The 71,666-nt window shown below is 41.4% G+C and overlaps 2 protein-coding genes across 5 annotated transcripts in view; both read left to right on the plus strand.

Moving 5' to 3' along the window:
- Window positions 1–1,223: 1,223 nt before the first annotated feature.
- On the plus strand, window positions 1,224–33,150 carry LOC131576329 (sodium channel protein type 5 subunit alpha-like). The gene is made up of 27 exons (XM_058832915.1): window positions 1,224–1,478; window positions 2,460–2,578; window positions 4,644–4,745; window positions 6,306–6,434; window positions 7,208–7,299; window positions 8,025–8,228; window positions 10,877–10,934; window positions 11,606–11,747; window positions 12,210–12,407; window positions 13,462–13,644; window positions 14,174–14,569; window positions 15,312–15,441; window positions 17,244–17,482; window positions 17,820–18,020; window positions 18,768–19,121; window positions 20,829–21,266; window positions 22,153–22,299; window positions 23,409–23,529; window positions 24,600–24,754; window positions 25,394–25,567; window positions 25,778–25,885; window positions 27,287–27,565; window positions 28,165–28,218; window positions 29,089–29,230; window positions 29,762–29,862; window positions 30,279–30,549; window positions 31,952–33,150. Exons 1-27 carry the CDS (start codon window positions 1,224–1,226, stop codon window positions 33,148–33,150), a joined length of 5,991 nt encoding a protein of 1,996 aa, XP_058688898.1.
- Window positions 33,151–50,696: 17,546 nt separating this feature from the next.
- LOC131575634 (sodium channel protein type 5 subunit alpha-like) overlaps window positions 50,697–71,666 on the plus strand; it is a 210,234-nt gene continuing 189,264 nt past the window's right edge. For 3 of the 4 annotated variants that reach the window (XM_058831335.1, XM_058831337.1, XM_058831338.1), the window contains exon 1: window positions 50,697–50,924. The gene's annotated coding sequence lies outside the window, so the exon portion shown is untranslated. The other variant, XM_058831336.1, reaches the window with a different exon arrangement.

Below are 71,666 nucleotides of genomic sequence, written 5' to 3' on the forward strand. Positions count from 1 at the left end.
GGAGAAATGAAAAGGCATTGCGTGGCTGGGGAAGATACAGGCAGTCAGCACACACAGAAAAAATTGTTTACAAAGTAAAACAAAGCTGCTTGGTTCAGGCTGTGTTTTCCTGGGGTGTTCCATGTAGCGTCTGGAAAGGAAAGGTGGAAGAACAGATGTTCAGGCAGGAGGATTTAAATGTCAAGATTAAGCTCTCATTGCTGTTTTGGAGTCAAATTTGAAGCATACTTGATGGGGTGATGGCAGCTTCTAAATGAAAAAACTGAAAGAAACCTGATTGTATCTCTAAAGTGATCTTCTCCTGTGCCTGCTCAGCACTGACCCACCCCAGGGAGAGCCCTCAGCCAGGTGGGATCATTGCACAGTGTGCATTGCACGGCTGCACTGGTTCAGGAGATCCCTGACCCTTTACTGAATTAACAGCATCTTCCCAGAGGTCATAATCAAAGAAAATATTTCAGAGAAATCTCCTTGCAGAGCCAGCACTCAGGTTGTGTTTAGTGGATGGCTTCTATCCAAAACCTGGCCAGATTTCTTAATCAAAAAGGCAAAGTGGGTTTTTTTCTAGTCTATTCTCTCATTTTTGTTCTGAGAGGAATGCATAAAAGATAAACCTTATCAGATCAAGCATTTCTGTGCTCCATGTCAGTCAGTACTGACTCTGTGGGTGACAAATTAAATCCTCCTGGATGCTGCTCATTCCTGTGCTGGCTCCACCAGGATGGACTTTCCATCTGAGTATCCCCATCTTCATTGGTAAATTCAATACCTGATCCTCCTGTTGCTGACAGCTTCCACACATTTGATGGTGCAGTTTGATGGATTTTACTGTCCCATTTCCAAATATTTGGCTCAACCAGAAGAGTAGGGCTTTTTTTCTGAGCAGCTCAAGAGCATTTAGGATAATGTTTATCTTAAGTGAGGTGCTCCAAATACACTCTTAAGTTTATAGAGGTTTGCTCACATCCTATCTGCACATATAATTAGAAAAAATACTGAGAAGACTCAATGAAAAGGGTATTTATCATATATATCATATTATATTTTCTTCTTTTTTTTCTTCTTTGTAGAAGCTGATGGTTTAGAAAGTTGATGTTGTTAGCCATGCATGGGCAAGTAGTTGTTTCATTTCCATAACTTCCCTGTTTTGGAGTTACTTGACTTCCTTTCTACCTGTTTCTGTTGTTTGGACAGAATTAGTGACAGGAAGAGAAGGATGAAAAATGGCTGAATTCTTGCTACCTGGTACCAACAACTTCCGTAGGTTCACTCAGGAATCCTTGGCAGCCATCAAAAAGAGAATTGCTGCCAAAAAGATTTGTCGAAGAAATGCTACAGAGCAGAAACCTAAGGAGAAATCACGTCCTCAGCTTGACCTAAAAGCTTTCCAGAAGTTGCCAGCCCTCTATGGAAATCCTCCTCCAGAGCTCATTGGGGAACCACTGGAGGATCTTGACCCATACTACAAAGATCATAAGGTTAGACCCAACCAAGATACTTGGATCTTATTTTTAATTAATTTAATTTAATTTATTGTATCACCAAAAGTTTCCATGGGCAATCTATCAAAGAGTTTTGCTTACATCTCTTTATAAAACTCTTGTCCCTTTCTAGGTTAAACAGCTGAATGATGCACTGTAATATTTTTTGAAAAAAGCTTAACTTTCATTTTTAAGAATGAAATAATATGAAATCAAATAGCATTTGAATCAGAATAGAAGAAGAAAAAATAAACTGGATAAAGGAAGAAAAATGAGGGGGTTGAGAGAAATTATAATAATTGGAAGTTATAGTAATTTTGTACATTTTGTACATAATTTTGTATATTTTCATAAATTCCATAGTTTTGAACAATGTGTTTCACTCCATCTCAATGCTTTTTTTCCACTTACACACAAAATAAATGATACCTAAAATAAAAATTATTTTAAAACAATGCTGATGAATCCTTACAACCCCCTGACTCCATATTCCAGTTGTGACATATTGAAGAATATGATTTTCAATAACAAACAGAGAAATGAAAGCAAATCTATTGGGAAATATGCTTTTCACTTGAGAGGAGGTTAAACACTGAACTAATCCCTACAGTCCAAGAGCTAGAGGATCACTGTCAAAAAGTGCAAATAATGAGAAGGCTGCAGTTCTTCCTTGCACCTCTTGTATATCTTGACTCAGTGAGGGGCTCATTCTATTTTAAGAGAATGATCAAAATCAAGATTAGATCTGTGCACAGCTCCTTACAAATCACAAGGCTGAAAAAAGAAGTTTGTGCTAAGGAATATTTTGCAGCCTGACAGTTAAAGTTTCTGATGGATAACAAATTTATACAGCCTTTCCAGTAAAGCAGGCTAAAGTGAAATTCTAGCTCTTGCTCATGACTGACACGACAGGATATAGCACAAAAATATGCTCTGTGCTCACTTCCTGACAAATTCTTGTTTATTTATTTTTAAAAGGTTTTCATAGTGCTAAACAAGCAGAAAACAATCTACAGATTTACTGCTACACGTGCCCTGTGGATCTTCAGTCCCTTCCATCCAATACGAAGAAGAGCAATTAAAATTTTAGTGCATTCATATCCTTTTATCAGCTTTATTCACTCTTCTTGATTATAAACCCCTGAAAAATCCTGAATTTTGTATTTTAGAGCATTGAGTTAATCTGGTCTTTTCCTCACTACAGATTCTAGTTGTGAATTGCCTTAGATATTATTAGTGTTTTGGTGTTTTTGTGATATTTAGAAATAAATTTTGTGACTATTTGGCTTATTTAGCCCGATTTTATACAGATTTTTTGTTTTGAGCTCTGATATTGATTTCCTCATGCGCCATAAACAAGTATCTCATTCTGAAGCCTCTCCCAGGGAGAAGACTGATAAGTTCTCCATCCTCTTTTTCATCTTCTGCTTACCCAAATGTGGGAATTAAATTCAACTCACATGCCAAATCTAATCAACCATTGGCCAGTTTTGAGAGAAAAGGCTGAGATAGGCAAGCACACACAGGAAAACACATAGAAAAAACCCATGCAAACAGTTTCTTTGGGAAATAAGATTCAAAAAGTGTACATGTTGTATAGGAAATTAAATATTTCCAGAAATGTGGTTGCAGGGAATGCCTTGGGAATATAAAGGTAATATCCCACCTCATATATCAAATTTAGGGGCTGGGAATCACAAGTGTATTGCTCCAGTTTGGCACTGGAGAAGGACACCTGAGCTTGGGGAATCAGACCCAGAGTGGAGTCTGTGATGTCCCTGTGTGGATTTCAGATTTCCAGCCATCTGCTGGCCCTGTGGTGTGAGGTAACTTCAGTGACTCGAGGTTGTCATCACAGCAGTGTGCAGACATCCCTGGAATGATGCCTCTCATCTGGGGCTTTCTTTGGGCAGAAGTTGGCTGACATTGGCATGTCCACGTGAGTTGCCCAGCTCCTTCAACAGCTGGACCAGGCCTAGAGTTAAAGCCAGGAATGATATTTTTTGTGGGGATGGAGAGGATGGACAGTGGCAAAGATAGATGTCTTCCCATACTCTTCTACCCTATGGATTACCCACGTGTGGTACAGCAAGGTATGAGATCCAGCTCCAGAATCATGTGCTTGAGCTTGGGTGTTAAAGTATGAGGTAGCTGCCCAAGCTCCTGTTCTCTGGGCCAGCAGAGAAACTTTTTCCAACACCTGGAAAACCCCTGGGGCTGGCTAAACGTGGGCATCACATTATAAAAACCCCATTAGAGAGCATCCAAAGCAGGGCTATGAGGATGGTGGGTGGTCTGGAGGGGAAGCCAGATGAGGAGCAGCTGAGGGCACCTGGTGTGTTCAGCCTGGAGGAGACAGGGGAGACTCATTGTGGTCTCCATCTTCCTTGTGAGGGGCAGTGGAGGGGCAGCCCTGATCTCTTTGCTGTAGTGACCAGTGACAGGACTTAAGAAAACATCTGGAACCAAGCCAGGGGAGGTTTAGGTTGGATATCAGGAAAAGGTTCTTCACCCAGGGGTGGTTGGGCACTGAACAGACTCCCACTGAACAGACTCCCACTGAACAGACTCACACTGAACAGACTCACAGCACCAGCCTGACAGAGTCCAAGAAGCACTGAAACAACGCTCTCAAGCACAAGGTGTGACTCTTGGGGTGTCCTGAAAAGGGCCAGGAGATGGCCTGGATGATCCTGATGGGTCCCTTCAAACTCAGCATATCCTATGGTTCTATGAGCTAGAGTTGTTTGAGACCGCTGCAATCACCCTGTCAGATTTCGTGCTGTCCTTTGGAAGAGAAGAGCTTTGCCAGGTCAGAGGCAGGTTTGGGCTCCACCTGTGTGATCTGAGCAAGTGTTTAACTTGTATGCCTTAAAATGAAACTGCAATTGCATCCTTCCATGCAATCCTAGAGTGGTTGAGGGTCCTTTTTCCAGACTGGAAAGGCTTAGAGAAGCAGATCTGTAATCAATACAGAAGTCCATGAATAACAGCAGTAGTGTGTTGTCATCTAACATGGCTCAAAAATCAGTAAATACCTGTGCATCCTCTTCTTACATGTGCTTGAAACAAAAAGCCAGAAAATATGCCAGTGACTGATGCAATATTCAGTTACATTTCTGAATCCATGTTGTATTCTTTGCCTTCACTCCCATGACTTACATTGTTCACCTGGTTTATCATGTGCACCATTATAACTAATTGTGTATTCATGGCTCTGTCTGAGTCATCTAAGTCTTCATCTTCATGGAACACATATGTTGAGTAAGTATCTGTGGGTATGTATATTTTTTATTTATGTAGCTTTATTGAGTTATTGAGACTTGACACTTTCACTTGAGATAGTTTTTGGGAGATTTAAAAGGAAAGTTGCCTGTCTTAAGGGAGTTTTTAAATTTAGTTTTTATTTGAGGCAATAGTTTTGTCTTGAAACACAATATATACAATAATTTTGGTGTTATAGGAGTGAGTAAGATTAAATTCCACTGTTGAACTGGCTTCATGTCTGTTCTGTTGCTCCAGTTTTCCAACTTTCTGAAGTTACTCAATTATTTGCTCTGTATCAGGATGCATTTCCTGTTGTTACTGATGCTGGTTGAGCACATGGGAGTTAATTGCTGCCTTTCAAAATTCTGGCTAATTATATTGAAATGATGAGTTTTGCTCTAATAAAATGTTCTGTCAGAAACACTTGGCCTACAGAGTGCTGTTAGAATGTAAAGCTTTTATCCTCGGTGCTGCAATGTTAAATCACAATAAATCCATATTTTGTAGTCATTCTTGAAATGTATAATGCCATGGGTTGTTGGTTTTTTTTTTTTTTAGAGACTATTTCAGCTGGCACTTTTTCACTTTGGCAAAAATACTAGAATATGAATATTGATAATTCTGACACCTAACACAAAGGAGAAGATTCCCAAATATTAGTATTAAAAACAGTTCTAATTTTTTTTATTATTATTATATCATGTTAAATGACACTGAAACAACTTGGAATGGCAAACTCTCTCAAAAAAAGCAGGAACAAGGCTCTGCATGGTATTAAAATACACATCTCCAGAAGATGCTGCAGTTCTTCTCCACCTATGAGAGAGTTAAAGGCTGTAACAGAGTTGTATCTGCTGTTGGCATCAACTACCACTCAAATGCATTTCAAGAATAATTTCAGAATACTTCTTTCCAAATAAAAAGGGAAGCACTACATCCATATAATTTCTTAGTGCATTTGCTGACTACCAAATGAAAGCCTTTTGAATTCTGTAGGGATGTTGCTGCCTTCTTGAAATTATAAGTGCACTCAGTTAAGTCCAGAAGAGCTTTTACTGATAATTTTCCATTAATAAGAATAATTGCCATCTTAAATTGAAAACCCTCCACTCTTGTATTCCTCTAAGTGTTTTAAATATTCTGCACAGAAATGGTTGCTGTGTGCCCAAAGGAAATAACAGAGAACATCACACATTCACTTGGCTGTTTGAAACTGGAGGAAGATACAAATTTGGACCTTTATTTTAGCTAGTAACTGGGAATTTGGTGTTTCTGGAATTATGGGCACTCACATGAAAGAATTTGGAAAAAAATTCAAAATGTCAAACGCCAAAAAGTGTCTCATGGGTTGCACATTAATAGCCACATCCAGATTGCAGTCAGCTACTGTCTCCAGCTCTGTGTGAACCAGATACTGTTGGAATGCACAGAAATCCAGCACAAATCTGTTCTCTCCAGCATTGTCTCAGCTTTCTGCCCAGACATTAAATAGTCTGAGCCTCTTGAGTTGGGTGCTAACACCGTTCCTTCCCTTTGGCTCTTTTCTCCCCTCCTTAGATTTACTTTCACTGGCATTTACACTTTTGAATCATTGATAAAGATATTGGCGACAGGATTCTGTCTAAATGAATTCACTTTCCTTCGGGATCCCTGGAACTGGTTGGATTTCACCGTTATCGTCATGGCGTAAGTGGGAACAAATGAAATATGGATTATCTGCCTCGACTCTGTGCTGGAACTTCTCATTGCTGTGGTGCAAAAGACTGTCTGTGGTTTAAAAACCAACCCATGGCTCCTAATTGCACCTGAAACTGTCTAGAACATTGACTTTTCCCCTTGTTTAGCACTCACTGTTTTACAATGATGTTTTAGTCTTTCAAGAAAGAAATAGAGCTGTGCAGGACAAGATATTCCCAGTGGTGGATATATGTGAATGGATGGGTTTATACTGGTGAAATGTAAAAGTTGGGCATAAAAACAGACTTTGTGACCCCATGAATGAAAGTATTAATTTGCAGTTAGAGTGATGGGTATAGACACCAGGATAGCAGACTAAATTACAGATCTATCTCTAAAAATCATAGTTAAAGTCTAATTTTCTGGTAATTAGCAAGCTTCTATGTACTGGTTAAATGCAGCTACAGAAAGGAGATCAAACCAGCTCAGCCAGCATTTGTAAATTCATAATTTTGAGTGGTACCTTTGTATTTTAAATGAATTATGTTTAAAGATGCTCGCACAAAAGCAGCTGTACACAAGCCAGGAGCCACCTCAGAGAGAAACTCTAATAATGTAGAAGTTAATTTTTATTTTATGAGCTTTCAGAAAAAAGCTTTGATATGTAGTTTTTTAATATTTAAAATACACTTGGAAAGATTGATACCCAAGAATGACCACTGTAAAAAACTGCCCTGTTAACTCTGCTCAACCACTTGGTATTTCACATCTGGTCTTTACAGGTATGTGGGGGCATTTAGTGACCTGGGGAGTGTGTCAGTCCTCCGGACTTTCAGGGTTCTCAGAGCTTTAAAAACCATTTCAGTAGTCCCAGGTAAGAAATCTTATGTGCTGAGTATGTTCTCCTACTTATAACTCATTCTTTTCTTCATTCAAAATGTTTCCTTTTGCCTTTTTTTTTTCCCCTGTATCTTTCACAAGTTGCAGATACATTTGAATTTGTGCACACAAAAAGTGTCTCAATTTATCTGTCCCAGACAGAATGAATCAAGTGTTAGAAAGAATATTGAATATTGTTTATTTTCATTATGCTTTTAAAGACACTGTTCAGAGTTTATATTGTCAGCTTTACAGAATGTTCTTTTGCATGATGTGAGTGTTATGGTTCCACAGAAATAATTCTGGGTATTGAAGGAACTTTACCCCTAATGATCTTATATCATCAATCCATGCCAGGATAGGTTCAGACTAGATATTATCTTCACAAATTACCAGTGTTGGAAGTATCATTTGAATTATGGCTATTAACTTAACGGATAAAGAAAACTAGACTATCTCTGGTTCATCATTTTTGAGTGAATATTTTTCAGGGTATAAAGGAACACCTAAAAACTGTAGGGTCAATGAAAGTGGGAAAAAAATCTTTATCTCACATTAGTCACTCTCACCCTAAATATACTTGAATTGCAAATATATTTACCACATATTATCCTGTAATTCGTATACTTCGGCTTTTATATATTGCTTTAACTCTAATCAAGTATGGCATTTGAATCTCAGTTTTTCAACCCATTTTTCCTTTTTACATTGTCTTTTTAGGGCTCAAGATCATTGTAGGGGCACTTATCCAGTCTGTGAAGAAACTTGCTGATGTGATGATCCTGACCGTTTTCTGCCTGAGTGTTTTTGCCCTCATAGGCCTCCAGATTTTTAAGGGCAATCTCAGGCAAAAGTGCATCAGGAACACTACAGAGTTTTGTAATAAAACATGGGAAAGTTATGAAAAGTTTGTTAATGATTCAGGTAACTTTTTCTCCTTCACTCTTCTTTAGATGGTGCTACAGACACCTATGCACGCATGTATAACCACTGCTGTGAATTATGTTGGTGTTTTGATTGATATTTTGATGAGTAACTACCTGATAATGGCCTTCTGATTGCCAGAGCAGCTCACAGACATCCAGGAATGCACTCCTTCCCTTCATTATAAGAAAAAGCACTCCCGAATTTTCCAGTAACATCCAGATCTGTTTCCCTGAATGACATGACAATAACTGAAACACGCATTAGCTCGTTCTCTGTTGTAATTCCCCAAAGTTCACCTTTTACTACAGGCTGAAGAGCCCATGCATCTTCATTTTCCTGCTCAGTGAAAACTTAAAACGGAAGAATTTGTTGAAAAATCAAATTACTTACTTTCTGGCATCAAATGTGTCTTATTTTATGTCTTATATAAGATATGTAGAATACATATGTTTCATGTTTACACCTTGGCTGAGACTGGTGATGGAACCATGGAGCAGAGATCTGAAAACGCATCAAAACATTCTCAAACAAACAACTATAACATGCAATTCAGAATAGCAAAGCAAAGCCTTGTGTTAAAAGAGAAGCCTCAATATACGTGAAAAAAAACCAAAAAACCAGAACTGGAAAAACAAAACAATCAGTATCTGTGCCAGGAATATGAAGAAAGCTTCATCACTGAAGAAAATCTCTCCCAGTGAGTTCAGACACAGCAACAGTTGCACAGGATAAGAAGAATTTTCCCAGAAGAACTCTCAAAATACATAAAAAGTCACCCAGAATTGCTGTTTGCCCAAACTCTGTGTGGGAGATTTGTTCAGACAGGATTTCTTCAATAACTTCAAAATCCAGGGGAAAAAAGGGTAGAAAAAATTTTTGAGGAAAACCTTTTTTTTTTTTCTTGTTCCTACCAAGAGACCACACAAAAGAAACAAGAAATTTACATGCACAGAATGCTGTAAAAATCATAATTGAAAGAAAACCTGAAAAGGAAACAATCAATTACTAGAACACTGTAGCAGAGACCATGGATATGACAAAGTTGGGTTAAAAATTCTGATTTTCTGTGCTGAAGAACAAGAAGTAAAAGGATCTATATTTTAGTGTATGCAGAACACTGAAGCTGTATAAAGGAAATGGTGTGGAGAAAACAGAACTCAAGAAATACAAAATCTGTGTTGCTTCACAACCTTTGTGTTGTTCAAATTCTATGCCAAAAGGAATAGGAGAGCCCAGAGAGGTTTAATGCATGGTAGATGACTTTCTTACAGGATTGAGGATGTACAGCCTTATAAACCAAATTTCCTCTAAAGCTAGTTTTATATATATTTATTAATATTTATTTACTTTAGATATTTATATTCATATTTATATTTATTCTATATTGAATTTATTTGTATTTATAGACATATATTTATATATATAGACTGCTTTCCTCCTAATTTTGTGGGAAGTTCCCATCTCCCACACATATTATTATGATTCTCTGAAATTCAGTCACTGAAGCCTCTTAAAAAACCATTTTTCTGCAGTTTGCTGGAGTGGAGCTGAGCAAAATTTCAGTGGAAAGTAGCCCAGATAGGGATTAATTCCTTTATGGAGCATTTCCAGGGTATGGCAGAGCTGATATCAAAGGTTTCTGGTGGCTCTGAGTCGTGCTGACTTATCTGATGAGCACAGGAGAGGTTTGAGAAGCACCAGGGGGACATGAGACCTCCCTTACATCTGGGATAATAAATCCACATCTTAATGGAGATAATTAGCTATTAGCTAAAGCTTTTACTTTGATTCTGCTGATAACAGAGTAACTAATGCTAAGAGAAATAGGGGAAGAGTTCAAAAAGGGCACAGCTCCAGCATCTTAATGGATAATTCTGCATTTCTCAGCTGAGCAGGGTTAGGAGCTGATGTTTGGCTCTGCAGTGGTGGATATTCACACAATCAAATATTCTTTCTTCCCTCTCAGAACTGGACTTTGTCTTTTGTTGTTCACTGGAAACAGAACTGGTCTGTTCTACTCCTGGAATGTTTGCACACGTTCTTGGAGAGGGGCAATTGCTACGGGACAGATCTTTGCCAGTTTGTGCCAACACTTACCAAATATTGCATTGGTTTAACATTTAGATTAGATGTTAGGGAGAAATTTTTTATTCAGAGAGTGGTGAGGCCCTAGCACAGGGTGCTCAGAGAAGCTGTGGCTGCTCCTGGATCCCTGGAAGTGCCCCAGGCCAGGCTGGACAGGGCTTGGAGCAACTGGGATAGCGGGAGGTGTCCCTGCCCATGGCAGGGGTGGGATGAGATGGGTTTTACAGTCCCTTCCAACCCAAACCACTCTGGGATTCTGTGACTGTGTTTGAGTCTATGTCTTCCAATTCTTCATTTCCTTTATGCAGACATAGCCAAATTGATAATATCTTTAAAAATTCTGAATTGATGGACTGCCTTCAGTGTGAAATTTGTGCACACACATATGCATGTTTGTAAGTGAGGCCAGGGCATCCTGCAATCTGCTGCAGTTAATGTGAGCATAGGAAACCTGTGCTCTTACAGGTCACTGGTTACTCATCACTACTCATATTAAATGATAGAGGATTCAGGCAAGAAAGTGCTCTGTGTTTAATTTTTCTTTCCTGTTTTTTTAATAGATGACTTTGCTTTAAAAAATGGTACTGTGGATATTTTGCTCTGTGGTCCTGGTGCTGGGTGAGTGCACTTAAGATTGTATCTTCCTTGGAAGTTTTCTCTGCCTCAGTGCTCCTTAATTTGTTCAGTCGTGTGAGACAAAAGCAGAAATTCCAAGCTTCCCTTGAATGCAGAAAAAGGAACACAGAAAAAAAGTAGAGCAAACAGTCAGATAATTTAAGTCTTGTAGGGAATGAAATATGAACTTGCAGTTGGGTTATTCAGATTTAATTAGTCTTTTAGACTTTCTTGAAGTATTGTCTTCCTCTTTCCCATGGATGTATGAGAGAACTGAAAATGTGAAATATCTGAGATATAACACAGGACAGACATTCCTCTCTGTGAAGGCTCATGAGCATTAAAGTGAAAAAACAAAACATGAATTTTGGAGGGCAGGTTTGGGGAAGGAGGGAGATGTGGATGCTTTTCAGTGAGGGGAAGGGGATGAGGATTGGTAATGATGGGACTGTCCTGGGATGGTGGTCTGCTCCAGCCTGTCTTCTTCCTTTGTTTCTGGAATGTGGGTGCTGCTCTTTCCATCCCTTCTTCCAGCCAATTTTACCTGGAGTAGAAAATTGTTTTGCAATCTAATGAACTGCAGAGCTGAAAGTTAATCAGAACTCTTACATAAAGCTGAAATTTTCCTTGAAATCTGCACATTTATCTGCTCCACTTTTTGTTATTAATTCTAGGGTCTGTCCTCCTGGATATAAATGCTGTAAAATTGGGCCAAACCCCGATTATGGTTTCACCAGTTTTGATACATTTGGCTGGGCTTTTCTTTCCTTATTCCGCCTGATGACCCAGGACTACTGGGAGCGTCTGTACCAACAGGTACCAGCTTTGTGCATGGTTCAGAACTGATCTCCATCAGATGAAGCAGAAAATGTGTAGAGAGGACAAGAAACCTCAAATAAAAGCAATAGCTGCAAGGCTTTTCACCCACGTCTTCCCTCCTGCCTGTGACTCCTAGGAAAGGGATGCTGAAGTGCTTCCCAGCCCTTTCACCCTGCTCCTGGAAAAAAATCCTAAAAGGGTTCTGTACTGTCCTTCAAAAATGTAGAAGTGCCTCCTTGATTGTCTTCATGGGATGTACAATCAATGATTCACATGTGAGGGTATAGGAGGAAGGAGGAGGACAGGGAAGAATAACAAAGAAATTTCTAATTCCATTTAAGCTTCCCGAAGCACCGTGTCTAGGAAGCTCAGTGCTTTTAAAGAATTTCAGAGACACATTGAAAGCCTACTTGGTATTTTTTGTGGTAATGTTTTATCTCTGGGGTGTGTTGCTTGCAGACCCTCAGAGCTTCTGGGAAGGTGTATGTAGTCTTCTTCATGATGGTCATCTTTCTGGGCTCATTTTATCTAGTCAACTTGATTCTGGCTGTAGTAACAATGGCATACGAGGACCAGAACAAGGCCACCATTGCTGAAACTGAGGCAAAGGAAAGGAAATTTCGGGAAGCTATGGAATTACTGCAGAAGGAGCAAGAGGTAGGTAAATTATTCTCTTGCAAAGTGTTTGTCTCGTTCTATTTCTGGTCATGTAGCCTGGTTTAGGTTGGAAGGGACCTTAAAGATCATCTCATTCCAAGCCCCTGCCGTGGCCAGAGACACCTTCCACTAGACCAGGTTCCTCAGAGCCCCATCCAGACTTAAGAAAAAGCATCACCCCCTGTGTACCCCTGTATATAAAAACCACCCATGGAAACAGGAGCAAGTGATGACTTACTGAAATTAGTGATTCCTGGAGCTACACAACAACTCCTTGTTCAGCTGTGTACGTTTCCTGTGAAACAATGACTTTTATTCTGGATAAAAAACATTAAAGATCAATGTTACTGAAAGAAAAACAGTATTTTTAAATCTGGAAAACATAAAATTTCATCAACCAGCAGCTTCCAAAAGAAAATGTAGTTGGTTTTTAGTTCTTTTTTTATTCTATTTTGTCATTTGGGCTGCTGAGAAAAGAAACATACAGTAATTCTGCTGCATCAACAACTGAGCCAAAACCTATTGTAGTTGAATGAAAAATCTCTTGGTAACTTAAATAGCACAGAAGCTTCTGGAACAGAATACTCCTGTATTTTTAAAATATCACCCTGAATTCAACATGGGAAGGAAAATCATCCACACTGTGAATATAGTCCCAAGGATCCCCAATGAAAAGAAATAATTTTATTATGGTTTGAAGATTTATTTTGGGGAAATGATATATTCTGCTGCATTATTTTCAAACTGAGCATTTTTATTGTAAGCAAATTTGCCATATGGAGGAGTGGGAGCTATAATGTGATTATTTTGCCTCTGGCAGGCCCAGTACATGTGATCATAGAACACACTGCAAATAGAAAATTGTTCAGTGCTCCATATGTGGAGGAATCTCCTCTTTCTTTCAGCATTATCATATATTTGAAGATTTTTAATGAGTTTTGTGAAACACAAATCGTTAACAGGAAATTATAATATAGAGCACAGAAGTGCTTTCTTTCTGCTTTTATTCAAAGCACCCAGAAAAATATCACCCATGTTTTTCTTTGAATTTCAGTCGCTGGGTATTAAAGGGATTGATATCCTATCACTTAGCTCCTTTGAAGCCTCTTCTCTGTCATCCAAAGAAATCAAAGAAAGGAGCAATAGGAAAAAGAGAAATAAATCATTGGGGAGAGAAGATAATGAAGAAGAAGAAGAACTCCCCAAGTCACAGCTCCCAGACAGTCAACGAAAGTTGGTAATCTATTATTTGAATCTGAGATCCTTACAGCTTTTCTAATTTTATTTTAAAATTAATGTCTTGAAAGCATAAACAAAATCCCATTACAAACACGGATCACTCTTAAGTCTTTAAAATAAACAAAATGTGGGATAAAAAAGAATTAGATGTAAAAATTAATATGAAAAAGAAGTATTATAAATGGAGAATGAAAGCAAGGTTAAAATAGTTAAATTTTCTATAACAATGAGAAATAAAAATAAGCGAATGACTATCAGAACTTAACTTTTATACCAGCATTCTCTGCAAAAAATTTAATTCTTAAAATATAAGTATAAAGCTTATCTCAAAAATAGCTGGTATAGCTCATAAAGTTTTATTATCTGCTGTTGCAAATCTAAACATAATCCTTGCTGAAAAATCTAAATCAAATAAGAGTTTTAGACTTGTAGTGGTAGATAACAAATGTTAATAATTTACAGCTTCCCCAGATGTATTCTATGATATTATGCTGTTCTTCTCTGTTTTGCTTTTCTTGGGCTTCCAGTCTCTCCTGGGCCTGGTGTACGGCCCCAGCGAGGCCAAGCGCCGGCTGAGCCACGGGAGCGTCTTCAACTTCCAACTCCCCGCCGTGGAGGTGGATCCCAGAGCGGATTTGGGTGACGAGGACCCCCGCGGTGCCAGGGGACACAAACCCCGCTGCCAGTCGCTGTCGGGGGCGCAGATGGGAAGACGCCCCAGCCTGCAAAGCCAACGGGGCCACAGCTCCCACCCCGCCACCCCGAACTGTGCGCGCAGCAGCAAGGGGGGCAACGTGGATGATCTCCTTGGGGTGGGGATGGGCACGGGAGGAGGGAGCAGCAGGGTGCACAGCCAAGATCCGGTGTCCTCTGATGGAGCCATGCTTCCACCAGTCATGGAAGACTTGGGAAAAGGGGGTCTGGTAAGGAAAAATAGAATATTTTAAGTATTTGCTTTTTAATGTGGTTTATCAATCAGGGCAAGGTTGGGGTTTTTCTGTTGTTTTAAGAGTTACACCTTAATGGCCCACAGTGATGCCAACTCAAGCATACTGATATGGCAGTTTTTCAGCTGTCTGTAGAAACTGGTTTTTAACAGTCTGACACTTCCTGAAAATTAGATTTTAGCCTTCCTGTTGTAAACCTTGCATTTCTGCTATTCATTAATTGTACTAACATAGATTGAAATGTTCCTAGTGCTGGAATTACAAGTCACCCAAAAGTCTCTTCATTGTAATACTACCCAGGGCTGTAGTTTTGAATACCTGTGAATTTTTTTTCCTTTTCTTTTTTTTTTTCTGTTGTTGCTGTACCTACCCGTTCAGCATCATGCAGCAGCTTTGCCTGTAAGTTCCCCAATTTCCCCTATTTATCCTTCACTCCTCTCCTATTCCATTATTCTCTTGAATAATTCCTAGACCTATTTCCCCTCATACACTCATTTCCAAGGCTGTGCTTGTCCCATGTTATGCACTTGCAGGATCCATTCACTGCAGCCCCAGAACAGAGTAGGACCTTTAATCTCACCATCAATTACACCTTGTAAAAACGTACATTTATTTGGCTGCATGTCATTGCTCCTATTAACTCTCACAGTTACCCATCATCACATCCTGGCTCATTTCACTCCCGTGGTATCTCCCTAATCGTGTTTACTTCTCTGAGCAGCCAGCTGTGCATGATGAGAGCAGCATGATGCATTTACCTCCTCATCTGTCAGTGGAGCACTTTAATGAAGCTCTTCAGAGACAAAGGGCAGCAAGTGTAGTCAGCATAATTACCAGTGTCTTGGAGGGTAAGTGGCTCCTTATTAAGTTTATTTCAACCCTAAAGTAATGCTACCATGAAATAAGAAAAAATTTCTTAAAGATTAGCAGAGATTTGTAGGCGTGTAGTTAGGAATTTCATTGTTAGTTTGGTCTTCCTTTTGAAAAAAGAAATGTTACACAGTCTCTATGTAGTGGAACACACCCTTTGCCTATTGAAAAAGCTGGTTTTGAAGGATAGGGAGTGAAGGGGGTTGGAGTGAGGGTGGGTGGAAGATATTTCTGATCATCTGACCTGCAGCTCTGGGACACTTTTTTCATCGCGATCCTCTGATTTCTGTTGTGTCTGTGGTAGAATTCAGAGTATTCACAGGCATGCAGAATCCAACAATTAACAAGATTATGCAAGTGAAATTAGTTGTGCCAATTCTTGGATATTGAATACTTAACTTCACCATTTTATTACTTTAATTTACCTTCCCATGTGAATTTTTGGTGGGAGTTAGTCAGCGACAGTGATTTTGATAACTGATAGTTTAGTTACAGATCTTGCTGTAAAATTTCAGTCCAAGTAATTCAGGATGATGAACTTTTGTTTTCTTTTGGCCCTTTTGGGGAGCTCTACCACCAGTTCTTAGACTACTAGTACAGGATTGAACAGGGCGGTACCTGTGTTAGGAAGGTCCCTTTTCTTAAATTTTTAAAAGATTTTTTCCTGTGAGAATCATGGTTGAAAAACATCCATTTGAGCTTTGCCTTGAAGTGTAATCCATCAAAGATGTGGGTTTTGTTGTACAGTTTCAGCTGTGAACTGGGGTGGAACAGGACTTGTGGCTCTAGTGGAAGACAAGAGGTAGACCTGGAGTGAGGACTGAGTCAAAGTGACCACTCTGGAATAAGTGGTGTAGGTACAGGTGTAGGTGTTGAGCTTGGGGGAGAAGAAATGAAAATTAAACAGAGAGGAAAAAACAAGGACAGGTCCAATTAAGAAAAGGATATGAGTCACATCCAGCTCATCTATTTCTGAAAAGCTTCCAGGTCCCTGAAAACCAGATGAGTAATTCCTACTGTGCTTGCATTTAAAGCTGGTTTCTGTTGGTCAATGAATTTGCACAAGGCTTAAGCTGGGTCTAAAGTATTTTGAGGGGCTCATTAATATTAATAATAAAGAAAGAAAAGCTATGATATTTAGATTTGATTAAAAGGATGAAAATTACTAAGAAAAAGAGCTTCTGTCCCAAGTTCTACTTGTGGAAAATAGAGATGAGTTGAACTTGCATCAGCTGGGAAATGGTGGGTGTGACCTTTCACATAGAAAAGGCCAAGGGCCAAATTTCAGGCAATTTGGATTTGCCAGAGTCAGAATTCCTGTCTCCCATTGAATCTTTAAACTGCCTTGAGAGTCAGAGGAGACAAAAAGTTGTTGTGTGTGACACACCCGTTGTCCCAGACACCGTGAGGACGCGGTGGGAAGCGCTGTAGCTGCTCTTTGGTCCTGCAAGAGCAGGAGGAGCTGTGGTGAGGCCTCTGCATCACAAATATCTGCATTGTCAGATGATTGTAGTACCAGTCTGAGACAAATAAAACCCTTTCCAAAGGCTTCAGAAGGAAGTGCTCACAAAAGAATTTGGAATCCAATTTTCTCTGAATTTTTTGCTTTCACATTTATCAGCTGATGTAAGAGCCACATGAATGGTAGAAAGTACAGGGAAGGTCTGTGAGAGATGAGAGATTTCCCTTTTCTTCTCTGGTCTTCTGAATTCTTGAAATTGTTATTTCACCATCTTTCTCAGTGATAACTAATGACAGAAGGATTTTCTTTTTCATTTAGAACGTGTGGAAGCTCAGCAGAAATGCCCACCACGCCTGAAGAACTTTGCTTTAAAGTATCTAATTTGGGACTGTTGTCCACTTTGGTTGAGAATCAAGGAAAAAGTGTCTGCTTTCATAAAGGATCCTTTTTTTGATCTCACCATCACAGTTTGCATTGTGATGAACACTTTGTTCATGGCACTGGAGCACAATAATATGTCACCTACTTTTAAATTCATGCTTAAAATAGGAAACCTGGTAAGCAAATTCTCAGCTCTGTGGCTTTTCTTTGGATTAATTAATTGGTTGATGTGTGTTTTCACTCAAAACATAAAAAGTAACAGTAAAAATTAAAAATTAGCAATCCCTGCATTTATAAACTTTGTTTCTGCTAGAGATGATTGACAGATTTTTTTCATATGCTTTGGCATGCTCCTGAGAAGGCAGAAAAGAATCCTCCCATTTTAATCACAAGTGCATTAGGACTGCATAAATATGGGTTTTATTAACATGTCCATGAATGTTGAGGCAACACAACCTAGAGATGAATTCATGGCTGCTTTCAGGCTAATGCTACTGTTTCTTTGTCACACAGGTTTTTACAGGGATCTTCACTGCAGAAATGATCTTAAAAATCATCGCTCTAGATCCCTATTACTATTTTCAGCAGCCCTGGAATATTTTTGACAGTGTCATTGTCACACTGAGTTTAGTTGAACTGAGTTTCCCCAAACACAAAAGCAAGAAAGAAAGGCGAAAAGGAGGAACCCTGTCAGTTTTACGATCCTTCAGACTGGTAATGCTTCATGCATGCTCAGTTGTATGAAATTTTATTTTGTGAATTTAATAGAGAATACTTCTGTAGTTAGGAGGCAAGAATTTATTTATTTTTTTTAAACCCAATTATTTTTATTTCCTTGGCTTTAACAAACAAACTCAAACTCCTTTTGATGTTAGAGTCAGAGTTTAAGACATATATTTCTTTTGAATTCACTGAGAAATATTCAAAGGAAAAAATATTCTAGAATGGACAGGTTATAAAACTGATGCAAATAATTAAAAACTAGCACAGGAAATTACAGAAAAAAGTGTCACTGTACAAACAGAAATAAACCATATTTAAAGAGAAGTGTGAAATTATGTTAAGGCATCCACTTCATATACCAGGGACTGATTTAAATTGCTTTGCCAAAATATAGACTCTTTTCATAGTGCTACAACAGCAGTCCCTGAGCTTTTGGTCCCTTGCTTTACATGTAAATTAAGCACCATAATCTACATAAAGAGCATTGCATGGACACCTGCCTGTGTGGGCCAAGCATTTATCAGGGTCTCAAATTAATTGATTAGTTTATGTTTGCAGAGTTGCCCAGTGAGAAGAAAAAAATATCTATAAATACTTTTTTAAAGTTTTAATGTGCCACGAATGTAGCATTGCTGGAATAGTTCAGAATATCAGTAATTTGGTTATTGTAGATTTGCATGGTGCAAAGATGAGTTATCTCTACCGATGTCTAACACTATGTTTTATGTTGCTACACAGCTGAGGGTCTTCAAACTGGCAAAGTCCTGGCCAACTTTAAACACTCTAATTAAAATAATTTGTAACTCCCTGGGAGCACTCAGTAATCTGACCCTCGTCCTGGCAATCATCATTTTCATTTTTGCTATAGTAGGGGTGCAACTTTTTGGGAGAAATTATGTGCTCAACTGCTCTAAAATAAGCAAAGACTGCAAGCTACGCTGGCACATGAAGGACTTTTTCCATTCATTCCTCGTCATTTTCCGAATTCTGTGTGGAGAGTGGATTGAGACCATGTGGGACTGCATGGTGGTTGCTGAACCATCCCTGTGTCTTGTTGTCTTTCTGCTGGTGATGGTGATAGGAAATTTGGTGGTAAGTTTCTCAATGTGTTCTCCACATCCTGTCTGTGGTGGACTGCAGTTAATGGCTGTTCTGACAACAAAAGGTAGCTGCCCTAAAAACAAGTGGAAAAGTTACTTATGCATGTTATAGTCTGCATATGAATGTGTTATACTCTTTATACTCTTTTTCTTTTCACCTCTGTGCCACTGTCTGTATTTTCCCATTTTGTGAGCTTTGCACACAGCATCACTTGACCTTTTCATGTGGCAGTGTGATGAGAAATACCTTTGCAGTAAATACACCACAGGCAATGTTTCTTCGTATCTTGGGATTTGGATGTAAATAATCAGTGAGGCTTATGGCTTACCTGCTTGAATTAATTAGGCCAAGTGCTTAAGTCCCTCTCTAAATCAATTCTATTTATTTTTTTTAAGACCTCATGCAAGTACTGAATTCTTTATCAGCAAATGGCAGAATCTACAGTGCTACCACAGAAATTGGGATTATTTTTAGGCATCTCAAAGTATATTTATATCCAAGAGCTCACTCTTGCAATGGCATAGGCTACACTGCCTCAACACTCTGTGCTGGGACATAAGGGACAGCCTGCCTTCCTTGGTCCTGTGCTGTCCTTTCTTGATGACTAAATCATAAATACCTTTTTTTAGTAACTTTGCTCCTCATGTCCTTCCTTCATATGGAAAACTCCACTAAATTGTAAAAAAAAATTCTGAGCATATTTAACTCTGGGCAGACTTTTATGGGGAATCTCTGCTCTGTGGATGAATCCACATATGTAAAGGATAATAAATATGTATTTAATGTCCTGCCTGTTCCACACTGCAAGGGTTGATGCCAGTGATGAAATGCTGTGAGTGAGATTTATATCACATAATATTAACTGCAAAACAATGAAATGTTTAGCCCCCCACTTTTTGTCCAGGCTTTCTTATGGTCCAAGGAAGCAGAGAGAGGTATCTGGGATGGAGATTTTTTCCAGCCAAAAGTCAGTAACTAAGACAGATGAGATGAATTGATCTCTGGAGAGCTGCTATTCTCCACAGCCTGTGGTTCTTGGATGGCTCAGGGGTGTAACCTGCCCAGTTCTGACATGATTAAAGTTAAGATACACAGAATGCATTAGAAACCAAAATACTAGTGAAAAATTAAATTCTCACGTTCCCTTAAAAGCAAAGAAACAAAAACCAAATGGAGGTTTAAAAATTCCTTTATTTGAAGGTCCTTAAAAATGAGAAATTTGAGTTTCTCTTGGTTTTGATTTTTGTGATAATGTGGCAGATTTGAGGAATTTTCTGGGCCTGAATCTGATCTCACAGAAATAACTCCACAGAGGCCCGATTTAATTATAATTTGAAGAATGAAGAGACAATTTTTAAACTGACAGGATGTGAGTCTATGTTACCACTTTAACCTTTGGAAAGTTGCTTTTTGCCAAATAATGTGTTTGGCCCACAGACCTGCTTTCTCTCGTAGTTTAACTTATATTTTTTGAGGAGAGAGGAAAGGGAATATTGAAATTTCTGACAGAGAAGTTGATTTCATCAACCACAATGTGATCAGTCATAGTCATTTCCTTATCACCTTGTTTTGGTTTGCTCAGGACAGACTGAACTTTGGTAACATCTGTGTTCTTCAAACGATAGAATTCAGATTTCTGAAGGCTGGTCTCTGGACTTTAATTTTTTTTATTATTATTATTATTTCAATTGCTTTCAGGTTCTCAACCTTTTCATTGCACTGCTGCTGAGTTCTTTTAGTGCTGACAGTCTCCAGACAACAGAGGATGATGGAGAGATGAACAATCTTCGGATTGCCTTCGCTCGGATCCGCAAGGGATTCCACTTTGTCAAGAGCGCGACGTGGGATGCCTGTTGTAGGAAGCTCAGGCAGATAAAGACAGTGCACAGGAAGAAAATCAAATTGACTGCACAAAACTCACTTGGGTTCAAGAGTGAAGAGACAAAGAGTTGTAAAGAGAATTACAATAATGAATGGATTGAGAAAAACGGGGATAAGTGCCCAGGTCTTGAAGATTTTGTTAGAAATCCCAACATATTTGTTTGTGTCCCTATTGCTGAGGCAGAGAATACGAGTGAGGGTTTCGAAGATGATGATAAACTGAGCACATTTACTGACACAGAATGCAGCAAACAGGTAATGGATTTCTTTATTTGTGTTGGAATTGTGGAGAGAGATGAAGAGGCAGGGATGTGCAGGAGAAGATGGTCTCTAGCAGAGCAGGGTGGGGTGTTCCATTTCCAGAGAGTTCCAAAGTCCTGAGCTAGAACCAAAAGTAAAAATATTTTCAGCAAGGGTAAATCATCACTTGATTTTTAATCTTGAATCTTGAACCTTTAAAATCAAGATGTATTCATAGTTTAAAAAGAAAATTTACACAGGAATTCTAGCTGACGTGGTGCACACAGGTAATTGTGGCAGTCCTTGGCAAACATGTAATTTTAAAATGTAAATATTTAGGAATAATGTCAACTGTTTTGGTATTATTTGCACAAAAGAGCAAAAATACATGTTCTTCATGCAGAACATGATCATAGATTCAGAATATGTATTTATAGCTCTGATCCTTACTTTATATTTTTCCTTGCTGTGTGTAGTATGTAGTAATTATTAGAAGTGGATGGGATTAAATATGGAGTGGCTCTACTAAGGACATATTTTTTATACTACATCATATATTTACCCTATTTCTTTGTGCTCTATGAATTTTTCAGTTGTGTTTCAATCACAGTTGTCATTCTGGTATCACAATTTTCCACATTAAATTTCCCTCTTAATTCCTGTGTAAGAATTCTCATTTAAATTTTGAATAGGTCACCAAAATGCCTTCATTTGCTGCATGTCTGTTAGGGAAAAGTTCTATCCTTAGGCAAAATCAGAGACTCAAAATGATCCTTTCTTATAACTCTTGTCTGGAGATTCCTACTTAAAATGAAATTTACAGCTATTGTTTTTTCCCCTCTGACTTGTACATTCCCAAAAAAGCAAAAGAAAGTCCCTCTAATCCACAGATTAATTTCAGGATGAAAATCAACTGAGGCAAAGGGGAGACAGAGCAAAAAATTCAGGCAGCTGGAGTAAAGGATCAGGATTTGCTTCTGAAGAATTCAGTGTGCTTTATCTAGAAAAGGACAGGAAGGGTGAACTCTCATCACCAGAAGATAAAGAGGTAAAAACTTAATTTTTTTTTCAGTGATGTTGATTTTCCAATGCTGATCAAACGCAGGTATATTCCTGTTCAGGAATTTACCAGAGAGAAGTTTAGTGCCAGAAGAAGCTCTGAATTTGCAGTACCTGGTCTGGCAGGACAAGAGCCAATACTGGAGCTGGAATTCTGTGAGCCAAATCAAAGGGCTTCTAGGTATTTATTTTAAAGAAAAATATAAGTATAGGAAAGAGAGCATGTAGAAATGGGAAAACTATAATATAATTTTGGTAGTAATTTTGAAAAATTTTTAAAAGACTCTCTGATACCTTCCATTTATTGAATTCTGACTCCACAAAAAAAGAGGATTAAAAAAAAGAATTAAAGAGAGATAACTTTCCATGTGGGAAATTCCATCAAGTCTGCCTGTGTCCTAAGTATCTTGGATTCAAGAAACATAATGCTTGAAATGAGTTTCTCTCTATGTCATTAAAGATCGTTGTTACCAGTTTACAGTACTTTTAAAATAATTTTGAATGTAGAACACATTCAAAGAAGTAAAAAAAACAGCATTATGGAAACATGAAAGAACAAAAGCATAGAGTAATTGCTAACAAACTGCTGACTCATAACAAACTGTCTTTGTTTTAATGGGATGGAAAAAAAAGCTTTGTAACTGAAGAATACAGGGTAGGATTCAAATTTCTACTTCCTAAATACCGTCATGGGTGCTCAGTTCCTGGCATGATAACAGATATATTTATTTGGGTCTCCTGTGTGAATGTATCTTTCCATGATTTCATGGTTTTAACCCAAGTAATTTCTCCTGTTTTGAGAACCATATTCATTAATATGCAATTTAAAAGCTTTTCAATTTCCCAGCTGATTAGGCAGTTACATCTGGTTCACGTAGATAGATATTGGAATTACAGAGCTTTGGCCTCTATTTCAATGCACATATTGGATCCACTTCTAAGCTTAGATCTTTTAAAATAAAAAACTCCATTACCCAATAATATTAGTAATATTAGTACATAAAAAGCTTTAATTTTGAGTTTTATTTGTTCATGGATTATTTATTCGTTTGGATCCGAATTAGAAAGAATCAATAACTGATATTATTTGCTTGGTAGTTGGACAGTGTCAGCTCTTCTGAAGCCAGCACAGTGGATCTGGCAATCCCAGAAGATGTTTTAAAACAGATTCCAGAATTTTCTGAAGACTTCAAGACTCCAGAACAATGTTTTCCAGAAGGTAAGACTCTCATGGTTTCACTGCTGGGAAGTGAGAAGACTGAAAACTCAACTTGTTTCTCTGGTGATGCCGAGCCAGTAGGGTCAGATTATTTTCAGTTAATTTTACTTATCTGAAAAAAAGCTAAATAGTTGTCCCTATCTAGTCAACACAGATACTGGGACATATGAAAAACCAAGCCCTTTCCCCTAAAAGCCAGTTGCTTCCAAGTGGGCCAAGGGATTGGCATAGACTCCATTAAATAAAATAGGATTTGGGGTGAGATGAATTTCATTCGGTTTGACAGCAACCAAGTCACTCTGGGGCTTTAACATAAGAGAAGTGTGTGGAATCAGGTCTCAAGTGGCAATGGTCACCTTGCACATCAGATTTATTAATACTTTGCAGCAGTAAAATATTCCTTGAATAACATTTCATGAACAATCTCAAGGGAGTGAAAGGAGCAATAAAAGCTGCTAAGATTAATTGAATTTCTATAGGGTGATGATTAGAGAATTATAGAATGACTTGGGTTGGAAAGGGCCTTAAATATCATCCAGTAATCTGAGGACTTTTAAAGTCATCAGACAATATCTAGCTTTGAAAATTGTTCTAGGATGTGTTCAATACTTTTATGATTTCTTCCTACCCTAATATGTAACAACACTGGCTTCATAATATCAATCCTGACAAATTTGGTGGCTTTTTACACTGGGGTTACAGAATCTCATCTCTGCTTTCCAAAGAGTGTGCAGAAACTGAGAAGGCCTTTTGTAACACCAAGACTCTTCCCATGGCCCTGAAGTTTGTGTGCCCAGCACCAAACCAGTGAGAGCCTGTCCAGTGTCTCAGAAATATCTTGAAATAATGGAAAGTTGTCCAAGGGGCTCTGCCTACTGTGTTTATGAATAGGAGCTACAAGGCAAATTAAACCAGATGTATCCCATGTTTTTCCTTTTGGTAAAGCAGGGAAAACCAACAACAATGGTGCAGTAACTGTGACCATTGACTTTGTCCCATCCCCAGAAGTTTCCAGGCCATGCCTTCACATTCATGTGCTTTCCTTCCATGCTCTCCTTGCTGTCTCTCAGGTTGTGCTCGGTACATTCATTGTTGCCTGGGCAGTGCTGAAAAGTTTGGAGGAGAAACCTGGTGGAACCTGAGAAAAACCTGCTACCAGATTGTTGAACACTCCTGGTTTGAATCCTTTATCGTGTTCATGATTCTTCTGAGCAGTGGAGCCCTGGTTGGTGTAGCACAGTTTCATGTATTCATGGAGGATTTTTGGCTTTACTTTGCACCCAGAGAAGTTGTTTTTAGCAACAAACAAAGTGAATATCTTTGAACCCATAATGAGGGAAGAGTCTTCAAATAGCAGTCGTTTATTCACCATTTTAATTACTGAAAATCTGTTATTGATATTATTAAAAATTATTAGAGAGCATGAGCTAAGCTAAGAATATATGAATCTCAGAAGGTTTCTCTTCTGGATGTATACTGGATTTTTCTCAGGAAGTTATGTCACAATTGTGAAACATTAAGGGGATTTTATACCATTAAAGCAAGCAAATGACTCTTAATACTTGGAAAAAAAATACTTAGTTCTCTTCAATAGATAAACTTTATGATATAAATTTCTAAAAATATGTACTGTCCTCCTGGGATTTCATTGTGCAGGAAGGATGCCTCCACAGGTCTGTATTATATAGAGAAAGAGAAGGCACAGGGAGAATTTTATCAGCTGGCATAGATTTGAGTAACAAATGGTGTTCAGATCTGTATTAAAACAAATTGAATAATGAAGGGGTTTCAGTGTTGCTTGACTTTAATTGTACTAGGTTAATTTCTGATTTTTACCATCTATCTATATCTGTTATGATTTCAGGCATTTGAAGACATCCATATACATAAGAGAGAAAGAATTCAAGCAATATTGTTATTTCTTGACAAAATGTTCACTTTCATCTTTGTCCTGGAGATGCTCCTGAAGTGGGTGGCTTATGGCTTCAAGAAATATTTCACCAATGCCTGGTGCTGGCTGGATTTCCTCATTGTAGGCGTGAGTTCAGCCTTTGCTGTCCCTACACAGCATTAGCAGCAGAATCCCTGATTATTTTCTGGATGTAAATGTCTGACAGTGCCCTTTATTGTACTCCAGGCACTGAAAGCAAGGTTTTGTTTGTTGGTTGGGTTTTGGCTTTTATTAACAGAAATAAAGGAAGCAGATGACAGGACACTGCTAATACTTTTCCTTTTCCTTCCCACTCAGGTCTCTTTGGTAAACCTCTTTGGCAGTACCTTTGGCCCCATGAAATCTCTCAGGACTCTGCGAGCTCTGAGACCCTTGAGAGCGCTGTCACGGTTTGAGGGGATGAGGGTAAGACTGATTGCAAACTAAAGCTTGTCAGAACTGATGAGCTCATAGCAGGTTTGTGACTCATCACTGTGTGTTTATGAAGTTCACATGTTCACCTAGAGATCAATTTAGGAACTATAAAATGAATTTTTAAAGAGACCAATGGTTGCACTCTTCTGTACGTGGGCATTCCTTACAGACTTTCCTGGAGTGATTGATCCAAGTGCTGCTGAAACTAAAACTGGCCTAGGTGGAACTTTGTTCCCTTGTTTCTCATTCTCATGTTCCTGTCTTACTGAGGCAAGAATTACGTGGAGAATAAGAACTGTGAGCACAGTTATAATTTTTGAAATCTGACAACAAGCTAACTCAGAGGAGTCACATCAATTTTAAAAGTTTGTAATGGATGGATTTGCAAAAATCTGTAGCCTATTAAAAAGTATTTTACTCAAATTATTGTTTCAAAGAGAGTTCTTTTAGAAAACAAAAGTGTTTGTCTCTAGAACACTAAATTTTGTTTTCCCATCAAAAGAGCACATTTATTTATAATTTTTTACTCTGGAAGTGAGACTGAAAATTCTGTGGGTGTAAGCTTGACACTGTGAAGACAGAGAGAAATACCATTAAATTAATTAGCAGAATGTATCAAAATTTCCATGTCTGGAGTAAATTTTGATATTGAAACAGGGGACATCATACTTTCTGTCTTGCTTTGAAGAATGTGTGTGGCAGTCTCCAAAAAACTTCCACAAAGCCTTTGAATTTTTCTGCTGGTCCATCAAGTTTTTCTTTGCTGCCTGACAGATGAGTTCACTGCCTTCACTGTGAAACCCAAAGAAATGTTCCCACCATTCCCTTACACAGTTTTTTGAAGCAATCTGTTATGTCTTGGCATACATTTAAAATCTGCATGGACACTTTTTCTCTAGTTGTGCAGCACCTAGCACAGAAAACATACCTGGCTTATGGCTGTACCCAAACACAATCATAATCCCCTAAAAATAAATAAAGAAAATTACTAGTGGAGAATTATTTCTGGTGTCCTTGTAAGAGCTGCTTTTGACAGTCTTAAAAATAGTCCTCTGCACTAGTGCTCATGGATGAATACTTCAGAAGTCTTGTGTTAAAAAAGTCTAAAACAAAGAAACAAACAGGTTATGTCTTATTCCAAAAAACAAGGGAAAGTAAAAAAAAAAAGTGAGTGGGCTTACATTTTAGTAGTAGTAGGGTCTCACAGAAGACCAAGAAGTATCAACTATTTCTTTGAATGCCTAATAAATAGTAAAGATATGGTTCAGTTGTGACTAGTATTTACAAGGAAAACATCAGGTTTTTGTTTGTAGAGATGATTAAGTGACTGCTTACAGATACCTGAGCTCATCCTTTTTCTGAAACGTATTTTTGTCTCCCTTTTCATCCAAGGTTGTGGTCAATGCCCTCCTGGGAGCCATCCCTTCCATCATGAATGTTCTCCTCGTCTGCCTCATCTTCTGGCTCATCTTCAGCATCATGGGAGTGAACCTCTTTGCTGGGAAGTTTGGGAAATGTGTCAATATGACAGATGAGAATTCCAAATTAAGCAGTGAGATCGATAACAAAACGGACTGTGGGATGTATAACAACACTGGAAAAATATTCTGGATCAACGTTAAAGTCAATTTTGATAATGTTGGCTCTGGCTACCTGGCTCTTCTTCAGGTGGTAAGTGCTGCTTGCCCTCAGTAGCCAGCACCCTGTCAGATGGGCTGGACTTTTCACCAGTTCCTAACTCATCTCTGAGGGTGATGCAGGCAGTGAAATATCCTGCATCTTGCAAGGAAATATCCTTGCTGCTGGCTGTTCATGCACAGAAATGGGAAAAGCAGATTAGATGAGACCCTGCAGTGATTTTTCAGGTGATAAAGGAACATTTGGTAGGCAAGTGCTGTTGCAGCTCCCACCAGTTTCAGGATCCTGAGACCCAGAGTCTATCTCAGAAGGAATTCTGGGGCAAATAGCGACCTTTTCTGTCAAAATGTGCATTTGTTCAGCCATGAGGGTTGCATGGCCTTTATTGCCACGCTGATGAAGGTTTGCTCTGTCAGAATCCTAGGTTAAAGTGTTCTGTCTCCCCCTTGAGAGCTTTCATATCCTAATGAGGCTGAGAATGCCACACACAGCAGCAGCAGTCAGAGCTCGGTGTTTTGTGCATGTGAACACAGCAAAGGCTCTTCTCCAGTCAGCATTATTCAGATATTGCAAATTATGGGAAGATTTTTAAGGTCAAGGTTCAACACATTTTCCATAATCTCTCATTCCAGGCAACATTTAAGGGTTGGATGGACATAATGTATGCAGCAGTAGATTCACGAGAGGTCAGTCATTGTCACTCACAAAACCATATTTTTTGTGAATGCTACTGCTTTCTGCAAATGCAGTATTTGTTTTGCCTACATCTGCTGTTTGTCTGTGCTAAACACTACCAGTAATTATTTTCTGTCAGATGATGTAAACATTTAATCTGCAAATGACTCATAGTATCCTAAAGCTCCTCTGTTGCAATGGGGAAAGGGTTTCAGCTCTTGATCCACCTGCTTAAAAAGAACAAAGTGGTATGAATTAGTAAGGAAATAAATTGAGATGTAGAGGATGTCTTAATTTCATCAGGAGTTCAAAGGAGCAAAAGAATTTTTAAAGTATTTTAATATTATAATATTGCTAATATTACATATGAAAATATAAATAATATATAAAATATGAAAATACTAATAGTAGTATTTTCATATATTTATGTGGTTTTGTGTGTGTGTTTTAATTTTTTTCTTCTTTTTTCTTCAATTTGAAAAGTTATTTTTCTTCCAATATTGTTTTTATTCATAATAGCCATCACAGAAGTTTTAAAAGAACATATCTAGGCCAAGAATCTTAATGACAAGGGCTTGGAATTTGACTTCTGCATAGTTGATTTTTCATGTACTGAAAAGTTCACAGCTCCTATTGGAAGGAACTGAACTGGTGTTTCTGCAGTGCCTGTGAAAATCATGTCAAGAATATTCAAACAAAATTTTGTTTTATGCACTCTTGGTAGTTTTAAACTATACCACTTTGGTCACAATTAGTAGTAAGGCTGTAAATCTCAGCTCCTCCTGGAATCAATTCTTGAGAGGAGTTTCAATATGAAGATTATTCTCAATTGGGCCCACGTTGCTGTGTGTTATTTCTCAAGTTGCTTCTGATTCTTGCAGAAAGATGATCAGCCAAAGATGGAGAACAGTCTGTATATGTATCTCTACTTTGTGAACTTCATCATCTTTGGATCTTTTTTCACCCTGAATCTCTTTGTTGGCGTAATCATTGACAACTTCAACCAGCAAAAGAAAAAGATAAGTGTATTGGTTGTGCTTTAGGGAACAAGGTCCTACACATGGAATCTAAAATTTCTATTGGCATTTACAGAATATTAATAATTAAATTGCAATAAATAATTTTCTCCTTTCTTTTCCCCTGTAACCTGAACACCTAGATCTTCCCCAAACATTTCACAGCCAATTAAAATTTCACTCCTGTTGGGGTACTCAACATAACAGTTACACTTAAAAAGTGGTCTGCTAGAGATGCTCTGAGGAGTGATTTGGAGATTCAGCAAGCCCAGCACGTGGGAAGCCAGGGAAAGATTTGATCCTGTCCATGTTTTTTGTCTGCATGCCTTTTGAGTGAGCTGAGTTTCACACCAAGACTTCTACTCTTGTGAATGGCTGGTTTGTGCCACTGACTTTTTGGACACATGATATGAAAAGACCCACTAACAGCAAGGTGTAAAAAAGGAAGGAATGCCCATTTCCAGAAATTTTAGACATTTTTTAAGTACAATGCTTTTTCTTCTCACCAAATAACAGTGACACTTCTTTGTATACTTAGGTGGGGAAGATATCTTTATGACAGAAGAACAGAAAAAATACTACAATGCAATGAAAAAGCTGGGATCCAAGAAACCTCAAAAACCCATTCCAAGACCCTTGGTAAACTGAATTCTTCACTGAGAGAATGCACTGCAAAAATGCAATTTAATTCACTGAAAAGTGCATGTATTTATATATTGCATATGTATTATTCCTGTTATCTTTACATTGATACACGGTGCTCTAAAGTCAGTTCCACACCAAAAAGTTGACTGAATTATTTTACAGGTTAAAAATTTATTAAGTTCTCTTCATAAATATTACTGGCTTTTGTATTCACCTTGGAACTGATAAAACTTCAGGATGGGAAGGGATTTTTAATGCCATTTTTGTACTCTGCCTTTCTCCAGTTTCTCAGATTTCATTGTTGCTGAGTGACTTTGAGACATAAAAATTGGAAATGTTGGAAACATGTATGGATGGGCACTCCTTATTTTCATAACTGGTGTCAAAAGTATTATTTTTCCCCCCTCTAGAACAGATACCAAGGTTTTCTTTTCGACATTTTAACATCCCAAATGTTTGATGTTGTCATCATGGGTCTCATCTGCCTCAACATGATCACGATGATGGTGGAAACCTATGAGCAAAGTGAAACCAAGACAAACATCCTCAGCAAAATCAATATACTCTTCGTTACCATCTTTACTGCAGAATGTGTGCTGAAATTGCTGGCTCTGAGGCAGTACTATTTCTCAAATGCCTGGAACATATTTGATTTAGTTGTTGTTATTATGTCACTGGTTGGTAAGTAAAATTCTCTTGAAAATTCTTTACTATATCAATTATTATTCTTTTTAGCGAGGAAAAAAAGTAGTTAAAATTTTTTTAACTGCAAATAGTCATTGAAATGTAAGTTGTATTACTGTAAAGTCTTAAGGAAAAAATAAACAACCAGCCTCAAGATTATACTAAATAATATTAAATGAGATTTAAAACAATTTTTTTAGTAAAAGTGTGTATATATTTTCAATGGTTCTTTAGGGTTTTTTGGTCTCATCTGAAATACAGAATGAATAACCCATCATAGCAATATCACATTACATGATAATTCCCATTGTCACAGATTTAGCGTCAACTAAAATATTCAATCCAATCAATTATTGGGCTTGTCATAGGAGTTTTTGACAGATGACTGAAATATATAGAAAAATAGGAATAGGTACAGAATAGGAAGACTGGAATTAGATTATAGCCTGTAGAATCCAGTTTCTGTAAACTCAGGCATTGCTGACTGAAAATAAGGGTCCCCACTTTGTAACACCATAGAAAAGATCACCAAAAATGTTTTTTTGTTTGTTTGTTTGTTTTTAAGGGATTGCAGTGGAGGAATGGGGTAAAGAGCTCTGTTGCAAATTTGAGCTTCCTGCCAATTTAACTATTCCCAGGGCTAGTACTGCCCTAGCAACAGGCATTTAGTGGAAGAAGGATATTTCATTTTACTATGACTCATGTTTTGGGTCAGTAAGATTCCAGTAAGACTATGGCTCTTTCTTGAGAAATTAAATTTCTGGGTTGTAAATACAGAAAAAGTGTATCCAAAACAGCTACACTTAGAAAAGTCAAGCCTCTTCTAGTGCTACTAGATGACATTTATTTCATTCAAACAAAGGATAAATAACATCCATGTGTAGCTCTGTCCCTGGATGAACCAAAAGCCATTGTAGAGTGACATGCACAACTGCTATGTTCATCACTCTGTTTGCTTCTACATATCATGCCTATATTATCTAAATGATAACCATGACATTGCATTATATCTTGTTTTCTTAGTTTAGCTTTGTAGTGTCAGTATTTGAAGACAAATGTAGAAGGCAATTTGAATCTGCTGAAATATTCATGTAACCAGAGTCAAAGAAAACCATCAGTCTTCAAACGTCACCTGATACAGATATTTGAAGTTGTGCACAAAAAATTCCTTGTCATCTTCAGTGCAACAGGGACTGTCCTCTGATGGCTGAAGAGTGTAGTCCATAATTCCTGATTTCAGCAACTATTATTTCAATTCAGCTTCTCCTAAAAGTTGTTCTGGTAGGGCTTAGCAAACAGATCAGATATTTTTGAGCTGTGAATATGTTATCATTACAGCCTCTTTACTAGTTAAGAAAAAATATGATATTCTAACAAGTTGTTATCCTCTCCTTTTCAGCCTTGCTGCTTTCCAGCATTGGCAAAGCCTTTGAACATTTCTTACCACCCACACTCTTCAGAGTCATTCGTTTGGCCCGGATTGGGCGAATACTGAGACTCATCCGGGCAGCCAAAGGAATTCGAACTCTGCTCTTTGCCTTAATGATGTCCCTACCTGCCCTGTTCAACATTGGCCTCTTGCTGTTTCTGGTCATGTTCATTTATGCCATTTTTGGCATGGCTAACTTTGCCTATGTGAAGATGGAAGATGGCATTGATGACATGTTCAACTTCCAAACCTTTGCTAACAGTATGCTCTGTCTCTTCCAAATCACCACATCAGCTGGCTGGGATGGTCTTCTCAGTCCTATTTTAAACACTGGGCCACCATTCTGTGATCCAAACATAAATGGTACCATCGGTGAATGTGGCAAACCTGCCATAGGTATTATTTATTTTGTAAGTTACATCATTATATCATTTCTCATTGTTGTAAACATGTATATAGCTGTAATTCTGGAGAACTTCAATGCTGCCACTGAGGAGAGTACAGAGCCTTTAGGGGAAGATGACTTTGATATCTTTTATGAAGTCTGGGAGAAGTTTGATCCTGAAGCAACCCAGTTTATAACTTTCTCTGCACTTTCAGACTTCGCAGATGCTCTGCCTAAGCCTTTGCGTGTACCAAAACCAAACAAAGTTGAACTCACAGCAATGGACCTGCCTGTGGTCAGTGGGGACAAGATACACTGCTTGGATATCTTGTTTGCTTTCACCAAGAGGGTGTTGGGAGATTCTGAGGACCTGGATACACTGAAACTACAAATGGAGGAGAAATTCATGGCTGCCAATCCGTCAAAACAATCCTACGAGCCAATATCGACTACGCTCAGCCACAGGCAGGAGGAGGAGTCGGCCACGGTGATCCAGCGTGCCTACAGGAGTCACCTGCTCCAGCGCTCCCTCAGACAGGCTTCCCACCTGTACCAGCGCAGAACTTGCAGCTCTGACACTCTGGGAGATGCTGCTCCAGAAAACAAAGGACTCATTGCATCTATGCTGCGTGCATATTATGGTAGGAGTCCTAACAGGTCTGAAACTTCGTCCTCAGTGTCCATCCCTCCGTCGTATGACAGCGTCACAAGAGAGAGTAGTGGCAACCTTGTGGTTGAAAATGGAGAAATAACGGGCAATCAACAATCTCCAGACATTAAGTAGTTAATTGGTGACAAAGCTGTTAAGAATATTTTTAAATTTTCACAGAAGATACTGTAAATACATGTCAGTGGAGGCAGCCTCCCTATGAAACCAGGTCTGCTGATGGTGATCAGTTAATTATGGCAGCTGAGAATCGTGGCCTTTGGCTCTGCTGTGTTCAGTTTTCTTCAGTTTTTACCTATGCAGAGAAAGGTTTTGGGTCTGTTTGATCAATGGCATCTTACTGCAAAGCAGGTCCCACAGTACCTGGGTGCTGTGACATGTTCACAGCAGTGAAAGGCAACCTCAGCTGACACTTCCCCTGTACAGGAAGCAAAGTCCAAGCACCAGTGGATCTACTGGAGAACAGGAAATGAATGTTAATATGAGTATAAATTGAGGAATGGAAAGGAGCTAAAATTTACTCCATTCCTAACTGACACTATCATTATAAACCTGTTTAGCAAATCTCTGATGATTTTTTTAAATCCTTTATTTTTTATGTTTGGGTACAGATGTGCCACAAACAGAGACCCTGCATGATCCACAGATATTCCACAGTGTAGTGGACTTCTTCCCATGTGATCAATTTACAGAATAAACCATGGCATGTACGTTATCATAGTTGTGTTACTGAAGTTTAATGAAATAATAAACACAAATATTACAGAAGTCATACTGAGCAGAGCAAAACCTTGTTTTATGTTTTGCCTGTAAGGTTTGTTTCTTTTTTTTTGACCTGTTTTCCTCTGGCAGTGAGGTGAAGGCAGCTGTACCACCAGTCACCCCATAAAAATTTGTTTATTGCAAACTTTCCTCAAACTTCTCCTAATGGTTGACTTTTGTGTTCAAGTTCATTCTTGATAATGTGTTAGAAAAGATAAAGACAAATAACACTGGCTGGAAATTGGTAATATCACCTCAGCACTCCCTTAGACATCAGAAACCAAGGCTGGAGAGCTCCACAAGGGACCCACCAGAGGTGGCTGTGGTTGTATTGATGAACATCATCTACTGCCCTGGATGTGTCCCTTGGGAGGTAGGAGCCTTTCTCCCTCCTGCCTGTGTTTCTGATGGGAGAACCAGCCTTCTCTCTCCTACACAGGTTAGAAGAAACTATATTATGAGAAATGTAGGCAATCAGGAAATCTGGGTTGAAGTACTTGGATCTGGGGTTAATGAAAGTCTGAGGGTGTAATCACAAATTCTACTTCTCATGGAACCACGTGTGCAGATGGGCTCTCATGGTTTCTCATCTCACCACATTTTCCTTATGAAGTCCTTTTTCTTCATGTCCTTATAGCTCAGGCTTCTCAGATAAACACATGTTCAAACACTACTTAATCTTTTGTCCTTTGTATATTTCCTTTGGAGGTACGTCCAGCTGATGCACCTTGCTGTCTAAGGACTGTTGTGTTTTTCCCTTTGTCTCGTGCTAGATGTAGTCACAAATTACCCCTGACATTTTAATTTCTTACATACACTAACACCTTTAAGATACTTTTTATTTCTCTTAGTTGCAAGGCTGCAGCTCTGTGATCACTGTTGGGTTTGGCAGGTTCTGGCAAGGCTCGAGTGAGATTTTCCCTCCTCACTGATTTCAGCCAGAGGAGAACCCAGTGATTGAGTGGGACCTGCTGTGCACTTGTTTGCAGCCTGCAGCAAGTTTTCCTCTCTCCTGAATGCCGTTTCTCTCTAGTAGCAGTTATATTCTCATGTCTTGTGTTGCTTTCCTCTCCTGTGTTTTCCACCTCTTCAGACTGTGAGCTTTTTGGACAGAAATTCTCTTTTACTATGGACGGTAGATTACACCTGATAATGAGACTCTGTTTTCAGTTAATATTGTCTGAATACTGATGCAAATAAATAATATTTATAGTACCTTTTAGTTTCATCTGTGGTATTCCCTTAGCTTCTCCCTAGCCATTCCTAAAATGCAGCACCTTTAATTAGTTTTGACTAATACTCCCTCAGATTTTAAGGTAGGTGTACAGTGAATCTGTGTTATACCAGAAAAGTCAACACCTCTGTGCCTTTAGAACCCAGGGGCTCAATTCCTTCAAATAAAAAAAAAAAAATATATCTAACAACTATAAAAGAATTAATGAAATTAAATGGGTTTATTTGGCTAAAATGATTTTTAACCACTTTCACAGCATATGAACAACCACAGCTGAGGAGCTGACTACATGGCACTGGTGGGATGGTGTTCCCCAGCTCCAGCCTGCTCAGTGCCAGCTTCCCAAGATGTGCAGGATGCATTGAGGAGCAGTAATGAGCCACATGCATCATTCTCATGGATTTGGGGGTGCACAGAACAGCCCTGGTATCACATCCTCCCAGGAGATTGTGTTAAACACATCCATGCCTAAATGTGATGCCACTCATCTCTGCCAGTGTCTGTGCCAGGAAGAATTTTTTTTACTATCAGAGAAGTTAATTGTTGGTCAGGTTTATACATGCATTACTGGAGTTCTCTCTGGAAAGGCCACCCTGGAACAGAGCCAGAGCTCCACCAGTGTAGGAGACCAGATGCCAAATTTCATTTGGTACCCTAAGGGAACTGTTGGTTGGTGTAAGAAATGAAAAATCCCTCAAAAAACATTTGGATTTTACCTTCTGCAGAAACTCTGAGTAAAGGTGATACTCTTTTAGGGAAGACAGTTGCCATGTTCTTTAATTACAGAATCAAAGAATGGGTTGGGCTGGAAGGGACCTTAAAGACCACTCAGTTCCACCCCCTGCCACGGGCAGGGACAACTTCCATGACCCCAGGGTGCTCCAAGCCCCATCCAACCTGGTCCTGAACACTTCCAGGGATCCAGGGAAAGCCACAGCTTCTCTGGACAGCCTTTGTCAGGGCATCACCATCCCTACAGCAAAAATATCTTATGCCAAAGATGAGCCTACTCTCAGTCTAAAACCCTGATAAAAAGTCTCCCTCCATCTTTCTTATAAACCCTCTTTATGTAATGGAAGGCCACAATAAAATCTTCCAAGCACAAGGAGGTCCCCACCATTTGGGAGATAAAATTATGAATATAAGCACAGCAGTAGAAAATGTGCTCTTATAAATAAATAATCTTCCAAATCCTTCTGCTTCTCCTCTGAGCCTCTTAATTTTGGATCCTACTGATGTCCTTACAAACATTGTGCTTTCCTGTGGTGGCTGTGTAACACAGTGCCTTATTTCCAGATGGATTGCTTTCTTTTTTTTTGGTCATTCAGAGCAATATTTAGTGTGATTTTAGTCATTATTTAATCCTGGCTGCATTAATAGCCTGGTCTTTTCAACACTTACATCTTCTATAAACTATATATCGCTTAAAATTTTACCCCAAATGATTGCATTTTTAAAGAGGTTATTAATACAGACAAAAGGAGAAAAAAATAATTGAGGCCTGAGAGCTTTTCCCTCTGACAGCCCATGAGAAACACGAGCTCAACAATATAATGTATCAGTTTGTTCCTTTGACAGTGATGTGGAACAATGAATATATGAATGAATGACATGAGAATTCCAGAACATCTGCACCTCTCCATAGTGAGCTTCATTTTACCACCTAAAGCACACACATTTTTCATAGGAAATCAAAGTAATGGAAAATCCTTGAATAATTGCAAACCAGTCAAAAATGTTAACAGGGATAGGAAAAAAAAAAGGAAACTAATGAAAAAAAAGCTATTTTATTCAGTAATATTTTCTTCAGGACATGTTCTATAAGCTAAACTGACTTTACCATTGAGACTCTCATTAATTGAACCACGTGAATAATTTAGTTCAGTGTTTCTCAACTCTTGGGCAAATTGATGGAGCAGCATGAAATTCTATTTGTTCTTGAAAGAAAGGCAACATTTTTTCCTCCCATTCACCAGAGATCTTTGCAATCCAACAGCTGTGAATTAAAACTCGATCATGTGCTGGGAAACAGTACTAGGATGAATAATAATGTGTGATATGAGAAGACATCCAAGTTTAGTGTTTTCAGCCTGGAAATAACAGCTGAGATGATGCATTGTAACTCTCAGTAAATAAAGCAGGTAGGAAAACATGAGAAAGGGAGAAAAGTGTTTAAAAGAAAAACAGAATAGTCAGGGGAAAATTAACTTTTAAATTAGAGGTGGCTTCTGTTCTTTGGAGGATGGATTCACTAAACTGTTTTTAGCAGGAATAGAGAAGCCAGTTTGACAGGCAGGTAAATGATTGCACAGGTTTTCAGGGGGTTGTGTGCCACAGCACTTTTGAGGGGATCTGTGATCCAGCTGGCCCCTGTGTTCCTGCTCAAAACCATTTGAATTTAATAAAATTAAGACTGTGATCTACATCTGGACAGGGAAACTTGTTGAATGCTTCCTCCTAGTGGTTTTTGATCAAAATGACATTTTCAACATCAAAAAAAATTAAAATATAGTGGGGCACATGTCTCAAGTATAGTGAAACCTGAACAGATAAATAATTGTTAATACTGTAAAAATATTACAGTATTAGCAGGAAGTATTAACAGGAAGCAGAGAGCTTAGAGGGAAGGGGAGGAGGGTGGTTCTAAAAGAAAACTGCAGTTTAAAGTTCAGAAAACAAAATGAGTGAGAATTTCCAGTGTAAAAGAGAGTTAGACCATGAATAGGAAGCTGGAACAGTAATGAGTAAATCATTGGCTATATAAGAAAGAAGAAGAAAAAGTAAAGAAGATGTGAGTTTGGTTTAAAATGGAGCACAGATGAGGGTTTGGATAACTTTAAACATTATCTATCTACATATATTATAATAATCAGGTAAAAAATCTTAAATTTTGGTCAATATGGGGCCCTATTTTCCTTGGCAAACAAGGAGTGTTTGAATGGAAATGTGAGTAAATCCATGGATGGACACAGAAGGGAATTAAAACAATGGAGCTGGGGTCCAGAATAACCCCTTTGCAAAAATCCTGTTGAGAACTGGCACATGAACCTGCTGATCTCTCTCCAAGGATTTTGTGAGAACCTGTAAAATCAGGAAAGGTTGCAGGAGAGAAAAAAATACACAAAATCCAACCTAAATGTAATACTTGCATTCGAAAAGGAGGTAACAAGCAGCTCAAGCAGAGACTTGCTGATCTGAATTAAGTATATTCCAGGGCTGTGGGACACATTTTGGGGGGGAAATAATCAAAGATTTGAAAGAAAGTGTAAAATTGAATTTAAAAAGTTTGAAATATATTTACTAAGAAATAAGAATGTGGCAAATCTTATCCTCTGGTATCCACAGAGAATGTAAAGGGGCAGAGCATGAAGTGCTCTGCTGGGGGCCAAATGGAGATGTACTTTCAGAGGATGGAAACAGCAGATCCCTGTGGAGACCTGGATCAGCTGCTGAAACAGAAGGGTTGGGATGTGTAACGTGGTGCAATCCTGAAAAAGAGAAGTGGAAGTGAAGATCTGTCAGCTGAGACAGCCCAGGGTGGGTAAAGAGGCACTGGCGAGGCTGCACCTCTGCACAAGAGATCTGAGGTGCTCAAGGAAGATTCATACGAACCAAACAAGATTTAAAGGGTTTCTACAAAGGACAGGAAATTAGAAAGCCTTCAGAAAGAAAATTGGAATCCTGGTTTCTTCAATCCTGCAAAATGAAAGTTGAGAAATGTGTCTGTTCCTGAGAGGGGAATAAATGTGAGGGTTAAACCAGAGTATTGAGCAAGGTTTATTTTGAACATTATAGACCTCCCTCCAAGGTCTATAAAAGGGTGCAGTTTGCAGTTTTCCTGTGGTGAGTTTTCCCTGTAGAAGCTTGCCATGATCCCATGGCTATGGACCAGGCCTCTTGCACACAGGAAATCTGGAAGATGCACATGGAAAATTTGTCATTTGTACCCTATTGGTTGTAAAGTACAAGTTTCCCCACAACAGCAAGGTCCAATACTCCAATATGTGTTTGCTTATCCCATCAAGGTGATTGAGATGGTCCCTGAGACTTTATATATTTATATGTTTTGGGAGAGTAACACCAGAAAGTGGAAAGGTATTTCCCATATTTTAACTGAAATGAACTGAAAAGGCAGGTCAGTGCTGAAAAATATCTTAAAGGTGGGTTTGGTTTTATTTGACTAAAGTAATTTGTTCTGCTGGGGTTACAGCTCTTGACCTGAGAACACCAAGGAGAACATTTTCCATCTGGTAATTTGTTTCCCAGTTAATCAGCCTCACAGTTAAAATCATAAACTTACCTTTCATTTAAATTGGCTTGACTTTAGTGCCAAATCACTGATTCTTGGTACACCTTTAATGCTACAGTAAAATCTTATTTAGTACCTTCAATGAAAATGTTACTTACTATCACTTCTGTATTTATTATTTTCATGTGAGTGGAAGAAGCCCTTAAAACCTCTCACAGAGGCATTTTCTCAACAATCAAGCAACTTTTTGGCTCTTGTCAACACCTTCCTATATCTGACAAACCAATAACACAGCAGAGTTTGGCATGGTGGTTATAGCCAGGATGGTATACAGCCAGTATTCACCTCCTTGGATGGAGCTGAAGAGCAGGAACCAACAGCTGGGAGCTTAATTGGATGTGGCAAGGAAAGGGTTAACATGTTCACCCATCAGGCACCAGCTGAAAGGGATGAACAATCAGGAAACAAATGATTTATAAGGCAGGAGAGGAGTGGGTAGGTTGGGAGCAGTTGGGTGGTGGTTATTTGTTTGGGATTTTTATTTTTTTTAATTTTTTTTTTTTAGGGGGATTGTGATTTTTGTTTGGTTTTTGAGGGTTGGTGGGATTTTTTTTTTGTGGTGTTTTTGTAGGGTTTTTGATGTTCTGGTTTTGAACTGTTTTGGGGTTGGTTTTTGTTGTTTTTTTTATTTTTGGGGTTTTTGGGGGAGGGAAAGTTTCATGTGTTTTGTTTGGTTGATGTTGTTGGAGTAAGGATTAGGGTTTGTTGGTACTTGTGCTCTAAACCAGTAGTGTCATCCATATTGAATGTGACAGTAGTGCAGATGTAGGTATATTTCTCCATTTTTCAGAGTAGTTTTTGCTATGATTGTTGTTCTAGCCAGGCTTTCTATGTGTGTAGACTTGGAGAGTTTGTCCTTAATTTTTTATCTTTTTTTTTTTCTAAAGGAATGACTGCACTTGTTTGCCTGTTTTCTGAGATGGGTTTTTATTGTACTTTTCTTTGTCTTTAGTATTGTCTTTGAGGTGTGAAAGGAGACTACATTTGGAGTTGTGGTATGTTTTTGGGGTGGGGCTGACAGGAATATTTTACCTGTTTCTATTCTTACTGGAAAAGTCCTTATATACTTACTCCATATGTAAAAGAAAATGGGGCCCATTTTCACTGCATTCAGAAGCTCTTGACTGTGTATTATCTATGTTTTCTCTTCAACTTTTATTTTAAACAATGTGGAAATTAGTTTTTTATTTGTCATTTTTGTTCTTTTCTATATGATCATGCTTACAGAAAGGCCTAAGGAGTGAAAATCAGTTAGAAAAAGCAATATGTGAGAACCGAAATGTGATGGTATGTTCTTTTCTAGCTTCCATTCTTGCTGTTGGACTTCATAATGCTCTGAAAGAGGGGGCTGTTGCAGTCTCCCAACTCTTTTGGAGACCAGAGTAATATCCTAGGATTGTGTTATTTTCTGTGAATGTCTGTGTTTGTGTTGAGTAGACCAATTCCCTCCAAAAATCTGGCAGAAACCCCAGTCCTATCCCACTTGCGGCCATTCCCAAATCAATGCTTGAAAATAGATGAAAGAGTAAATAAAACAAACTCTCCCTGAGCGAGCACTCAAACATTGCAGAGGAGAAAAAAAGAAAAAGGACTTTGCTTCGTGCTGAGGAGCATATTCAATACCCAGTTGGGGTCTGACCCTGCACTCAGAGGGATCAGCTTGGAAAAGCAAGATATGGTGGTTCAATGTGGGCTTTAATGGGACATTTCCAGTCAAGGGCATCTGGTTCCTGAGAGCTCTGTCTGTCAGAGGAAGGATATTGCATTGAAGATGAAATATTAAAAGCCTTCAGTAGTTATAGGCTTGTATAAAATCTTCTCCAAAGACGTAAACCAGAAATATTTGAAAGACTCCTCAATTTTTAACAGGTTGAACTTCTAGAGGCTTGGAGAACCTGGTGATTTCAATGTAATTTTTCTCATGAGGTAACTGGGCCTGCTGCATTAGCTGCCAGATCTAGCCTGGTCTAAAACTACTTTCTGCATAAATGGAGATGAGGGGGAAATTGATGGTGGGATGTGAGGTAAATATAAAAATAGGAGCAGGGAGTAAGCAGGAGAGGGTGAGAAGTTTGCAGGCTGCTGGCAAACAGATCAAAGAGAAGCAGGAAGCCCAAAGATGTGATGGTTAATGTTTGAATTTTCACCTCTCACACAGATGCAGCTGGTGAATTGTGCTGATTTTTGCCCAGGGAGAGTTAATTTTCTTCACAGTAACTAGTATGGGACTAAATTTCAGATTAGTGATGAACATTGTGTTGGTAATTTGGAGATTATTTGAATATTGCTGAGCAGCACTTGCACAGCACCAAGGCCTTCTCTGTTTCTTGTACTGCCACACTGCTCAGAGGTCTGGGGGTGCTTGAGAAGTTGGGAGGAGACACAGCTGGGACATCTGAACAAAGAGATAACTCCACACCACATGATATTATGCTCACTAAATAAAAAGGGGGCATGTTTGGGGTGATGGTGTTTGGCTTCCCAAGTAACTGCTATGTGTGATGGGACCCTGCTCTCCTGAAGATGGCTGAATGCCTGCCTATGGAAGTGTTGAATGAATTCCTTGCTCTGATTTATGTGTGTGGCTTTTGCTTTACCTTTTAAACTGTCTTTATCTCCACCCATGAGTTTTCTCATTTTTTTTCTCTTCTGGTTCTCTCCCTGATCCTGCTGGTGGGGGAGTGACTGAGTGGCTGCCTGGGATTAAACCACAACAGAATTTTTGTTATGCTCAATGTGCAGCTTGAAGGGTTAGAGACAACGAGAGATTTGATTGAAATGTGCTAATTGATTTAAAAGCTGTTACTACCATTTAGATACTAATTGGCAGGCTCCTGTGTTTGCCATGGGGCTCACTTGCCTGGCTGTGTACTAGAGCCTTGTGGCTCCTTTTTGCAATTGCTGATCAAGGTACTCTGCTGTGCCTGGGCAGGTGTTGATAACAGCCCTGTGATGTGCCTGGGCTGGCAGATGGTCAGGGCATCACTGGTGTGTCTGTGCTGCTGGACTGGGACTCCAAGTCAAAGGGACTGTGAACTGTGGATGAGCCCATGATGCAGCAGGCATCCCCTGGAGGAGCTCATGCTGGAGCAGGCATGTCCTGGAGCAGGTTAATGCCTGAAGGAGGCTGTGAACCTGTGAGGATTGTCACATTTGTGAAGAGCTGCAGCCCGTGGGAAGGATCTGTGTTGGAGGAGTTTGGGTGGAACTGTTTCCCATGGGTGGAACACCACTCTGGAGGAGGGGAAGCAGAGACGCCCCTGAAACCTGCGGTGAAGATGATGGTGAGGAGCAGGTCCCTGCAGCCATGGAGGACTAGGATGTGGACCATAGCAGGAACTCCTTGTGCAGCCAGGCTGGGGATGAGGGGAGGAGTTCATTGCAGTGCCAAACCCTGTAACCTGGCCCCAAAGAACCACGAGATTGCTATGGATGCACCTTTAAATGCTGTAAGCCATAGCTTGGGTTGCATGTTGCAGGAATCACTGTATCAGGAGCCACATGGACCAGTGGAGGAAAAGCAGTGAAAGAGCAGAGTGACTTGGCCTGAGACAGGTTTGGTGCCCAGTAACTCAGTGCAACCCACCACTCCTCCTGTCCTGAGTGGCCACTGTGACTGACGGAGCCCAAAGTCATGGACTAAATGAACACAAAGAACCTTGTGGTGCAGACCTTGCTAAGAAAACCACTCTGACCATTGATAGGACTCTCTGGCCACATTCTCACCACCAGAAGATTTTACTGCTGGGACTGAAGCCTCTTCACAGCAGAGGACTCCGGTGAGATGATGGGAGCTCTGCTTAGCACCCTACACACCCCTCTCACATGCATTCAGACCAGGTTTCATACCCTTTGTGTGGAGGATTGGAAGGTCTTGGGCTCTGGTCACTCAGACACCTTATCTGTTTATTGTTTTGAAGGATGGGAAGGGAAGTCATGGCCAATGAAATTGTCTTGGGTATTTTATCTGCTGACCATGATGTAAATGATATGGAACAAGGAGTGGAATGTGCTGTGTTTGCCTGGGGTAATTTTTCTTCATGGTAACTAGTATGGGACTATTTGGATTTGTGCTGGACACAGGTTTTATAATATGGGGGTGCTTTTGTTATTGCTGAGCAGGGTTTGCACAGAGCCAATGCCTTTTCTGCTTCTCACAGTGCCTTGCTGGTGTGGGGAGTTGGGAGTGCATGGAAAACTGGGAGGTGACACAGCCAGGACAGTTGACCCTAACTGACCAAGGGATTCCAGACCATGTGACATCATGCTCAGTGTATAATATGGGGGGAAATAAAGAATAATGGGGGGGATTGTGAGAGGGATGGTTTTTGTCTTCCCACATGACCATTATGTGTGAGGGAGCCCTGCTTTCCTGGGGATGACTGAACACCTGCCTGCCCTTGGGGAGTGTAGAATTAATTCCTTGTTTTGCTTTGCTTGTATGTGTAGCTCTTGCTTTTTCTATTAAACTGGCTCTATCTCAACCCATGAACTTTCTCATTTTTGTTCTTCCAGTTCTCTCCCTGATGCTACTGATAGGGGAGTGAGCAAGTGGCTGTGTGATGCTCAGTTACTGTCTGGGGTTAAACCATGACATGCATATATTAGGTAATTATTTCTTATTGTGGAGCTCTGCTCAAGACTGAGTCTCTTGGCACTACCAAGAAGAGCCTGGTCCATCCTTGACACCTCCCTTCAGATACTGATACACAAGTGTGAGATCGCTTCCCCACCACCTCTTCTCAAGGCTGAACAGGTCCAGGTCCCTCAGCTTTGTGAGAGAGATGCTTCAGCCCCTGAATCAACTTTGTAGCTTCCACTGGGCCTCCTCCAGGAGCTCCATGTTCCTGCTGTCCTGAGAAACCCAGAACTGGACACAGCACTCCAGATGTGCCTTACTGGGGCTGGGTTGAGGGGCAGGATCCCCTACCCAATGTGCTGCCAGTGCTGTGCCTTAAAGGATGTAATAGACAGGTGGGGGCTGGCCTCCTCTCCCTGATAATCAGCAGTAGGACAAGAGGAAATGGCCTCAACTTGCATCAGGATAGGTTTATAGGTTTAGAGTGGATATTAGGAGAAATTCCTTCACAAAAGGAGCATTCAGATGTTGGAACAGATTGCCCAGAGAAGTGGTGAAGCCATCATCATTTGGAAGAGCTTGAAAAATATGTGGATAAGGTATGTAGGAACAGGGTTTAGTGATGGACCTGGCAGTATTGGGTTAACAGCTGGGCTTGATGATCCTGGAGGTCTTTTCCTACCTAAATGATTCTTTGCAGTACCAGGCTAAAAGTTTCAGAGCTAAAGGAGCTCAACAGCAGGCCTCATGTCCACCTAGGGCTCCTTAGCTTGAAGATATTGAAAAAATAATAATGATAATCCCTGAATTCAGTCATAGAATCACAGAACCATTAATGCTGGAAAAGCCCTCTAAGATTAGAGCCCAACAATTAACCCAGCATGGTCATTTCCCTGGCTGTCCTCACACTGTCCTCTTTTCAGAGGAGAACATTGTCACATCGTTATGCTCCACAGGCACTTTTGCAAATAAAGTAACTTGGATAGTCAGAGCTGAGTAGACTACAAACCCTGGATTTAAAACTTAATTTAAGGATGAAAGGATCAATGAGAAGCACCAGAGAAAGGTTTCTACATCATCTTTGTCCTTTAGTGCTCTTACAGGAAATTGTACAAGAAAAGGAACAGAAGAGTTCAGTTTAATTTGCCTCAGATTGGTGAAGCTTTTATCAGAAATTCTGAGTCACTTAACCACTTGTGACCACAATTTGCCCAAGATCTGACCTAGGTAAGCATCAACATGCCTAGAACAGTCCCAAGGAAGTCCCTAGGACTGTTTCTGTGCTAAAAAACATTGTGGTCATTATTGCTTAGGTCTTTCTACCCCAAGCACTTCCCAGAAGCTGAAATGGTGAAGTTTGAATACAAACTAATAGGCATTGCAATTAATAAGGAAATTCAAATTAAAGAATAAAAATGAAATGGTTCATGACTCATGTAAAATATTAAGTAAATGTAGTGGAAGCAAGTTTGACTTTAATTAGTGTTAAAATAGAGCAGGGAGAACATGATGGACTGCAGTGAAAAAAGGGTTTCGGGGTATTAAATGCAGAAAATTATCACTTGGAATTTCCCTGCAGTCCTAGTGGGGATTTTCTTGTTAGCTGTGCCTCAAATATGCTTCTCAAGGCTTGTTTCTAACTACAGATTGCAGGTAGTGTTTGAAACAAATCAATCAACCAGCTTACACTGACTCCATCAGATGTTTTTAGTTCTGTTGCTCTGTTAGAGAGGTGGCAGGGGTAAAAAGGTTTGTGTCTTGAATTCATGCTTTTGGCACAAAAGGGAGGAAATAAATTTTGGCTTCACACTTTTCAAAGGCTCTGAGTGTGACCATCCCGTTCTAGGAGGCTTTACCTGAGGTAGGGAAAGGGGTTGCTTGGATATATATCTTTGCTTCCTCCAAAAAGCACAGAGAGCTTTACTGGGCTCTCAAGCTCTGCCTGACTCTGCTAATCACTAAACCCCATGTAAATGCTTTTCCCCTCTTAGTTCCTCTGCTCTCTGAACTGCCTAATCACCAAATATTTCTGCTGGCCACAAGTGGCAAAAGCATGATAATGGGTCATAATTCAGCCCAGCCCAGCATAACCTTATTTCCCCTATAAATTGAAATGCAGCTGTCTTCTGGTTAGACATAAAGTGGCCTAATTTTGGAGGACTTGAGAGGTGAGACATTTCAGCGAGAGGAAAATTAATTTTACTTTAATGATGTGAGCTGTTATGTCTATCAGAGCACTGAATGCTTTCTTTACACTTGGACACAGTCGTTGACAGAGGCACTGCCTGACTGTAATATTTTTTCCCCCATTAAATTAGATTAGCTCACTTTAGGGTTATATCTTTGAGTCTGATTGAACAAATGTAGCAATTTATCCAGGCGTTACAGGATTTCCCTGTGGATGCTTGATGAGAGCTGCTCCGTGAGGATGATACACTTAATTAAAAGACAGAAGCTGAAGACTGATACAGATGTATCCTGACACAGCAGCTGGGTTTGTGTCAGGGTCTCTTTGCTTATTGGAATTGAAGTGGGGGGGATGAGGAGGACTCAGGGCTCTCATTACAGAGAGAGGAGCAAGCCCAGATCCTGGTTATACAATGTTATATATAATATAACATTAATATAATATATATATAATAATAATATATATAATTTCTATATATATAAATAATATATATATATAATGTTAAGGCTGTGTTATACAATGAAGTTTCAGCATCATCCTTGATGTGATTCCGCGTGGGATCCATGCAGGTCATAGCGGCTTGGCCTTGTTTATTCCTTAGGATTGGCCTTGTTTATTCCTCAGCATGGTGTGGTGGGGCTGGGGGGGGTCCCAGCCCTGCTGGTTTGTTTATTCCCTCTCAGTGAGGCTGGGAAAACCATCAGTGGAGGGAATTTGTGCGTGTCCTTGAAGGGGAGTCAATATGGGGTGTCCAAACCTCTTTTGCCTGGTTAATAAAAGAGCAATGTATTGGTGATTGCCCATTCTTCGTCCCACCTGCCCCCAAATCTCCCAGCTTTGGGCAGGAAAGCCCCTTGTTACCCTGGTCTCTCCCTTTATTTCAAAGGGAATTAAAACAAATGACAGTATTTTTCTCTCCCAGTAGAGGGAAGTGTTGGCTAAACTGAATTTTGTGTGCGACGGCCCCGTTGCAGCTAAAGGAGCTTCTCACAGCACTTATCCCAGGTAGTAAAAGGGTTTATAAAAAGTCAAGGTCTGTGGAAAGCAAAAGCACTCCACTGAGTGCTAGCAAGGTGGGAGGGCATGGAGGAACCTTTCAAATTGCAAAGGAAAATACTTCTTTTTCTTTTTTGCCAAGTTGAGCTGTGCAAGAAAAAAGCACTTCTAAACTTTTTTTTTTGCTTGCTTGCTTTTTTTCAAGGAAAAAAAATACAGAATCTGTTTTAAACTAAATTTTTTCCCCAAACTCAGGCTTTCAAGAACTGCATATTTTTCAGACTATTTCCTTAAAAAGGCTGTGACAAATGTGTAGGTCTATGGGCTAAAAGAAAGGCTTTTATGAGCATCTTTGGGAGAACAAATGGATCTTTGCAACCAGCACTGCTGTCTACAACCCCTTTAAGAATGCTCACTTTGTGAAGGAAAAGCTATTTTTTGGAGAGAAGTGAAGATAAAGGTGACACCAACTGATCTCCCATAGTATTTGTTTTTTACTGCTGGTGCTTACTCCCACCTGACACACACATTTATTAGGTTTCAGCTGACTTCCCCAAACTTTTTCAGACTTTCAGTAAGCCAGCATTACCTGACTGCTTCTTGCAGAGAGGGGGATTTTGGCAGGGCAGCACGGGTTTAATCAATTTTTCTCTCTCTGATCAACCTGTCTATGGGGTTCCAATTAGCATGGCTCCTTCATGATTAGTGTTTGCATTATGAGGTCTCCTGTGCCAAGGGTGTTCCCCTCTTGCTGTGGGATTTGGAGATGCTGCTTTCATTGTGTGCTCCTGGGTTACGTTTCTGTGTCTTCTGAGGAGAGGCAATTAAAAAAGAACCAAAATAGCACAAAATGCTTGAAAAGTGGGGGAAGGGTTTCTCTTTTTTGGGGGGGGGTAGAAAATGAGAGAACCATATCAGTCCTGCTCCTGGCATGGAAGAATTTAAAAAAGTAGCTTTTGTTCTCTTGTACTTCTTCCTACCTTTTATTAATCTGATTTATTTTCTTTGTAAATATTGCTGGTTTTTTTCTCTAAGCTGAGTTCAGACTGAGCTGATTTTATTATCACAGGATTGAGGATTTTCTAGTATTATGAGTAATTTCTGTATTTGTAAAGACACATGAAACAGATGGGTCATCCTGGTGCTTCAACAAGGTTTTAACAGTCTTTCCTCCCTTTGCAAAAAAAACAGATTTAAAAATTCACAGAAGAATACTCTTATGGACTGCAAAAAAAAAGAGAAGAAATTATTCAGGCCCGGTGGATGGGATATTAAGTGAAATTTTGTGGCTTTTCCCTCCTTTCCCTGGCTGTGCTACTGAATCTGTGACTCTGAGATGCTGCTGTCTCATCACCTCCAGATCACTGCTCTTGTGATTCTGAAGGAAGGACAGAGAAGAATCATAAAGCCATTGAAGCTAGAAAAGACCTCCAAGATCATTGAGTCCAACCATTAAATTTACTCCTCCTTCATAGGAAGAAGCAGTAGGTTCACATGTCTTCTCTCTGTATAAGCCTAACTACCTCATGATAGTATTTTTTAACTGTTTGGGGCAAGAAATGCCATTTTTTGAGGTCATGATTCCATGATAGGAGTTTCTGAAAGTCTGAGTATCCCTCTCCAAGGAGCTGGTTCTGCTCCCCAAGAACTGGGGGTGTCTTTGGGTGCAGAGAGCACTGATAGGGTGGGACCATCATCCCAGTGAGGAGGATTTCCAGCAGAGCTCAGCTTCTGGGATGAGCAGGCTGACCCCAGCAGCCATCCTTGAGCAGATTTTTCACTCTGGTGTGAATTCTTTTTTTGATTGAACTTTAAAATGATGTTGGAAATCCACTAAAAATCTCTGAAAAGATGATTGTTGCTTTTGTAATTTAGAGATGCCCTGCAGAGATGTGTTGGCACAGTGGCTGAGATGCCAAGGACTTTCCATTTGCATTTATGGGGTTGAAGATGTGCCCACTCCATAATCTCTTCAGGTCCTCATGAGAACCTGCTTCCCTTTGAGCAGCCACTCTTCAGCCTCATGTTGAGAGGTTAAATTTGAGGATTTGTCTTCTGCCTTGTACATCTCTCTGTACTGCTCTAAGGTTTCACAGACTCTGTTCCCCAGGTCTGTCTTTTTCTGCCTTTCTTGGTCTTCATTTCCCTCCCTCTCCCTTTGTTTGTAATCTTTTTCCAGTCCCTGACCTCCTCTTCTCAGCTCCTTCTCCCCTCTTCCTCACCCAGCTCTTCCCAATGATACACTCCATCATTTCCTGCATTTCCAGAATCTTGGCACCTTTTTATTCACTCCGTTGATAATTCCCTTGAGCATGAGCTTGTCCTTGAGCAGACACCTGTTCTTCCTCAGTTGTCCGCTCTTCCTGAGTGAACAGCTGCCTTCCCAGAGCCACTGCAGCCCCTCAGGTTTTTTCCTCAATGATCTTCTCTCTTCCCACCACCTTTCCCTGAGCTGCTTTCAGCTGAGTATTTGTTACAGCTCCACACTCTCTTTCCAGAGTGGCAGCAGACACTTCCCAACACATCACTGAGGCAGTAAAGCAATGCCAGCCTCCCCTGTTTGCTGTTTTACTTCAGTAACTTGAGGTTTTTTGGGTTTTTTTTTCTGTTTTTCAGAAGTTTTCCTTCACTTATACTACCCCGAATACTTCACATGGCTGGGAAATCCTTACCGCTCCTCTCTTCACCTATTTCTATCCATCTATGATCTTCCCAGTCACTGTTGGGTAGCTTGTTTTGGGTAAAAGTTGCTGTTCTCACTCATCAGAATTTCTTTCCTGTAACCATGATCCAGGGATCTGTTCCTTGAGGCCAGAGGCTCTGGGAGGCAGCTGCAGGAGCAGTGGGGTTTGGTTGGGGGTGATCAGAGGGTCCAGCTTTGGCACTGCTCACATCTCCCTCCTCCCTCTGTGTGCTGAGGAACCCCTTGCTGAGTCCTGCTGCCAGTGCCTCTCCTCTCCCCTCTGTCCTCAGCCCTGATTAAACCCTCTCTCCAAAGCCGCCGTGGCAACCCCCAGCTTCCACTGCAGCTTCACCCTCTCTCCTTCCCCTGTCCCACCTTTCTCCCCAGTCACATCCATCCCACCTTGCTCCCTAGAGCATGGCACCAGATGTGGCACTTAGCGATGGACTTGGCTACGCTGGTTTAAGAGTTCGACTTGATCATCTTGGAGGTATTTTCCAAACTAAACGAGTTTATGGTAATATTGCTCCACTCACCGTGCTTCCTGTTGCCAAACTAAACAAGTCTATGATTTTAGCAGCGCATCGTCCCGTTTCACGGTGCCTTTTTCATCCTCCTCCTCTTCTCAGCCCTCCTCATCCTTCCTCCCTCCGCACCATTTCTCTGCCATCATTTCTCCTTCCCCGGAGAAGGAGATTCCTTCTCCATCATCCCTCCGCCTTCCCGGATTTCCCGGCCCGCGCTCCCCGCTCTCCTCCCCCGCTCCCACCGGCGGCAGGGGGCGCTGCGGGGCCGCCCCTCCCGCGCTCGGCGGGGCGGGCGGCGCCTCCATCCCTCCCTCCATCCATCCCTCCATCCCTCCCTCTATCCCTCCCTCCATCCCTCCCTCCCCGCTCCCCCCCGCCGCCCGCCCGCCCGGCCGGGGCTGCGCTGGCTCCGCTCCGCTGCCGCGGCAGCCGCACAGACGGCGCGGCGGCTCCGAGCCATGCGCGCTCGGCGGCGGGCGGGCAGCGCGCTCCGCGCACGGCAGCCCGGCCCTTCCTCCCCGCGGGACGGCACCGCTGGCGGACTAAAACTCTGTGGATACAATCAAGTGGCTCTGGGACTCTTGGTTTAGCAGGAAAAATTAAATAAACCAATGTAAGTTTCTCTCTTTTTATTTCGTTTGCTTGTTAATAAAATGGTAATAAAAGAAAAAAAAATAAAATAAATAACGGGGAAGAAAGGAGCGGAAAGGATGCCCGGTTCAGAGCGTGTCGCGGAGGAGGAATGAGTAGCGCCGGGGTTTTCCCTTCCCCAAAGTTTCCCTCCCCGACCGTCACCGCGACCGTCCCGTCCGAGCAGGGCGGCAGAGAGGGAGCGGGGCTGGAGCAGAGGGAAGTTGGCAGAGCAAAGCTTGCGCTGGGCTGTGGAAGCAGAGGATTTAAAATCTTATAGATATAGATGCGTATTGCTCTTTAAAGGTAATTCTGGCCGAGAACCGGTTTAGTTTCCATCTTGCCCCCGCACCCAGAAGTGCCGGGAAGAACACAGAAAATACTCTGCGATTGTTCAGTTGATGTTATGTGGTGTCAGATGTGTTGGAGTGGAAATCTAGTGGCAGGTGTTGAAGGGAAGAAATGAGCTGGAATGGTTATTACTGTGGTGGCAGGGAAAACGTATTGTTCTTCTGTATGGCAAGGGTGTTACTGGTATTACTTGTTGTAAGATCTGACATATTTTAAGTGTGTTTCTTAATGGCACTGAGCACGTCAAAGCTGTTTGTAGAACACCTTTGCTTAAAAAATGGGGAGTTTTACAGGCACAAATTAAAAACTTGACTTGGCTCATGTAAATAAAAGCAAAATGGGGAGAGCTCTGCTGCGCTTCATCAAGGTGATCATGATTTTATTGAGGCAACCCCGAGGGGAACAGTGACACACTGGGAGCACTGTGAGAGAGAATGAAAGCTAAATTAAAGCAAAACTTATGCAATCAAAGTGTGGCTGCAATGGGAATAAATCAGACCTTTCAGTTTTATTTTTCTTGGAGATTTGGGTGGAAGAGGTGGAGATGAGCTTCTAAAAAGCAAAGAAATACACAAGCCAGGCACATCTATGGCAACAGGTCTCATTTTGCCATGCAAAGGGTGAGCTGAGCCTTGTGAGTGCTTGAGCCAAGCTTTTCCAGTCACAAGTGGGGCAGTGGCTGCTCCTGCAGACAAGCCTTGGATCTGGAGTTGGTGGCCCTGATTTCTCCCACCGCCAGCCTGGCGAGCAGCTCTTCCCAAAACACAGGGCGGATGGTGGAATAAACACAGTGATTCAAAGAGGATTTGTCAATACTAAAAATAAGCAGGCCCACAGATGTGTCCTAGGGGGTCATGTCCAGGCACAGCATTTTCGGGACCAATGAGCCGATTTCGGTGATTTTCTGTCTGTGTGTCCTGTCCAAGGTGCTGAAGTTCATTTTGCTGTAATTTCCCAGGATTTTGGGGTTTGGCAGAAGTGGTCTTGGAGACTTCCTGTCATCTTAAACCAGCGAGGGGTTCCCCCCCGGGTTGTATGAAGAAAAAGCAGGGATGTGTTTTCAGACACGTATGTTTGATCCGTCCTTTTGGCGTGGGGAAGCAGACCAGGTGGAGACGCAGATGGATCCAGCAGATCCTATAAGCTTATGGTGGCAGAGAATTGGAAAGGTCAGAGCTGTGAGGCAGTGAGGAGTGAAACCCTCTTGCTCTGATGGACCAAGGAAGTGGTGGTTTTGGAAGTGTCACTTCTGCTGGTTCGGGTGCATTGCCTTGATGAGACTCCTGGTTCCGAAAACACTGAAGGGAGCCCAGAGTCAGGATAAGATGGGAATGATACAACTGGAATTGGAGTGATGTCCACTGGTTTTGTTAATATTTTTTTATTCTGGTACAGTTTTTTTTTAAGTGGAAAATGTGGTTGACAGAGAGTTTCAGAGACAGAGGGTCCTCAATAAAAAATGTCGTGTGTTTTTGGGGCAAATGTCTCAACACGTAAGCAGTGGAAGTTGTGGTATTTTTAGATTAATGTGCCAAAAGGTCTCAGCCTTGAGTAGTGGAGTTTATGTAACTTTGGTAGGGGGCAGATCACAGTACTGCCAGAAATAATCACAGATTAATGTTTTACTGAACTTGCTCATGATTGGAGTTGGATGTTGTAACACGGTTTTTCTCAGTTCTTGCCGCTCACTCTGAATCATCCATAGTGCAGCTTTGCTCTTCTGTCTGAGGCTCTGAGGGTTTTACAAGCACCAAGGGTCAGCTTCTAAAGCTGGAGTTCTCACACAGAAGTGGTTTGTGCTGCAAGGAGCCCTGCAGATTTAAAGCATGCCAGGGCTCTGTACAGTGTGGCAGGGAACGGATCCTGTTTCATGCCCTCAATCATTCGTCAGAGGTCACAAAGGTATTCAGTTGCATCATTGGGTATGTAGCCTAAATACCTTGACCATGAAGGGGGTATGTAGACCACGAGACTTTGTGACTCTGAATGACAGCTCATGGGTACAGACTTTAAAACTGCAACAGAGTTGAGAGCATTTTATTCCTGGCTTGAACGAGAAAGTGGCCTCGGTTCTTGCTGTGATGGACTAACACCTGTGGCACCAGCTCCCAGCTGCCAAGACCTTTACATGTTACAGGAAAAGGTTGAGTAGTTTCTGTGTTCTTCATTTAAATGCGTTGTCAAAATTATGTTTAAAAATTTACTGATAGGAAATGTCATCCTGACTGGGAGATTAATGAAATACAGCTACTTTTAGTTTCTTTAAATATCCTATTTATGATGTTAAATAGGGATTGGTTTAACTTCTCATTCCCTTTCTCTCTTTGGTGTCTTGAAGGAGTCCTTTGTGCATGTATAGGAATAAAGAACGTTTTGGGTTGCATATTAAAACATGTTGGTGATCATTCAGAAATCCTAGTCCTGCTTTTCAGACTGAACTTCTTACCAACTTATTATCACCTTTAGTGCCTTAGTTTTTGAAAGCTCAACTTGAAAAGCATAGAAGGGACCTGTTGTTTTCAGAGAGTGGGTGCTCAGCTCTTCCTGAAAATTTCTACCTTGTAAGTTGTCTCTGATGGTGCTCAAGATTTACTCTAGAAAATTATAGACCTCGTTGTTAAAAGGTGACAACAAGTAATTTCTCAGTTCTCTTAAATAGAACTTTGGTAACATAGAAGCAGCATCACCTTAAATATCCACTTAAATTTCTGGTTTGTGTTTACACATTGTCTTGATGTAGGGCCTTTAAACATGGTATAAAGCAATTTATCGTTGGAGTTCTGTCATTGCTTCTCCCTTTCACCACCTAACCTGGAGCAAAATGCGTGAAGTCTGTTGGGTATATTTCTGCTTGCTTGTAGTGAATATCTGTTCCATGGTGTAATGGATGATTGCAACCAGTCCAGATAAAAATGTATTTATTTATCCTTTAAATGGGATCGTCCTTATGAACACCTACCAAAAGGAAACCCTGGTTATATTTCTATTGATCTTGGTTTATTATTTACTCTGCAGACCAAACTGAGGAGCCCACTTTGACCTGGCTCTGTCTCTTTGGGTTTCTCTTGCAGAGTGACAGTTTCTAAATCAGGACGGAAATCAGGTCACATTTCTGGCTCTACAGGATTTATCTCATTGCTCTTCTTTCAAAGTAATTAGAGTTACTAATAATGAGGAAAAGAAAACTTTTCCAGAACTGGAATGTCCCTAACTCCTCTCTCCTTCTGGCAGTTTTTGTGTCACTGAAAAGATCCAGGTAGTTCAGAAACTTTTTTGTATAGGATCCTTTTGCTCTGTTATCTACACAATGTCTTCCTTTCCATGCAGCTGCAGGCAATATCTTCACCTTTGCAAATGTATCTTCTTTCCCATAGAATTGTATTTCCTTATTTATTTCCCAATAATTCTGGAGCTGGTGTTACCAGCTCCAGGCTGTCCATTTGTAGTGAGTGAGATCCCAGATTTCAGCTTGGGAGAAGAATAAGAACATATTTATTAAAGTTATTCCCTGTCCCAGTCCCTCAGCTGGCTCAGGACAGTGATTTTGTTAAATTCATGCTGTACCAGCTGTCGCGACCACTGTTTGTACCTCTCCTTTTCAGGTTTCTAATCAGTCAGAGTTCACAGAGGAAAATTCCCATGAAAGTCGGCAAAAGAGACACAAAAATTCCCTCTCTTCTCACACTCCCACCTTTGAGGTGGTGTAGCTTGGCCTCCCACCAGGAGATCACCTTGTGAATCATTAAAGTGCAAAGTTTTCATCGGTGTCAAAAGATCCCTTATCTCTCATGGCAGAAACATGCCTCACTGCTCTTTGTGTTGAACAAAGCCTTTGTTAATCACTGTACTGCATAACAAGAATGGCCTGAGTTTTATTTTTATCATCATATTGCAAGAGCTTTTTGAATGTAGAGATTTGACACATCAAATAATACTGTTGTACCAAAACATGTAGAAAAAATTAAAAATTTTATTAAGCTTCAAGTTTTCTCTTTACCCTCTTTTATTTAATTATAAAATTTGATGCTTTCTTTTATGTCATGGAAAAAAAATAAGTCCATACTTTACTGGATTATTTATTTCATCTCTTAACTTGAATTGAGTTTTCCCAGTTTGCTAAACTTTAGTTTTTTACTGCAATGCTGAGAGCCCTGCCAACAGGTTGTAGATTCTTTTTAAAGCTTGCTGGATTCCTAAGGTACTAAAACTGCTTCAAGTTATTCAAGTTATTGTTTGAAAGATATCTGCAACTTGTACTTTGTCAATTTTAATCCAACTCTAGTATAAAAAATCTAAAAAAATTTAACTAATTTGATTTGCAAGTGTATAAGAGTTAGGTGATTGAATGAAGACTATAGGCACAATTAAGGTGTGTTGGAAGAAATGAGTCTTTTTCAGTATTCATGGCAATTGAAGGTTGATTGTCAACACAAATCCAGATTTTTAGGGTTTTCAAGGGGTTTTGGGAGGTGGAAGTTGTGGCTGAGTTTTTTTCCCTGTTGATTTTAAGTCTTCAGAGAAAACAAAACAAAACAATCTGTGTGATACAAAGTCATAGAAATACTTGTCTATGGGCAATTCCTTTTTAAGACCCATTAGCTGAAGATAGAGACTAACTTTTAAAGCCAAAATTCATTCTTAAAGACTGCATTAGTTCTAAAGTGATTTTTCTATGTTTCTTTTCCTTCTCATAATGAAATGGTCACTTATACCCCTTAAAAAGAACAGTTCTGTTAGAGGCTGAATATGCCATTGGTGCTCCCAGCTGCCTTGAAGCACGCTGGGTCTTACAAGCTTTGCCTCAGGTTTAGCAGAACCTTGGTCCTGGGAAACCAAAACAGGACAGCACAGAGGGATCACTTCTGGTTATTTCCAGTGAGTAAAAATTCCCCCTGTAGGAGCCAGATCAGATTTTGTGCCCCATTGCCAGCCCATTCCGGTCCTCTGAGGAGCATCCCTGCTGCAAGGTCAGCCACTCCCCCTGGGAAATGAATTTTAAAGTGATGAAAAAGAAAAAAAAAAAAAAAAAAAAAAGCTCCCTTCCCATGGTGTAAAGCTCAAAAAGAGGAGCAACTCTGTCATGAAGTTTTTGTTTTAAGCTGTTAGGCAGCCACCAGAAGTGGGCAGAGGTTTAGGGAGAGCAGTGTTAGCGGGAGGCTTTAGGGGAGAGGAGAAAGGAGCATCATTAAAATGTTACAGCCTGACCTGCAGACAGGCACTTGGTGTTGTCTGAGGCCTGACACGCTGGTAGCACGTTACATAATGCACAATTATAAAATCACACTAAAGCCTCTTTAAAATACCTGCCTGATTATAACAGGGTAATTATGCCGCGTTTAATAGAGCTGAGTGCTGTGGGGAAGGGACCCTCCTGCCCTAAACCTGCTCCTGTGCCTGTCCCCCCGGATGCAGCCGGCAGTGCCATCCTCTCGGAAGCCCTAAACCCTCCAAAACCCCCTCGGGTGTGTGCCTGTTCCTCGTTTCGCTCTCGTGTTACAGAGGTTGTCCTTTCCTTCCGGACGGATTTCTGGCTGTCGCTGCTCCCCATATTAGTCCAGCCAGCGCGATGTGACGCGGCCGCCCTCTCTCCCTCCCCGGGGCCGAGCACATCGCCTCCTCTGCGTCCCCAGCCCGATCCCCAGCTTCATCCCCAGCCCGATCCCCAGCCCCATCCCCAGCTTCATCCCCAGCCCGATCCCCAGCCCCATCCCCAGCTTCATCCCCAGCCTCATCCCCAGCCCGATCCCCAGCCCGATCCCCAGCCTGATCCCCAGCCTCCGGTCCTGCATATCCCCTCCGGCCCGCTCCCCATCCTTCTCCCCATCCCGCTCCCCATCCCGCTCCCCATCCCGCTCCCCATCCCGCTCCCCATCCCTCTCCCCATCCCGCTCCCCATCCCGCTCCCCATCCCTCTCCCCATCCCTCTCCCCATCCCGCTCCCCATCCCTCTCCCCATCCCTCTCCCCAGCCTCATCCCCAGCCTCCGGCACCGCGCTGTGTCCCGCAGCTGCCGGCGGGGCAAAGGCTCTGCCAGCCGTGTCTGCAGCGAGACGGTCTGCAAAGCACTGCAAGTATTTGAACAATTTTTTAGTTTTTTTGGGTTTTTTTTCCCCCTCCCCGTATCTCTTTCCAACAGCGTCTCACGTCGAGAGGTCTGATCGGGCTCGATGCGAGCGTGGTTCCCACTCAGCCGCTCCGCGGAGAGCCCCGGCTCCCTCGGGAATCGCCCCTTCGGCGGAACTCCCAGGGTTTGCCGAGGTCCTCGCAGCCCTTCCCTTCCCCGCGTCCATCAAACGGAGGGATGAGTCCTCTCCTCGGCTCTGCCGGCGTAAATCCAGATCGATTTGTTCGACTTCAGCAGAGCTAATCCAGATTTACACAGCCCTTTCCCCGAGGACTTCCCCCGGTTTTCGCTCTAGGTGACCGTTAGTGGGCCAATGTCAAAATACATCTGATCTAGGCAGATTCCCTGTCTCCAGATATTAATTATTCCCTGGCAAAAGTTTCTGGGGAAGAGCAGTTGGATTTGGAAAACAATATACAAATTCTGTTGCTAATTTTAGAAAGTAAGGGGGATTTTTTTCCCCTCCTGTTGAAACTAAATATAATTTGAACGATAATGTACAAAGTCTTAAATATAGCCTGCAATTATACATGGCATATGAATAGTTTCTTTTGGTTTTAACATGTTTGGTTTATTTTTCCATCTTTCTCAGCAGACAGCTGTTAGATAAAGGGAGAAAAGTAAATAGTTGTTATGAAACCATACGTCATAGCTACAAGGAATAATTTTAAAAAAGGAATTATCATATGAATAAGGGAAGATAAAGACAAAATAAATCCTTTCTGTGCTTTTTTCCCTTGCCCCTCCATTTTATGACACTTCTGTAGTAGTACTTTATCTGAGAAGTACTTGAGTGCTTCTAGAACATGTTTCTTGTAGGTCCATCATGCTCCTGCTGGATTCAGGCAGCTTTGAACTGAGACTCTGGATCCTGCATGGAAAGATGAAACTGGGGTAGAAACTTTCCTAAGAAAATCCCTGGTTTCTTGGGTTCCCTTGTGAAAATTTTGCTTGAATTATGCTGAGTTTGCTTCTCTATGAAGTTGCTCAACTTGACAACTCCCAAAAATTTTGTTGCGACTGCACGGTGTCTGAGCAAGCACCTGCAAGGTGTACAGATGCTCTGGCTTGAACAACTTGCTTTTTCTGCCAGTTGTGAAACACAGTTCTGCTCCTCAAGTGCAAAATTGTTCTTTTGGTTAAAAGTTTCTTGGGGCTTTCCCCAAGAGGGCTGGCTGGCGGGTCTCGCTCTGAGTGTTGTGTGCTCAATAGTCAGGACCCAGTAAAGCTTTTTAGCTGCTTCTTAGGACAGGCCAGAAAGAACCTGGGAACACTGTACTGGGTCACAGATCGCCGATTTTTGCACAGCTATGGAGAGTGGCATAAAAGACCCTCAAAATAATAATAACAATACTAAAAAACTCCCCAAAATGATGGTTGTAGACTTCTGGGAGCAAAGCAAGTGGCTGTGTACGAGGCTGTGATCCAAAAACATTGAAATATTCTGGGCTGTGGTTTTCTTTTATTAATTAGTCTAAGTGATGTTCAGAACCTGAAACCAAGGCTTTTAGACACATCTCTGGTGCCTAATTCTGCTCAGTGTCTCATAACAGGGTGAATCAGGAGACTGTTTATTGAAGTCAGTGATGCAGTGTCGATGTAAAAGCGACAGAAGGGAGATGGAAGATTTGTTTACGAGCAGAAAAGTTCCCTGGACAGTTTAACACTAACAGAGAAAATTACTGAATAGCTGCAAAGCACAGAGCTTAAATGTAGCTGAAATAAGTCTTCTGGAGCATTTCCAGAACTATTTTAAGGGTCTGATCCAGAGCCTGACGAAGCCAAAGGTAAAGCTCTTTTTGACTTCTTCAGATCCGACATTACATTTTGAAACATCATTCCCCCTCTGGAATTTTCTAAAGCTGTCTCATAGGTGGTTTTTAATTAACTATTATGTCAGATGTAATTTCTTTTGTATCCCTTTAGTACTTGGATTTGTTAACTATAAGAAATAATAGCATAATACCTTTGTTGCACAGGAAATTCTGATATATGTAGTCATTAGTTGTACAAGCCATTGAAGCTCAGGTTTTGTTGCTTGGCTTGTCCATTGGTTTAGCAGTGTGTATCTGTCTTATTCTGTAGCTTTTGAACCCACTGGACAACTTGATTCAGAGGCTCAGGACTAAGGGGTTTTTGGCTTTTGTAAGTGCTGTTTAAGGATGTTGCTGGGTTGAGAGTAGAGAGGCTCAAAGGAGCATCAGATGAAAGAAAGCGACTGTGCGGTCACCCAGACACGTACTACACATCAATGAATCCAGCAGTGTTCCACAGGGGACTGCACTAGTTCAGTAATGTGGGTTTACAGAATTTTTATTGTGTTATTCCATCTTATATTCAATTTTATATTTAGTGTCCCATTGTTAGGCCAGTGACTGCCTCACCTCCACCACCCAGGTCCGTGAGATCAGGTAATGCCAGGTGTAGGTTGTAATTGCATAGTTTTAAAGGGAGCTTGAAAACAAAGCCCAGTGCATTTTGAAATAACCTAAAAAGGCTCCATCACGTGGATTCAGTGCTGGATCCAAGCCTGCTGAAGACCCTCGTTGGCTTCAGGAGGTTGTGGATGGGTGTTTGTGTCTGAGGAGCAGCAGCTATCAGGGGTCGGGTACCAAGAGTGTCTCGGGCTGTGAGAGAGCCTGGTCCTGTTGAAAGACTGGAGGAGGTGGCAGAGGGACAAAGATGATGTTCCCTCCTTCCTTTATCCTGCCCCACAACTTTGCAGCTGAGTGTCCCTGTGTGCAGGGGGGATGTTGGACTGTATTGGCACTGCTGCCCACGTATGTGCATCAGTAGGGATTAATAACTATATAGAAAAGACAAGTTTAATTTATATATGCTTCTTATTAAAAAAAAAAAAGAAAAAAAAAAAGAAAAACAAAGCAACAAATCAGGGATGAAGCAAGGATATCAAAATTGCAATTTCCAGCTCCATCAGTGGTGAACTTCCCATTTTGCTGGGAGCTGGCCTGGTTTTTGTGGTGTCAGACAGGACGTGTGTGCCCAGCTATTGCAGGAAGGTGCAAAGCAGGATGAGAGGCAGCAGGGACAGCACTGGGGATACCCTGCCTTGTGTGCACCCATGCCAGGAGCCCATGGCTCTTTCTCCTCCAGCCCTTGCCCTGCCCATGGCTGCGAGTGGTGCGAGGAAGGGAAAATGGAGGGTGTCCCTGACCCCGGTAATCTCCAGCTGCCACCGAGCCTCCCGGGAGGCAGCCGTGGCCAGCACAGATTAACACAGCCCACAGCAGGGACTGGCCTGCAGCCAGCATGGCCCTGGGATCAAAGGAGCATGGAGGTGGCTGAGAGCCACCTTGGGGCCCCTCCTCCTCACCTCGCTCTGCAGCAGCTTTTGCCTCCCCTGATAAATCAAACCCACCCCCAGCCGCCGGGTGCAGATCAAAATGCTTCTTTCCCTGGGTCTAGCGCAGGGCATTTGTGTCCAAGGTGTGGTTTCAGAGCTGACAATTGGATAAAGTCTTCAGGGCCCTGCTCGGGGATGTGTGCTGGCTGCCTTTTTTCTTGATGAGCAGAAAAAGGGCGTTCTGACCCCAAAGGATAAATGATGGTGGTACAAAAACCATCATGAGGGTGTCACCCAGTGCAGAGGCACGTCATGAGCTGTGCCCAGCTCTCTACAGTGTCCTCGCTGGCCCAGCTGCCTCCAGGAGGAAAGGAGCAGGAGGGAACTGCGAGCAGCATTATTTTGGAGTTTAAAAGGTCTCAAGGAGCCAGGGATAGCACAGAAATTGGCATCACAGCACTGAAAATGGTGAATTTGAGTGGCAAGCTGGCGCCTTGATTTGGTTTGCAGTGGGTGGTCTAAGTAAGAAGCTTTATTTCTGTTAGAGAGGTTATTTCTTAGGGCTGTTTGTTTGCCAGGATCAGGAGGAAGGTGGTTTAAAACATATTTTGGAGGGATTATCAGTGCTGTCCCAATCAGTTCCAGCAGCCCTCGTGCCCCAAAATGCAGAGGCTATTTCCTGCTGCATGGCCAAGTCCTTTCAGGGAGGTCCCTCATCCCATGCACTCCCTTTGGGCACCTTGAATTTCAGCTTCTCATCCCTGAGCCAGCAGCAGCTTTGTAAGGCAGGGAGTGCTGCTGACCAGCATTGCACAGCTGCCAGCAACCAGCCCTGGCATGGAGAAGTTTGTTTTCCAAGGTGGGGCTGGTGCCAGCTGCGCTGTTTTTATGATGTGATGGTCCCTGGGGGTGGCCAGGGATCAACCCTGCCTTAACTTCTGTGTTGTGTTACCCCTTGCCAACAGCAACCCAAAGTCCTGCTTTCAGGCAGGAAACAACCTGGAGGAATGGTCTTGGAAGGGAATTTTCTCCTCTCACTTCAGTGGTCCAGAGTCCCACCCTGAATGCAGAGCACCATCAGTTCATGCTCATTTTAAATTGTGGCAGCTGAACATGCATGCTGGTTTGCAGGACCATGTGGCCCAGGGCAGGACTCAAAAAGAAGCATCTCGCACATTTGGGTCTGTGGGATGTCAAATACCTCGAATATTTTCTTCCCAATGGCAGTTTGAAAGCTAGTTTTATAGTCACAGCTAGCATTGCAAGTGTGTGAGTAGTTCCCTGGTACGTGATTTCTTCCAGGAGGCTCCTACAACTTTAATGAATGTGAAAATTGTGATTAGCATGGGAGATCATTGCTTATAGCAACTACACGATGTATTAGTCTACCCATCAGTCTTGCTGTTAGAGCACTCTGCAGAATTCAATAAGCAATGTTATTTACACTGTTGTCTTTAGGAGCTTGAGAAACTTCCCAAAATGTCTTAAAATCCAGGAAAAAGCTTTGCTGCAAAGCAAGTTTGCTTCATTGATTGCATTTCTTCACTTTGGTTACTGAATGGCAGGCTAAAAATAAATTAAAAAAAACCCCAAACCAGTATTGAGATCAATCTCTAATTGATTTTGACTTGTCATATCCAGTTAAAAGCAGAACCAATGCTTTCTGAAATGTTACCAATGTTCTGGAGCTTTGTAAAGCTGCATATGAGAGAAAGCATCAATAGCAGAGTGTAAGATCTCTTAATTTGGGCTTCATACAGAGTTTTAGGCACGTAAATGTCAGACTAAAGTTCAAGTGTTCATCAAAGTCCTGTGAGGATCTCCAATGTCAATGAAATTCCTATTAAAAACTGTCCTGTGAGGCTTTGCTGCCTGCAGATGCTGGTGCCTTGAAACAAAAGTTGCATGGATTGTTGAAGAAAAGGTCTTCACAGGGTAAAGGGGTGGCTGAAGAGAGTTTGTGAGCAGGAAACAATGAAGGAGCTGCTGTGAGATGTGCCACAAGAGCCAAGCTCAGCTGCTTTGCTTCAGCAGTGGGTCAGCTGGGGACACCACCCTGGAGGGCAAGGACAGTCTGTGTGGCTCTGTCCCCACACCTCCAGTGGGGCCAGGGGCTCAGGATTCATCTCCAGTGCTAGAGGTGCTGGAAATCACTCTTTCCCAGAAGCAGGAGGGCAGGCAGGGACCAGACCCCCTGTGTTGTGCTTAGCATCACCCTGACAGCTCCCCATCCTGACCCTCCCTCTCCAGGAGCTCCTCCCGGCTCACTCTGCTAAGGCTGCCACTTTTCTGGATGTTCTTCCCTGGATTGCCAGCCTTGTGCCTTCGAGGGGGGGATGGAGGGAGGGGAGAGTGAACACAGAGGACAGCCTATTTTTAGGCTGACTATCTCCCACTCCCTGGAAGGCTGGGTGCCAATTAGGTGGTGTGGTGGGGTGACGCTCGCCTGTCCGTGACGCAGCCCGCCGGCAGAAAGGGAGCAGAGATTTGAGACCTTTCTGTACCAAGGGACCCTGAGCCTCTCTAGATTCTTGCAGTAATGTTTATTTTGTGCTGTTGCATCTGCACATTTTTATCTGGATAGTTTCCTCCTCCCTCCCATCACATTTTAAAACAGAGCTCCATGCTTGTTGTGCGGTGTTTTGAAGACCAAGTATATGATTTGGGCTTATGCCTTTCTGTTCCCTTTGTAAGAAAGAAAAGACTGGAAAATTTAGTCTCCACTCCATAATTTAGAGATTATAAAGCCATGAAATAAAACTGTGATCATCTACTCTGTCTTTAGAATAGTAGAGGGCTCCTCATAATTAGCATTGTTTCAGGTACAGCATGTACTGTCAAGAAAAGAGGAATTGAGCAGGATGGATTTTTCACCTTTCAGTCTTTGGTAGGTTATTAGTCTTTGGTAAAGCATGGTTAAATGATTTCCTTTAAACTGTGCACATTACACCTAATTAATATTTCTTTTGTTCCAGTTCTTGACCACTGGATTTCTTGTATATTATTCTGACAGTGCAGAATGTAATAAGGAGAGGAGTAGTAATGTTTTAGCTGTGTTTGTCCAAGGATGCTGGTACTGTGATCAATTAATGCTTTTCCATTTCCTTTGGTGTGATCGAGCTCTTTGCAGCGCTTACTATGAGCCTGATTTCCAGTGAATAATTGTCTTTAATGATACTTCCCTAAACCTTTCTAATTTATCAGCACAACCCTTGTGCTTTGGACATCAGAACTGAAATAGGGTAATGTTGCCATCAGTTTCTATCACTGTCCCCTGAGCCCTGATTAACCAAGCCCTGCATCAGCTCTTCTGTTCTTTCCTCCAAAAAGCAGAAAGGTTTTCAGTCACTCACATCTTTCTGTTTATCCACATAAAACATTGCCACAATTGTGGTTTTCTTCTGTGCTTCACCACAGTGTCCCAGTACTTTAGAAAGCAGCACTGATATTCAGAGTACATGTTGGCCAGGCCTGTAGGAACTCTTGGGTTCAATTATCATAACTTGTTGATATAGAAAGCCTAGCTAAAGAAACCAGGGTATTTTATACTCCTTTTGTACATCTTTATTTCTCTTAAATGTGAAATGTCATTCTCAGCATATTATTGGTCCATTGCATGGATTTTTCCTGAGTACAGAACAGAAATAGGTATTGAACATTGCTGCCCTTTCTGTGCTGTTGTGTCTGATGGTACTTAGAGGATACATTTTGTTCCTTATGTGTTTGAAAAGTTCCTTCTTGCCCTTGAAAAGGCTGGCAATTTCTCTAGCTGCAGTTTTGTCACTGATTCTTTCTATTCTAACACAAGCACCTGTGTTATGTGTTATCATGTTATTCTTGATTTACTTTATTTTTTCTTTTTCATTTTGCACTCTGGAGCATGTGCAACATTTTGCTTGTGACAGCATAGGAGGTAAAAACTTTTTTGAGCTCTTTCAGTGTCCAGGGAGAGTGACTGCACAGGCTCTGCACAGCATGGCCAACTCAGGATTGGAAGGATGAAGCTGATCTTTAGAGAACTGGGGAAATAGGAAAGGGAAAGTTCCCCTACATCTCATTAAGGGTGAAATTCTTTCTCTGCAGAAAGCCTCAGCAAAACAGATCTGCTCCACATCACCAAAGCTCAAAGCATCTCTTTTTTTAAGGGACAGACTAAGAGGGTTATAAGCCCCCAGACACTGATACATGACAGGCTGGTACAGGTTCCCACATCATGTCATGTGATGGCAACTACAAATACCCTCTTTTTCCTCCACAAAATATAGTTGTGATATCATGCCACCTTCTTCTGTGTTTCTGTTAGCAGCTCATACATAACTGGGGCTTAGAAAAATGACACCAGGGTCAAAACCAGAATCATCATCCTACAGCCACTGTCCTGCAGCTGAGCAGTGAACTGCTCCTCTGACTTCATCCAAAACAGCACCATTGGGACACTGTCCTCAGCACACTCTCACTGGGCTGAAACACTCAGGACTTTGGGAGAAGTTTTCTGCTCTGTGGGGAAACCCAGGCTGGGAGGTGAGCTACAGCCCTGGATCAATGAGCTGAACACCAAAGTTTGTGAGGAGGAAGGATAACTTCCCGAATCACAGTTGAAGCAGTGAGGTTTTCCTTCATTTGCTGGAAGTATCAGAATTCAGTCTATCAAACCTTCTGATTTTGGGGTCCATTAGCAAGACACATAAGTCTTGGCTTTTGACTGAACATGAGCTGTGGGCTGATGCATATTTATTTATTAATATTTTCTATTTCATGATTGTCCCAGATGTAGGGGAGGGAAATGACTTTCAAATGAGAAGATTTTTCTTAAGCCTAGAGCATAGCTGTACTTGGAATGCAAACTTTAATCAGTTGCTTGATGGAGAAATATGTAATAAAAGTGCAATCTCTGCTGGGTTTCCCTTCATCCCAGTATCAGCTGTAGGGTTGTGTCCCTTGGAAGAAATATGGATTGTGTGCAAAATAATTTTGACTCTTTGTAACAATCTTGTTGCAGAGACCATCTACCTTTCTTATGTGCTTATTTATCTTATTCATGACAACAATGACAAATATTAATAATAGTGATAAACGTGGCTTGGTGGGGAAGCTGTGCTTCACTGATGTTTTTGGGGAAGTTGAGTATTTATAATTTGGAGATTTTCTAAGTCTTACTCTTGCATTCAAGTGTTTGCTTCTTCAGTTCAGCAGCTGTCAGGTTCCTGGGCTGTCAGACACAGGAGTGCCTTAACCCCAAGGAGTCATCACTTCTTCCAGCAGCCCAAATCCTCTTGCAGGCAGTCACAACGTTAGTATGAGGAAATTCTGCTGGAGAGCAGCAGTATCTCTCTGTGGCTGCCCAAACCCTGTCAATGTTTGCTGTGCACCTAAAAAAAATCCCGGCTGCTCCTGTAAATGGTTGCAGTAAAGAGCTACTGGAGGAGGCAATTTTTTTTTCAGGGCAAAACCAGAGAGGCTGCTTAGCATAGTTTTACATGCTGCTAATGTGGTTTTATTGCTTCTAGGACCTGACCTACTATCGTTATGTGCTGCTGTGGAGGCTTTTACTCATTTGGAGCTGGTCCAGGGATCTCTAATGGGGCTCTGCACTGCATGACCTAGGTGTGCTCAGAATGACACCATCCCTGCACTGGGAGAGATGATTTATCACACTGCTGCAGACTGGGAGGGCTGGGAAATTGGGATGGCAGCACGCTCTGCCTTGTGCTGGAGTTTGGATCCTGTAGAGTACGGGGTGATGGAGGCAGGGCACCCCTGCTGTCCCCATCACCACACAGGCCATGAGTTTCTCTGTGCTCTGTTGTGGACTTGCTCTGTGCACACAGAGCACTTCAGTCCCAGCACGGGTGTGCAGGGGATGTGCTGAGCTGTGAGTCATCCCCCACTGCTCCTAATGAGAAACCCAACAGATTCCAAGTTAGAAATGGACAAAGAATGGCTTTTGGGATTCAGCTTTCCCTGCACTGCTGAGCCTGGGAGTCTTGCAGCCAAAATAATGAGTCTTAACATTATCCCTTTAGCCCCATAAGCATTTACCTCAGTGGTATATTTAGCAGCATCAATTATGTTTTGTGTGTATTTGGTGCTCCTAGTTTTGGCCTTCCTTCCCACTCTACAACCTCAAATTGCTGAAGTGATTGTGTGCTGTTTGTTGTGCTTTACAAGGTTTCTTGACAGCTATCAGCATTTTACATTTGTTACAGTTTTCTACTTTTTTTTTTCCCCTCCATGTATATAGTGCTGATCCAGGCAATAACATCTTGGCTGCAAGGACAGTTTCTTTCTGAGATGCTTAAATACAGACTGAGAAAACCTTATTTTGATGAGCAGTGACTTCTATGCCTGAATAACTCATAGGGACCTGGTTTGTATTCTGAAAATCTGAATGCCTCTCCTTTGTTATCAAAGTAACAATTTTATATTGGAATAGGCAAAAAAAAATTGTATCACAGAGGTGAAATCTTTGGATGACAGTGTGATCTTACTGCTGGGTGCTGTGACCACAGCACATGTGTTTAGATTTAAGCTAAAGGAGGGGTTGACACCTCGTGTTATTTACCATCATTTTTAAGTGTTATTTTTTAGGCACAGGGCTTTGATTCTCCAGATGCTGTTCCTGGGTTTTATTGTCTATGAGACTTCACTTGCTTCTCCAGGAGAAAGGAATGGGTGAATTCACAACAGAGTGATCACAGGACTGGAGTGAGGGTCAGACAGAGCTCCTTGGAACCTGATCCACTTGGGCTGGGAAGCTCTGCAGTTGCTCCCAGTTCCTTGAGGAAGCTTGGGCTGGCCTGAGGTAACCTCCAAAGGAAGGGCAGCAGCAACTGAGTCAAAGGGAATAATAATTTTGGAGGAGAGGAAGAGCAATCCAGGGAGGAGAGCCTGTGTCTTCCTGAGAATGGGAGATCATTCTGAGAGTTGTGTTTGCCTTGGGTACTCTTGAGTTGTCTGAGTGAGGAACCTGGGCATTAGATGACACTGCCAAACTGAGCTGGAAAATTGAGGCACTGGGTTTCAATGAAGAGAAAATGAGATAGCTGGAAAGAAAAAACCCAAACCAACCAACCAAAACAAACAAAAAATCCCCTTGCCAAAAGCAATTTAATTGGATAGAAATCATTTAAGTATTCTTTCACCACAAGGAGCACAGTTTTTCTTACTTTACAGAGGTAAAACTGAGGGCAAATTGCATGCCCAAAGTGTTGTAGGAATGACACAGCTACAGGGCTGGCCTTATACCATACACTAGCAAAGAAACTTTTTGTCCATTTCTTCAAACCTCCACAGAGAGCTCTGGAATGCCCCTTCCAGTCCCAGGGACCCAATGAATGATCTTTCCACCCATATCTTTCCAGAACTTCTCTCTTCACTACCATTCATTTATTTTTCCCAAATCCTTCTCCCTCCTGCCTCAAATTCTGCTAAGGTGAATATTCCCCATCACTTTGCTTTTGCTTCCTTCCAAGCAGAAGCACCTCCCACCCCAAGGGACAGCACTGGATCCAGTGTTTTCATGGACAGGAGCAGTGTGAGCATTCCTTACACAGTTAATCAGGTGTAGAGAAAGAGCACAACGTGTTTCACCTTGTGTGACCCCAGACACTGCCAGGAGGTGCCTCTGCATTGGTGCTGTATGAACTTGGAGCATCTGTGCTCTCACCATGTGCTTTGCTGATGCAGGATGGCTAAAATGTTCTGCTTAGGTGATGAAACACAGAAAAGGTTTTGTCTTCAGGGCTGCTGAGTTTCTCAGCTGAGGTCTGTGCTGGCCTCCTGTCCTCAGAACATCTTCTGGGTCTGCCTGGCATTTTCTCTGCATGGAGTTTGCTGTGCATGTCAAGACTGTGCTGCAGGAACATGAGAGCATTTAAAGCATGTTGGTATGAGTGGTTTTAACCGTGATCTTACCTCCATATAGGCTCCGAAAGTGCATGCTCAGCAAAACTGCTGAAAATGTGCCGGAGAGCTTAGCCACAAGAGTACATCTGTGAAATATTTAAAAAGTAGTCAAAGAGGGGGAAAAGTGAAGAGCAAATGGAGAAGAAAGTGTGCTGCTAGTTCAGTAGAAAAGACAATTGTACCTGCTGGTAGCAAGAGCAACTTCATCATCTGATGCATGGAACTCTTCCAGCTTGTCACAACCAATACTGCGCACCCAAGGCTATTTGTTGCATTAGCAATAAACCAGCGAGTGCAGGGAGCTGCAGCTCCTCTTGGCACAAAGGCTGGGCACCAGCTCCTGCCTGTGCAGATGCTGCTGCTGTTTAGACAGGAGAGGAGAAGGTGAAGATGTAAAATGTCATTGAGGTCATGCTGTGTTTCCCACCTGCTCTGAACTGGGTGCTGATGAAGCCCAAGTGCAAAGTCAAGCCTCAAGTACTATCTGCTATTTTGTGGGGAGGACTTAAAAGACACCTATCACCCTGCAGCTGAGGTTTGTTGTGCTGTACCTAAGAGAGGACCAGCTCTTACTCTTCAACAGGGGAGTACACAGGAGCAGCTGTCTCCAGATCCCAAATGGCAGCTCAAAAGTTGAGAAATCTCCATTCAGCTGTAAATGAATAGAAAGACATTAATTATCCTGCTCTGAATTCAGCCAAGATTGAGGGGAGATATTTTTCACAGTATGTGTGAGTTCCAGAGGTAGGGTCTGTCCTATGGACACAGCTCAGATCCATCAGGGAGCTGCATCAGTAATGGTATAACTGAGGCCAAAATCTTTCTTGGAGTTTGTTGCTAAGGACTTTCCTGCTGAATGATGCATGGCAGTGAATTAGCAGTGAGATGTCTGAGTATTTCATGTGTAATGTGCTCACGTGGTGGGATTTGTTCAGAAGGCAGTTTGCCTCACTGTATTCTTGACAAAAGTGTCTTGAAAGTTAGACCTCAGTTGAGTGTGTTGCAGTAATGCAGCAATGCCAGAGACCTGAATGAAGTTGGTGTGATTTCCCTTTCCTATCTTCTCTATACCTGAAAGGAAAGGAAGAAACTCGTCCACAGGCAGAAATAATCCTCCAGGTCACAGCTGACCCACAGGACACATGGCGGACAAGATGACAAAGAGAAAAGACCACATAACTTTTGTTTAAATCACATGGAGGTAGCTCTCTGCTGGACTTCAGTCTGTTTTATCTTATTGGAATTGAAATAATCTGAGTTTTGTCAAGGTTCCTGTCAGTTCCAGGAGAGACAAGCAAGCTGCACCTTCTGGAAAAGTATTGCAGAGTCATTTGCTTTCATGGTGGAACTACATAACCAACCATATTTGACTTTGCAATTCGGATTTTTCTCAGCATCTTGACCTGAGCAGATCTGTTCACAGGATGAAGGAATATAGAAGTGAAATTAATGAGGAAAAAGCAAATAGGTGAACTCTCCTGTGGAGAAAAAAGTTTGTACTAACTTGTCTCCTGGCAGCAGCCCTGAGGCTGCCTTCAAGACAAGATTCGTTGGACATGCAGACAGTAAATCCTGAATCCTAGAGATGGCTGAGCAAACGTGGCCTTGAAAATCACAAGCTGGTTAATAATTATGGAGTTTGTTGTATATACAGGCTGCATTGGAAGTGCTCATGAGGGCAGGAGAGAGAAATAGAGCACAAGGTTCCTAGAGATCATGGAGACTGACCCTTCAGATCTGAACTGGCCAACCCAGAAAAAGCAATTCCAAGTGTGCTTTAGCCTTCCTGACACCTGAAGCTTTGTCCTTCTAATTTTGAAAGCCAGCAGCTTGAGTTTGCCTGTCAGGTGCTGATTTTGAGGTGAGAGCTGCCTCCAGAATCAGAATCTGACTGATGGGAAAGCAGCTTGGCTGTTGAGCAGGGAGATGATCTCCCTTTGTGGGCATAATTGCTGCATTCCTTAACTGGGAGAGGAGTGGAGCAAGCCTGCCTGGGTAGGACTTACATGGAAATGGCATTTTTAGGGGAATGTTTGAAATGCATCTCACAGGCACCCAGTTAAACACTCTCTCAGTCTGGCCACAGGCCAGTTTAGAGTCCTTTGAACTTGTTGCCCTCCAGGCAGACCCCAGGGTTGAGTTTTCCTACAGATTTCCAGGATGCCAGGTCATTGCTATCCACAGTGAAGAGAGCCCAGCTGCCTGAAGTCTCGCCCCCAGCTCTGTGTTTGTCTCGTTGGCCCTCATTGTGGTTTCTCAGGCTCATCCAAAGGCAGGCATTGTTTTCTGCAGCTTCTGTGGCACTGTGTCCACTGGCAGACCTCTGTTTTCAGCAGGGTTAGGAGTCAGACCACAGCTGGTAGCCAGGCAGTCTGCCAGTGTGCTGGGCACATCAGCCATTTCTCATGATACAGAGCAGCTGAGATAGATTTTTCAATTTTTTTTTTTTTTATTTTTTTTTATTTTTTTTTGTGTGTGTGTGTAATCTTTGAAACACGTTGAGCTTGCCGTGTGGGAAAAAGTTCTGTCAGTCCTGTGCTTGCCTGGATCCAACTGTGGCAAGGGCACAAGAGTTTGGGAGCATATTTCTCCTCCTGGCTTAAAACTTACTCTCATCATATTGTGCCTGCATGCACAAAACCTCCTGGTAAGACACCGAGGTCCTGTTTGTAGGTGCAGATCCTCAGTGTGGTGCGTGTAGGCAGGGAAATAAAATTAAAAGTGTGTGCAAATTCAGAGGCTGCTTCTGCAGCTCTCCTGCACCATATGCTGCTCTCGGGAGAGTAGGATTTCAGCCCAACCAACAGGCTCCTGTGGGAGTGCTTCACTGCTGCTTTGCTGCCCTGGACAGAGGCTTTGCTTGAAGTTATTACCCCTGAACCAAAAGCAGAGCTGAGTGGCTCTCATGGTCTTGTTATTCTGCGTGGTCTTGCTTTAAGGGATTGATTCAGTGCTGGTTTCCTACTCTTTCTTCAGGAGCTAAGTTTTAGACTTTCCTCTTTCAAGGCGGGAAAGGATGAGAGAGGAAGCCACAGTATTAA

The sequence above is a fragment of the Poecile atricapillus genome, chromosome 2, assembly GCF_030490865.1.
Source record: "Poecile atricapillus isolate bPoeAtr1 chromosome 2, bPoeAtr1.hap1, whole genome shotgun sequence".
In the NCBI taxonomy this organism is placed as follows: Eukaryota; Metazoa; Chordata; class Aves; order Passeriformes; family Paridae; genus Poecile; species Poecile atricapillus.

Coding starts and splice junctions, on each gene's coding strand:
- LOC131576329 (XM_058832915.1), top strand. CDS start 1,224: ATGGCTGAATTCTTGCTACCTGGTACCAACAACTTCCGTAGGTTCACT. Junction 2,579..4,643: donor ATTAAAATTTTAGTGCATTC/ATATCCTTTTAT, acceptor CCCATGACTTAC/ATTGTTCACCTGGTTTATCA. Junction 12,408..13,461: donor TACTGCAGAAGGAGCAAGAG/GTAGGTAAATTA, acceptor TTTGAATTTCAG/TCGCTGGGTATTAAAGGGAT.